This window comes from Amblyomma maculatum, chromosome 6 (genome assembly GCF_055883805.1).
Source record: "Amblyomma maculatum isolate TAMU_Amacu chromosome 6, ASM5588380v1, whole genome shotgun sequence".
Classification (NCBI taxonomy): Eukaryota; Metazoa; Arthropoda; class Arachnida; order Ixodida; family Ixodidae; genus Amblyomma; species Amblyomma maculatum.
Window position 1 is genome coordinate 131,104,485 of NC_139349.1, and position 72,089 is coordinate 131,176,573.

The 72,089-nt window shown below is 48.7% G+C and overlaps 1 protein-coding gene across 1 annotated transcript; it reads right to left on the reverse strand.

The window, feature by feature from the left end:
• Window positions 1–14,029: 14,029 nt before the first annotated feature.
• Window positions 14,030–54,762, reverse strand: LOC146186747 (endothelin-converting enzyme 1-like). The gene is made up of 4 exons (XM_084608108.1): window positions 54,621–54,762; window positions 21,443–21,876; window positions 19,865–19,972; window positions 14,030–16,096 (listed from the first exon to the last, which is right to left on the reverse strand). The coding sequence occupies exons 1-4, from the start codon at window positions 54,760–54,762 to the stop codon at window positions 14,030–14,032; spliced, it is 2,751 nt and encodes a 916-aa protein (XP_084464234.1).
• Window positions 54,763–72,089: the final 17,327 nt, after the last annotated feature.

Here is a 72,089-nt window from a genome sequence, read left to right on the forward strand (position 1 = left end):
GGCGGATAATCGGAACGCCTTGTAACTTGGCTTGACTGTGGGGTCGTAGTCGGTGGATGGGCCGGAGTGAAGGTCACCGGACGTAAAATTTTGAAGGTCACATCTTTCGGATGCGCTGTGGCGGCAGCGCCGCCCGGCTGTGGCCCGGGAGCAGCCGTGGTCGTGGTGGGCCCTGAGAGCGTCGATTAGGCTTAGCCCGTCAGAAACGCCTGGTCCTTGAAAGCTTCGAATCGAACAGCGAGTTTAAAATAAAATTGTTGCAAATAGGTGCCGAACACCTTCACTGACCGTTTCGAGTGGAATAAGGCCATATCGGGTCTAAAATCCGCATACACAATTAGAAAAACATGGAGCCGAGGTGAACCGCGTCAGCTCCCTCTCAAGGCGGAGTAGGAATCACCCCCGATAGGAGCGATGGTGTACTCAAACAGACCGCTGTATTTAGCCTTTCTTGACATAAGCGGTTCAAACGACAGCATAAAGCAGCAAAAGTTCTGTGGAGCATACTCAAATATGAAGGCATTGCTAAAGAAGTAATTGAATTGCCAAATGAAATATGCAGAGCTAATAAAGCTGAGACTGCATGGCAGCTAGGGTTAAGAAGTATGTCTACTGTCGAGATATACCAAGGACTAAGGCAAGGATGTCCGCTGTCACTTCTGTTCATGATTAATATGAAGAATATGGAAAAGAATCTGTAAGAAAGCAACCTTGGTTTTATTCATTTATAAGCCAGATGGAACAGATGTACAACAAACGCTTCCAAGACTAATGTCGCAGATGACATTGTTCTATTAGCCAATAGCCAGGAAGATTTACAAGCATTGGTTAATATATGGAAATTCAAGGAAGATGCAGTCGGTTTTACCTTCAGCGCACTTAAGTCGGGTGTGATGGTATTAAATGATTTCAGTGATAAAAGCTTACAGCAGAAGGGAGTTTGATACCAAGACTTACAGAATATAAGTACCTCTGGGTATGGATAAACGAAGGACAGGTATACATGGAAAAACATGAACAGGCCACCAGGGCAAAGGTACGAGGAAGAAGGGATGCTGCGATAATGAAGCACAGGACATTATTGGGGTACACCAGACATGAAGGCATTTGGAAAGGAATAATCGTACCAGGGCTTACCTTCGGGAACGCGGTTATGATTAGCACTCGGAGCCCACGGCAAAACTACATACGAAGCGGTACAGGGAAACACGGGCTGGGCGTGTTTCGAGGCACGAGAGGCTCAGAGCAAAATATTGTACGAAAAACGCCTTAGGAAAATGGATGACAATTTAGGTGGGCAGGTAAAGTATTTAAATACTTATACCGAAAGGGCATTCACCCACAGTGGTAGAAAAGGACCAGAAAACTAACAAATAAGTATGTAAGAAGGCAGGATGGAGAAATAAAGAACATCAAACGACAGGCAAAGAGAACGGAGGCTAAAAACTGGAATAATTAAATGGAAAAGAAGACGACCTTAGAGATATATAGAAAATGGAAAACTCGGATTAAGAAGGAAACCTATGACAACTTAAGAGGCAGCGGCCTTCCATTTGAAGCTAGCTCAGAATGTCTTAGAACTCGATGCTACAGAAGGAAGTTTAATCAAGAAAGAAAACTTGTGCTATGTGCGGTAGATGCCCAGGAACAATTAAAAGTGTTATGCTGGAGTGGCAATATTCACCTAGATGTCGATGTGGACAGTCACTATAGCCGAGACCCTGGGGTTTAGAGGTAACAAAGGAAGCCTGAATGAATCGGCGGTAGAGGTTAGCAAGAGGCGTTTGGAAGATTGGTGGATAAACAGCATGGAGAGGACGCAGGGGAACCTAAATCGAAATTAAACAAGGGTATTTAAAGATAACTTGTATCTAAAACTAAATTCGTTAATGTTGAATAGTTATCTATGCTAAAAGCACAAAAAGGAAAGGTTGATCATGGTGATATGACTATCCCTACACCGTTTCAAAGGGGACGCTCTTAACATTTATTCATCCGCACAGACCTGCTGCGTCAGGACCATTAAGCGCGTACGCATTGCGACGCATGTGGGTAACGGTGACGGAACGCCCAGCGCCCACCTGGGAGAAGGCAAATGGCAAAGTACCAACGCGGAGAAATCCGTCGCTACCTAAAAAATGAACTGTGGTTTAGCTCTGGATTTGAATTGCGAAAGCAATGGCGGAAGCTTCTTTTTCCTGCTACTTTATTCCCCTATCACGCCCTGTCAGTCTAAGGCGCTACATTATTGGGAACACTTAAGCGCATCCTTTAAGGGTATGACTCGAGAACGTAAGCTACCAGGCCACATATAAAGTCAGGCTTCAACCAAGCCGTATGGACGTACCTGCGTGTCGTAGGGGTAACGAGAATGCAAACGGTTCTGGCAGGCTGATTCTGATATCCTCCCATATGAAAGGAGCGACCAGAGTTGGCAGCACCTATCCGTGGCATAGGGGTAACGTGAATTCAAATGGCATCGCAGACTGTTTTTTTTATGAGGAGACCGTAGCTATGCCTCTTCACGGCGTAGCTGCGGCCACCAGAGGTCTCGCTTTGGCTGTCGGAGTATTGCTTTCGCAATAAAAGCACTTGAAAGTCATCCTTAAACCAAAGCAGGGGCTGCAGTAAAAAAAGTTGCCACATTTTCTCATCTCGAGAGCAACCCATTAGACGACCGGCTCAACAGCAGATGAGTTCGAGAGTACGTTGGCTGAGCAGACTCAGCACTCTGCACCACCGGTACCTTTGCCCCTGTTATCCACACGTGCTCAGATATACTCGATCATTACAGGGGCCAGCGATGTAACATTACACAGCCTCGCACAAAAGGCTATCCAGGAGGAGGCAGTAGACTGGCGCAGATTACAAGCCGGTACCCATCCGCACCTACACAGATCGTGCACAAGATTTTCTCCATGCAATTACGAATGCCTGTGGTGCCACGGTAAACCAACACGAGTATATCACATTGCACCTGTCCTAAAGCAGACATGGACCCCATCTAGACGACCGGAGTGTGACGTAGTGGGAGCACTTGCTGGCCAGCGGGGACAAGGAATCGCAACGATTTCTCATACGCCGAGCCAGAATGACAGCAGTGAAGTGCGGAATCCTGGACCGAGGATTGACCACGGCGCACAGCTGACCAGTTATAAGTGTCGCGAACACTTCAAATATGCGTCAGTTTTTCTATCCGTTGTTAGATTTGGGTCACGTGCGCCTGATTATCGCACCGCTGCCAGCAGTTATTACATGCGGGTCGCGCGCCCCTCGGTAGCGTTGGCCTGGCGGCTCCGTGGACGGCGGACGGCATCAACGGTCCCAGCAAAGACGAGGCGTCTTCTAACGAAACAACCTTTACTACAACATCAACATCGTGAAGGAACGGGCAGAGAAGCTGACCCGGAGAGAATACAGACACTCTCACACAGCTGGTGTCAAGCGTCGTGCCAACGGCGCGTCAAAGTAGTCTCTGTCTCAGTCGGCCGCTGCTTTTTATAGGTTTGCCAGTTCACAGGGAAAGGGAAAGCCCTCACAGGAAATGGAGAGCCCGACAAGTCTGGGCAAGACGGGATGACTCAATCACAGGTGGTCAGACCGCATCTCCTCCACCTCCTGCTGACTGGCGAGGGCGACGCACTCTCCCTCGAGCTCTAGGCTTGGCCAGCTTTTGCACACACACGCACGCACACACATTTGGCGCGTGGCAGGATCACGTCGAGACTTGCCCGCGGGAGGAAGCGTTGGGCGGCCGATGAACGGCGCGGAAATGGCCGATCCGCTCGCGGTTCTGCCTGTTGCTATGCAGTGGCCGCGTCAGCTGTCCCACTTGTCGGTGGAGAAACGTAACAGACTGCCCCGCCGGGGAAGGGAGATCCCGAAGGGCAGGGGACTGCATCCGCTGTCCGGATGGATCGGGATGTTGCTGCTAGCCGGGGTCGTCCGACTCTGCTTCTCTTGAGCCAGTCAGCCTGAAGAAGTCCTTGGCAAGTCCGGGTTTCCAAGGAACTCTGCAACCTGTCTTCAGGAGAGATTTCTGACAACCCACAACGTCAAAACTACGCTAAAAACTGAACCGGTCAGCCAGCAAGCACGGCACAATCTTCACTAAGTCATGCCAGACTATTTCCCTCTTTTGCCCCCATCTATATTAAAGGGCAGCTCAGCAGCACTTGGAACGCGTCCACAAATTTGAAAATCGCGCTTTCAAAAACACCACTTTCAAACAAAGATAGTACAATACAATATGTTCAAAATCCTATGTCAGGAAGAAAAACACCAACAAGTGAAAACTGAGGCTTCTTCTCACGTTATGGGCTCCGACTTAAGCTATCGGCGTTACCACTGAGATCACCCTTTTCACTGAAGCTTCGGCTGTCCGTTTCACGGAACAACCGTACCTTCCCGTTTCTGTGCAAAGAAACACCTGAGCATGAATCACTCACTTTTCTAAACAACCTATCCCTCTCCTTACGATTGGCGCACCAGTCACGCATTTTCTCGGCACGGGCGTATTTGTGCCTTTGGGATAGTCGCTTTCTTTTTCGCGATAGCTTCAACTTCCTCCATTATTTCTCGCGCCTGCTTTTCCGCCGTTTTCTACGGCAGGACTGGAACACAGGCTTTCTGCTTTCTTTCTGCAGTCGTTTGAGTTTGCTCTCCTTACGATGGCAGCATTCTTTCTCGCGTCTGCCTTTCCGCGTTTTTCGGTGGCAGCACTTGAATACTCTAGTCCTACTTTCTTTCGGCTCGAGCTCTGGCAAGCTAGCGGGCAACGTTCTAGCGGTAACCGGAGCTAGTAGGGCACCCCGCGTCTGCATCGCGGCCAGCAGCGTACGACTCATTTCAGTCAAGTTCGAACAACAACGGCTGTCGTCATTCGCGTCAGTCCCCCTTCCAGGCATTTGTTCTGGCGGCTCGCCACTCAGTGTGTCGTCTCGCTCAGCGCAACAATCAGGTTCCTTCGACCGCTGGGGCGCTTCGGATTGCCTGAGGGCCATGTGTGCCACGTCCGCGTTCGCACTGGGGTTGCTTTCGCGAATACAACCTAGCGTGGTATCGGGGCACGAACGATTCTGACTGCTCTGGTCGCTCGCTGTCGCCTTTGCAAGGCTCGCTCTCTACAGCGTCGGTCTGCCCTGGCTGATTACAACTTGCGGGCTGCGCAGTTTCCCTGATCGGCACTTCATTTTTCGGCGTGCCTTGCTCTACGACACAGCTGATTTCGGAAACCGCAATTTTCTCATTTCCTAGCTGGTTTCCATTTCCGCCACGCTCTACACAAGCTTCTGCTTTTAACTCGAGAGGCGGTTTAGTTATTCCCAGTTCCCCACGCTCATTTGATGGAACTGTATCTCCTACAGCTACTTGGGCCGGCATGCAGTTCACCTGGCTTAACGGCGTCACTTCGGACTTCTCGCCGATTAAGCCTGAGCTAACCGTCTCAGCTAGTGGCTCGACCAAGGTAACACGATGCTCTTCTGTTCGAGAATCGGTCGGCTCACTACTGCGGTCACGTTGCTCGGCCGCTTCCCCAAGCTGTGTCTCACACTCCGGTGCAAGTTCGATTTGCTCCGGAACTTCCGCACTGTTTAGCCATTCGCTTACAGCGGCTTTCAACTGATAGGCCAAATCAAAGTACGACTCGTCACAATGTTTCTCGTTCTCATACCTCTTTCGCTTACAGCGGCTTTCAACTGATAGGCCAAATCAAAGTACGACTCGTCACAATGTTTCTCGTTCTCATACCTCTTCCGAGGATCATGAGGCGTTATCTTATATTGTATCAGCAATGACTCTTTTAGTTAATTTTCCAAGCGGTCGCCAACCAATCGCTTGATTTCTTCCGACGCTTCAGCGGAGAGAAGAGCTACCAACTTCTGCGCCCAACTATCTCGCTCGAAGCGTTTACTGCTACAGACATTCTCAAAGTCTGCCAAATACTCTGTCATATCCTCGGCGATGAGGAACGGTGGTAGACCATCTCGCGGTATTGAACCGTTACACTGCATGGCATTGTTAATGGCATTGCAAAGCTTTTCCGCGCCCATTCCATGTGCTGACACCTCCAGCTGTATTAGTTTCATTACGCGGGCAGACCGCTTTTCTCTCTCCTCACGACGTTCCCTACGTTCACGTTCCTCTTCCTCGTGACGTTCGTCAATGATCTTGAGGCATTCCGAAAGCTCGTCATCTTCAGCTTCCAACGCAAGAATAGCCTTTAACACTTCTGGTTTTTTGAGTTTGCCTGACAAATTCAGACCCTACTCCTTCGCAAGCTCCAACAATTTCGGTTGGCACAACGACTTCAAATCCAAATCCATTGCTGTTCCGAGTGCTTCCTTCTCTACTGCCCACTATTGCCTTGCTGCAATTAACCAAGCAACAACGACCACACAATTAATTACCAGCTCTGTTCTCTACTTAACAAAAGCCTGGCAAAACTCGGTAGAAGAAAGTCCCGCACTCACCAAACCTCGCAGCCAAGAATCCAACGCAGTCGTTCCGCTGCAGGCAACCAGTCATCACACAGGGCTCGTAGCACTGCTCCCGGCTTTCCGCTGAGCTGCTTATTTCACGGGTCACGCCTCGGACATCTCCGCTCTTCCCACCAGATGTTGCACCTCGGTCAGGCCTGGCTCGTTTCACCGACCACGGTCACTGCTTGGTCGTCCTCGTCCCTCCACTGTTCACCAGTTGTTGGACGACGGTATCGCCTGGCTCGTCCCTCCGACCACGGTTACGGCTTGGTCATCGTCGTCCCACCGCTGCCTACCAGTTGTTGGGGTTGGGTCGCGTGCGCGTGAGTATCGCACCGCTGCCAGCAGTTATTACATGCGGGTCGCGCGCCCCTCGGTAACGTTGGCCTGGCGGCTCCGTGGACGGCGGACGGCATCAACGGTCCCAGCAAAGACAAGGCGTCTTCTAACGAAACAACCTTTACTACAACATCGTGAAGGAACAGGCAGAGAAGCTGACCCGGAGAGAATACAGACACTCTCACACAGCTGGTGTCTAGCGTCGTGCCAACGGCGCGTCAAAGTAGTCTCTGTCTCAGTCGGCCGCTGCTTTTATAGGTTTGCCAGTTCACAGGGAAAGGGAAAGCCCTCACAGGAAATGGAGAGCCCGACAAGTCTGAGCAAGACGGGATGACTCAATCACAGGTGGTCCGACCGCATCTCCTCCACCTCCTGCAGACGGGCGAGGGCGACGCACTCTCCCTCGTGCTCCAGGCTTGGCCAGCTTTTGCACACACACGCACGCACACACATTTGGCACGTGACAGGATCACGTCGAGACTTGCCCGCGGGAGGAAGCGTTGGGCGGCCGATGAACGGCGCCGAAATGGCCGATCCGCTCGCGGTTCTGCCTGTTGCTATGCGGTGGCCGCGTCAGCTGTCCCACTTGTAGGTGGAGAAACGTAACACCGTACATCCTGCACAAAAACTCTAATGTTCACCTTGACGTGTTGGGCCCCGGGTAGACGAGGAGCCACCCCGGTGATTTGCAGCATAGAAAAGACAGGGTCATAGAAGGGCTTAAGGCGCCTGGCGCGAGCAATCACACGTTCATGCAGGCGGAACTCAAAAGGTGTGAGTTTCTACATTGCAATTAACAGCAGTTCGCTCCGGGACATGGCCATGATGGCTATTTTTACTGGGCAAGGAATTTTGACATATGCGCAGAGAACTTGGCGGACCCAGAACCACACACGTGCACAAGAGGAAAGTACGGCGTGATGTGATGGTCGTCCTGGCGGTGTTTCTGGCGGCAGTTGATGTCAGTCGGGAGCTTGCGGTCTATGCGGTGACAGTCTTCGTTGTCCATGCGGTGACAGTCATGCTGGGCGGATTCAAAAACGGGCATATTCGGATGCATTAGGTTGCTAAGGCAGACTGATGCTGATGATAGCAGAAGGGTGCTGGCCGTAAAATAATGAGAACCGTTCGACTTTGCTGAACCGAATGTGGAGCGAAAGCATTAGTTGCGGGTGACCGAGCGTTCTTCTCCTTAATAATAATAACAATAGTAATTGGTTCACAGGAAGGGAAAGGCGCAGTATCTGTCACACTTGCTCTGTGGTGTCTGTGGACACCTGTCTGTGGTTCAGGTGTGTGTAAACACCTGAACCGCGCCGTAAGGGAAGGAATGAAGGTGGGAGTGAAAGTGGAAAGAGAGAAAGGGGAGCCGTAGTGGAGGTCTACGGAGTAATTTCGACCACCTGGGGATCTTTAACTTGCGCTGACATCGCACAGCTCACGGACGCCACTTCGTCGTCTTCTTCCTCTTCGTCTTCTTTTTCTTTGTCTTCTTCTTCTTCGCGGCTGTTCAAGGTCATTCGTGACATGCGGCCACGGACTACGCCATAGAGAAACATACTTGTATGTTTATGACTACGCGACGGGCCGAAACCTGGCGTATAGTTGCTTTCGCAACAAAAGGAAAAGCCAGGAAAGGAAAAGCGTGGCTCCCAGTCCAACATCACTAGCGTCCATATGGTCCTCTGTAGGTTGGTCGGGTCCAAAAGACAGTTTCGATGGTGCCGTGGAGATACGGCCCGAAGTATAGAATTCGTCATTGCAATCACGCCGCGGACCAGAGAGAAAAATCGGAACTGCTGGACAGAAATTGCGTGAATGATATAGGCGCATCATTTGATGCAAAGTTGCGTGCACACCGCCGAAATTAAGAGCATAGTTCAAGGAATCTGTGCAGTTCTATGACGGAAGAAGCTGGAAATACAGCCACAGCACAAAGCTTGGCTAGGCCAGGGTAGAGGCCCTCCTTGTGGACAACGTGGTCTAAAATGGTGAGTGTACATGCGACAAAACGACATTTATGTAGGTTCAGCTCGAGGTCGGCGTCCGAGAGGCAGGTCAAAGTGTGATGCAAGCAGTAGAGGTTTTAGGTGTCAACGTCAAAGAAAAATACGATGTCGCCGAAGTAGTAGATGCATGTCTTCTACCCCAAAAATATATAAATCATCTCAAAGGTTTTGGGGGAGATCGGCCGTTTACATGGAAACCTGTCATTACCCGGAACGTAAATCTAATAAAACTTTCGGTCTCCTGAAAACAGTGTAGGGCATCATAGATTCTTGGGGGTGTATGTAAGTCCTTACGAGTAATGTTATTAAACCGGTGGTGATCCTCATATCGAAACAGAGCGAAACTGGCGAAGTAGGCTGAGTAGCTGCGCCCGCTGCGGTGGGGAAATATCGGCATTGATGAAGCAGATGATCGGGCGGCGACGATCAGGAAGATAAAGAGCGGCGGCAGAGAAAGGAGACTGAAGAAGGTCGAACGGTACGCGGAGTAGGGACGTATGGTGGTGGCGTGTCGAGGAAACTGTGATATCAATGGCGGGTCACAAGAACAGGACATCCTCATACGTAGCAAATTGGGCGGCACTCAGTTGTACACCAGTGATTGCTTACCCTTGGAGCCGGTCGAATTTAATGTACCGGTGCTTCTACAGGAATTTCCATAAGTCAAATGGGCGGTGAGAATTGTGATGGTTGATGCTCGGGCGGAAGCGTCTTGGCAACTTGCCATGTCGCTGGAACCAAACATGGCGGCTCTTTGGCGGTAAACAAAGGGAGAACTGACGTCACCTTTTAGAGAGAAAAGATCTGATTTGCTGCAGCAGAGTTGTTAGCTGCAAGCGTCAGCGCGGCAAGCGGCCCAACCTGAGCTGTGTGCTGACCGGACAGGAGTCGCAGCTTGCGCAGTTCCTTGAACATTTGGCACAGTGTGAACACTTTGGAAACGGTGCGCATGTTGCGCGCCAACAGCATCTGAAAGTAGTCATTGTCGGTACTCTTCATGATGTGCCCGAGTTTTCATCTTCTTCCCCCGTGTTTTCTCTTTTACATATCTCCCTCTCGCAGGACCAGTGCGATCTTTGCGATTAATTGCGGCTGTTCTTTGCGACAGATCTTGGCGATTGTTTAAGCGAAAGGCTAGCAGCATAAAGTTGTGAGACAGAATTTAATGGTTACGTTACTAACATGTTCAGGTTCACACGTTTGCATAAATCGATGAGATCTACTGTGTATAGCTTGTAAAGTTTGCGCTAGCTACTTGGATCGCCTGTTCAGGCACGCGTTGTTCGATGCGGAATTTATTAACAGCCGGGCGGCCATACTTTTGACTTCTCCAACACAGTCTAAGTTTGGATGTGCCCTCGTGGTTGCGATACCACAAGTAGCCATGCTGATGATATAAATTATACCGTTGTGTCCCATTTGTTGAAGTTCACCCGTTTGTAAGATGTGGGTCAATCTTCGATGTCATGCTAATCAGTGGGGGCCTCCTTATCTGGTGGAAAAACAAAGATGTTATCACATCACATCCCGCTGAAGACAGCAGAGTCCAGCTAGCGACGACATAGATGACATCCTGGCCCATTAGTACGGCTCTATTTTAAACATCCCCAGACGTCACATGTAGGTATACAGTTCGGCTACGGTGCTCCAGTATCAATATGCTGCTACCCGGCGACTCCAACGAAGGCAAAGTGGGGCTCTATAGAGATGCAGTGGGCAGCGAGGTAGAACTATCGATTTACTTAATGTTATAGGATTCCACGATGGGCGATATCCCCTGTCTAGGGTCCGCATTGATAACGCGATCCGGCGCACCCGCTCGGCCAGCGATTGCTGGTCGCTCCGAGGCGGGCAGGGCAGCCTCCCAAGATGACAATGAAGGATGGGTGTTGGCGTTGCTTTTCTCGTGGGCTCTGGCATACCCACAGAGTGATAGTGTTAGTTTAGATTGCTGCACTGCGAACAGTATTCGGAGTATTGCGTGGATTAGAAAAGATGCTTAGGGGAAATGTAAAGGCACATATGATAGTCTGGAGTTGGCTTCACGCGATGGCATCGGTTTTACGGACGGGTTTATATCGTATCTAAACAAGTCGTCTTTGTCAAAAGTATAGAATCCAGGGGGTTTGCTTTGAGCCGCCTCCTGTATAGAGTTTATGGAACCCCTACGCATTCGAGAGTGCAAGACCCAAAATAATTTCAGGCGATTTTGAACAATGTGAATGCCTTAGGTGCCAAACGGTATGGCTCAGAAGCAAACTCTTGACCTCTAAACCTTTGACAGAGACTGTATGCAAGGGCCCTAGTTTCTTTATAGGGAGCAATCTGTTACCATTTGTTTAGCAATGCTCTACTAAAGGGGCCATCTGTGCGCATGGCTGAAGCCACTGATGCGGAGAGCTTCAGGTGAAGCACTCGAGCCTGCGTCTCTAGCATGAGCCGCAATACAACGGTCTTACCCACACAGCCACCCAGATTTACGCAGTGTCGTCAGGGATGAACTGGCCGCTTTCACCTGCGCCACTGCACCAGCCACGTCTATTACCGGCTGTCGCTGCCCCACTTATGCTGAAATCGCTTCGCACGAATTCCCGCTGTAGCTGCGGCCTTCTACCTGTATAATTTCAATGTAATACTGTTTTATGGCTCGTGACAGTGGGCCGTGAAAGATGGCGTGCCAGGAAGCGTATATATATTTGAAGGTTGAGCGGATTGTACGCAGACCTCCTGGTGAAGAACAGCCACCTCAAAGACGTCTGCAATTCCACTACTATATCGTCAGTTATAAAATATGGCCCGCAATGGTGGTGCAGTGGTTAGGGCGCTCGACTGCTTACCCAAGGATGCGGGATCGAACTCTGGCCACGGCGGCCGCTTTTCTATGGAGGCGAAAGCAAGGCGCCCGTGCACTGTGCGATGTCAGGGCACGTTCAAGAACCCCGGATGGTCGAAATTTTCGGAGCCCTCCCCTATGGCGTCTCTCATAGTCGGAGTTGCTTTGACACGTTAAACCCCCCAAACCAAACTAATTCTACAATAAGGAATGCCATGATGCCATCTGTCTTCGGCGACAGAATCTTATTTCCTGTCCTGCAGTGTTTAAAACGAAAATTACATTCACTGAGCTTGGTTTAGATCTCTCTGCAAATCTTGTTTGTTGATATCGACCAACATCGTATTTAGAAACAAAGGGAGCGCTCTCGACGCCACAGCAAGCTAGTGGTGAAAAGTAGGCATAGCGCCCCTAGGAATACATGGAAGCGAATGTTTTCAAAGCAGTCTTCTGATTTCACGGGGCACCTATAATGTGTGTTTTTTTTTTGGTACAGAACAAGCATGAACACCCTAGAACAGATTGCGGAAGGATGAAACACCATTTCAGGGCAACAGCATGTTTAAAACACCACCAAATGTATGAGGGATGAGCTGGGATGGGGACCCATAGAAACACATGTCAATACAACCTACCGTAACATTTGTTCTCGTTTCGCAGAGCACCAGAAGACGTGGACGGCCGTTAAACGTTGGCGAGAGCTTTGAAGAAATGTGTGACAAAGTATGCTACGTCATTGCTGTTGTGGGCGCCACTGACGACAGCACCCCAAGCGGCAAGCTAACCAGGCGAACCGCCGGGAGACCCCGGCATGGGCGACCGCGCCAAGCAGAGCGAAAACGGGCGCCATTACCGGATGTATAAATAAACAGTTTTGCTTGTTATACCGGCTACATCCACCACAATTGCGAAGGCAATCTATTTTTAACACTCCATTAAAGTATGTGTTGTGAAGCGATAAATACCGCCGACAAGCTCGTTATCTGCCGGGTCTTTCTCCCAGTCCCGCAAGCTCCTCTTTTAGCCTTATATGGTGCCACGTTCGTTGAATTTGCTTACTGACGACGTTCGCTCAAGGTGCGCAGCCTAGGGAAAACTACATTCAAAAATCACTTCTCAGACGTCATGACAAGGGAACGAAAGAGAATGGCCCGCTGTAACAGATGATGACGCAGGCGACGTTCTATTTATGTGCGGACGACGCCAGTGTCCGCGAACGGGACTTTTGTGAGCACGTGGAACATTTAGGTCGTCTGCTGTTGCTAACGTTCTTAGATACGTTATCTCTTGAGTAGGGTATGTTTATCGTGCTGTGTGAGGGCTACCTTTGGCTGAAATGTTTGCATCATTTTGAGTGAGAATATTTAGAAGGTAATGTATAGACATTTGCAACGAGGGCCTCCTGGGCGTCACCATATTGCTCGCTGGGCGGTTGTGAGCGCCTGACGTCAACACGGTGGAGGCGGCAGCGGAACTGCAACAGTCCAGAGAGGAGGCGTTTCGAAAACCTCCTCGCCCGATGCAGAGGTCTATACCCTGAGCGGAAACATGTAGGACAACACGAGAAGCTGTCACGATAGCAAGAAGCACAAAGCGGATAGCTACTTTTTCACAGCTATGTCGGACTTTACAATGCACAATTATTGAGGCAATGTAAAAAATTACTGGCTTCAAAATAGCCTAGCATACTTTTGACATGTTTTCTTCAAAGCATCCTTTTGACTGACATGACCCTCTTCGCACAATGCGCAGCAAATGTTACCATACTTATACTGTGACATACGTAGCTTTAATAGACATAATACGCAAAACATCATTTACTCTCGAGCTCATCACATGTTTAAAAAAAAGCACGTTAGAACGCTGCTTTCTTGAAAGATAGCACTATGCATTCGCAGTAAATCTCGTGTTCGTAGCTTCGATCAAATGATGTCATCCGCACGTCTTGAGCTCGTCCACAGCGAAAAGGGTTCACACACATATCAGTAGACAGCGTTGCGTCGAACGCCGGCACGCATGCAGAACATCAATACCAACGGTTGTTGCTCAGATCATACTTGCTGCAATAGACGACAAACAAGTCGAAAACTAGGCGTGAATAAGACAGATCAACATGATAAGAACATGCACATGAATTTGACGCAATGTAACATCGACAAGAAAAAAGTATTTGGGGAACCTTGACGCAGCATTTAAATCAAAGGGGCGCCTGTAAAATGCACAAGACAGTATTATTGAATACCCTGCAATGAGTCATAATTGCACAGGCTATGCTGGTGCTTTGTCTGAGGAGAAAAGTTGTTATACGCGTGAGGATATGTTTCAAGAAGTAAAATAATGCGCGGAACATTTTACCACAGGTTAAATCAAGTGAAGAACGAGCACTTCGTCTCAGGGTTCATCCTGGCTCCTTTGGGACAGCTGTATACACGAGCGAACGCTTCGGAATTTCGAACGACTTTGTTGCAGTCCGCCGCGATGACGCTCTCGTAATCTTGACGGACGCATGTTAGGTAGCACAAAGTCATGAAAAAGACCCTTTCTTCCGTCAGGTGTTCGGTGAGCGCCAGGGGCTCGTCCTCGCCTCCGAATTGAGAGTCCGTGAGCACAGTGTAGGCTACCTCCAAGGCTGGCACCTCGGGAAAGATGTCCTCCGTTATCGCGTCGTGCTGGCACTGGGTTCTGTTGATAAAATCTCGCATCCCCGCGCTAATGATGTCATCGTTCATGGTTACGTTGTATGCAAGCCTGATGCCTACTTTGTCTATTGCTTTGACCATTTGCATGGCCATCAAAAACAAGAGGCCGCCGTACAACATCGCCCTGGTGCCATTGCTGTAGAACGCGGGCGCCGTGGCAGCGCCCATAGCTAACTCTACGGAGTTGGTGAAGTCCTCGTAGCTAGCGTAGTACGGAGAGTTGTTTACCGGCAGCATCAGTGCCTCGTTGTATTCTCGAGTCCGGTTTACTCGGGTTGCTGCCTCGTGCGCCTTGACCCAATAGTGAAAGAAGGACGGCTGCTTTTCTGGAAAGTCCTCAAACAGCTTTCGCATTTCACCCTCATCGAGAAGAGGCTTCGCAGGCCATAAGGTCAACTTCAGGGATGAGAGCTTTTGAATTGCATGGAACTTGCTCTCTTCGTCCATCCAACTCGACCTGTTTACCCGTTCCACGGCCGCCAAGACGAGGCTATCGAAGCCGCTGTCAATAGCCTCACGGTCCCGCTCTGAGAAGCGGGCAAAATAAGCGAGTGCAGGCATGAGGACCTTGAACGAGTACTCTACTTCGGAAGCGCAGTAGGTCGGAAGGTACTGCGCGGCCCTCTCCTTACTGCCGGTGTATCCTATGAGAAGAGCGTAGTCAGCACAAATACCAACGTACTGAACAATGATCCACGATATATGCCTGTTAAGCTGCCGTTTGCTGTACTTGGCCATGAGCATACCGACTGCCTTGAGGAAAGCTATGTCATGGGTAAGAATCCTGTCGTCAGCGGTGAGGTTCGGTTGGAGCAACGTGCCGTACTGGAAATCGTCGACCCATCTGGTGGCAGAAGAATTGGGTACGTGAGCACCGATCTCGTTGAAGGAGAACGCCGCGGGCATTTCTCCCGATGGAATAGTCGCACCAATCAGGGTGTGTATCACGTCTGCTTCCATGTCACGCACCTCGCGGACGGCCGTTTCATCTACCGATGGTCTCGTGGCCCTGTTAGGGTAGAGGAGGACAACGAACATCTTCCAGTAATTGATGTAGTGCTGAAAGACTGACTGATGGTGATTCCGCAGAATGGGAAGGCTCAGGCCTTGTCTCACCAATAAGCGTCTCCTACCAGAGGAAGTTGGCTGCAGCATGTTCACAGTGATCCATAGTGGCCACTGCAATTGATAACTGAGGGCGATGAGCAAGCCAAGGGGCGACTGCAACTTTTTGGGTGGTTCGGGCCAGCTTAATCCATGCTGATGCAAGACGCCGTGAATCAGCGTCACGTACGACTCACTTTTTGGGTAGCTGTTCATGCAAATGTCGTACATGAAGAGTGGCTTGCTTCCGGCAGAGAGCTTGAGCGAGCCCTTCTGTAGCATTTCCGGGAAGCGGTCGTACCATGTAAGCTGGAGGTCGTCCAAGACGGAAGAAGACATATCGCCGTGCTTATTCGATGGCTCCCAAGCGGAGCAGACAAACGCTTTGAAGTCTTCGCAGGGATCCAGCGTCCAGTCGATGCGCGCTGTGAGAAGCGCCGCATGGCGCTGGCAGTCTTCAGTGAGGCACAATCTGTGGCTCTTCGAACGCAATCTTGGGCCGAGTATCAGGAAGTATGCGAAGGAGAGGATGGCGGAGACTCCGAGGCACGCGATGACGACATCGGCTTTGGTCAGACTGAAGCGGCTCTTTTCCGCCGAGACCTCACGGTCCGGGCAGCGGGCTTCCTCCTAAGGAGAAAAAAAAATGACCCTAACATTCTTAAAGGAGTAGAACACTGGACAATATCTGTATATGCTTCTCAAGAAATGGCAGCGCACTGCCGAGACAACTACACGGTGGACACATGTGCTATGCAAAATCGTAGGTACTGTCGTGAGCAGAAGTGGTACACAACACTTAGGCAGTGACAGAGCTCGCGAAAACTGCATCGAAATGCCATCTAGCAGAGATAGCGATACAGACAGATGTGTGAGGATAAAATTGGGCACCGCCACTATTGTCTCGATCTTAGATGTCTGTTGCTACATAGAGTTTGGATGAAGTTTTCTCGTGCTCCACCGCCGGCTGAGTGTTGTATGCCATTTTTGCTTACGACTGCACATAGCTTTTTTCATGTAGCCATAGGCTGAAAAATATTCCGTGTAGATCGGCCGAGTTATACCAGTAAAAGAAAGTCAGGACAGTAGGATAATGACAAGCAGTGGTGGAATTAGGTTTGGTTTGGTTTGTGGGGTTTAACGTCCCAAAGCGACTCAGGCTATGAGAGACACCGTAGTGGAGGACTCCGGAAATTTCGACCACTTGGGCTTCTTTAACGTGCACTGACATCGCACAGCACACGGGCGCCTTGCTTTTCGCCTCCATCGAAAAGCGGCCGCCGAGGCCGAGATTCGATCCCGCGTCCTTGGGAGCAGTAGTCGAGCGCCGTAACCACTGCGCCACCCCGGTGGAATTAGGGTCAGTGTACATCGGCTGAATTATACTGATAAAAGAAATTCATGACAGCCGCGTATCTTGTAAGCAGTGGCGGAACTAAGGTCAGCGACATCCGGTGCTGTGGCGCGGCGAAACTCTTCAAACCACTGTTTCTATTCGATGCTATGGCTTGCTTCGATTTCGAAGAAGGGGGTGGGGGGTTCTTTTTACATACTCCATAACCTGGTGCAGGCATTGTTTCATTGTGTGTTGAAAATGTCTGCATAAAAGAACGTACTGCGTACGGTTCAGCGAAACATCACACCAAAAGAGCATAGTTACATATTTAGTCGGAAACACAACACACAACGGCCGTCTTATATTTTTGTTTTTAAACTTGAGAAGAAGTAAACAGAGCAAGTGGTTTTTGACAGATCAAATTCCGAATCGCAACCATAAATATAAGGGATACAAATAAACCATGAGAAGTGTAAATTTGAGCGCGTAGAATAAAATGAAAAAAAAAAAAGAGTATATAGCTGAAAAGATGTGAATGGCAGGTGCCGCCAGGGTTGTAACTTGGTGGCAACGCTGGTTATTTCGCATGCGTCTGGAATTGTGGATCCTGCGAAACTGTGAAAATTGTTACACGTACCGCTTTGTGGTTTATGTTCCTTTTGTTGGTACCACCTATTGAGTATAAAGACTGAAGTTTCAGCGCGCACGCAAAAAACAAAATAAAAAAACGCACATGCATCAGCAGGAGTGACATAATAAATAAACGTTGTACGTAAAATTGCTAGGGGTCACCTCTTTTAAACAGATTTTCGGCCTTAGCCAAAACCTGCGCCCATTCCGTTCTCTGCGCGCGTCTCCTGTATGTTGGGCCATTCGGCAGAGGGATATTTAACTAGAATTCTAGTTCACTATAGGCAGGGAGGTAGGTGGTGAAGGGTGGCTCTTCCTGGCCCTACGGGGCTGGGACTGGTAGATCAACGCCGCTTGCGGCGGGGGCTAGCCTGCTGAATATTTATCTGGTGTAGGCCGTCATCGCACCCGCCACTTCGGTGGTGGTCAACGGCTGTTGCGACGCGCGTCTTTCTCTCCCTCTTCTTTTTCTTTCTTTATTTTCTTTTCTGTCTGCACGAGGCAGTGGAGGTGGCTCAGCTACAGAGCCAGTAGTAGGCCCGTACATTTTTTTTCCTTCTTCCTACAGTCGCAACAACAACAACACTGTATGGTAGTACGGGATTTGTAACACGTAAGTTGTCATTTATTGTTGTATAAGGGGTCAAAATACTGCTCCGTACCTTGCTGTACATAGAACGAAACTAAGGATTAACAGCGAGGCAAGGTGAGGGTGCTAGCTTCGTGTACTGTTCTTTTTTTATTTCTCCCCGGAGAATGACGCAACGTAGGCGGAAGCCGTTTTCGGGTATAGTGCTTTTCGGCGGTTAATAAATTACACTGCAGTAGAAGTTATATGAAAGAAAACGAGCCAAAAGTGAGCGGCTTATTTACCGTGTATTTGCCGAGGAGCACTAGCTCTTGCCTGCCAGCAGTCACAGCGCACTGTGCAGGTCAACTGCTACTTAAATTCTTGAGCGGGATAAATTTTGGGCGTGCTGCTCTGCTTCAAGTGCTGGTTAATTTTGACCAGCTGGGGATCTTTAACGTTAAGCCGAAATCTTGTCACTCGGTGTTTTTGTTTTTCCACTCCATCAAAGAAAAATGGTCGCTGCGGCGGGGATCGAGCTCACATATCCTATCGGAAAGCAGCACAAAGCTTTTAGGCTGCCTTACACATTGGCAATCAGCAAGTTTCACCAAGACGTGCTCGTAAAGGCCTGATATAACGCAATCGGGACGGGTTACATGCACGCACACACGCACGCACACACACACGAAAATGTACTCTGCGGGAGTCTGATCAAACAACGTAGTAGTGATGGTTCATAAAATTCATTTCATATAATTAGTGATTATTTAGTAATTATTTAATATCCCATCTGCACCGGGAATCGAACCTCTATCCCTCGGATCCCCACTCGAGCGCTTTAACCAACTGCGCCATGCCCGGGTCATGAAGCGCCCCTCATAATTCTCCTTGTTTGCCTTGAGGATGATGATGGCGATAACAATCAAGCTGCAATTAGTGATAATGACAATGATGACATTAACAATGCTCAGGCTTTCGCATTTCTGCAGTGTAGATTCCACAGTGCTCTCTAAATTCTTTACAGACGCAACGAGCGCTGCCCGGGCGAAGGAGCCCCACGCCCTCGCCGCGCCGCGTAGTGGCTGCTTCGATGGTTAATACGACACCGGTTAAAGCGGACAAAGCAAATGGATGGCGGCGTCAAACCTTACACATTCTTTCAGCCGACGCACTATCAGTCAATCAAGACCAAGCACGGCCTTTTACCAGCCACAAACTGTGTCAGGCTTATACAGTTGAAATACTTTCCGCTCTCGACATTTCCCTCCTGATATCTCCATTGCACAATCACGATGCAAGTTGTATCCTGCATCCAGACCACGAAGTTGCCACGCGTACTGATGCCATACACTATATATTTAGCCGCGAAACGGCCATTTCGAGTTGGGTGATGGCGGGCGTCGTCAAAGTCAATTTTATGAAGATTTGAATTGCACTTCACCCCCCCCCCCCCTTTTTAACAAATAGGTTCTCTTCTCGATAGACAGAAATTTAAGACTCGTATAATGCAGCAAGTGAATCGACTTCATTTTCTCGGTGACTTGCTACTCTACGTCTTAGCGACAGGCATCTCTCGCATTTCCACCTTTCTAGACAACAATTGGTTGCCATTTCCAAGCGTACGTCGACTCCCGTTGCTAGCCTAGTCGTTTGTGCATAGGTAGACCTGCAGAAGTTGCATAGTCGCGATCCCTTTGGCTCCTACGCTATGACGTCAATCTGTTCGCATTGACTTCGTTTGTTAGCGGCTGCAAGCACGCATAAATATTCACTGCTATAGCTTCTTGAGGGTGTGTTATGACGTAGCTTGTCTAACGGCGAGAATTTCGACTCTGGTCCGTAACAACAGAAAGCCACTCACGTCGTGAGTTCCGATTAAGTTGAGCAAATCTTCTATCGCTTCCTTCGGTTCCAAAGACGCCATTGTGGTCTTCTTTTCGGCACCGGCATCGGCAGGACGGTTTTCGTCCTGTGGAGAAGAGTTGAACAACTTCAGTGCTGCACATCCAAAAAACTCAGTTGAGACTTGAAAGATTAAAATTAAGCGTTGGCAATTTCTGGGAAAGAAATGCGAACAGCATTGCACAGAGGTAATCTGGAACGATGTGATTGACAATCAAACCCTCCTGATGGGTCTGTGCAGTTGTGAGATCATGAGCCAACAACGATATAAACATCTGATCCACAGTGGAGCTTACAGGTTCCTTTCGACTGAAATGTCCCTGTGGTGGTGGTACACAATTGTACAACAGTCTTGCTAAACTACGTGACAGAAGAAAATGAGAACACCTATTATAAGTGAAACCACCCAGACAAATAACAAAAACGCCAGAACTAGATGCACCCCTTTCGTCGGTTCGCATATCCATCTTGGAAAAGAGTTCTTGAAAGGAATTTTTTCACACTTGAGAAAGCAGAGCGTCAGCCGCCATATTTTGCAAGTTCTCGTAGGTCAATAGCATTCATACCCTTCTGGTAGCGCTTGCCGATCGAGTATGACAAGACGCATGAAGCCCTGCACCACACTGTCACAGCAATGAATTTCTACAGACAAACTACGCTTATTTGAGTTGCTGAATTTCTAGCGCTTCCTCGCCCATTTTTTCTTTTTGTCTTCAATAGGAGCATACAGATCAAGATTTGTGTGCATGTTCTTATAGTCATGTGTGAAGCAAGACTGTCCACGAAATTTCTCTTGCGTCAGTGAACGATGGCAGTGACGTGAAGGTTAAGGTTATGTCGTACAAAACGCGAAAAGAGCGAGAATTGCAGCAGCTTCATTCATTGTTGTGCCATAGGTTGAGACAGGCTGGCTTCGGCGCTCTACGGAATTAAACAACCAAGAAGGCATTATATCGCGTGTTGTTCATGCCTCAGACGACGTATACACTAAGTTTTGATGTCACACTAAATTGTTCGGCTATTGACCCTGAACGGCAATCAGCAAATGAAAAAAAAAAAATCAGCTATACATTATTTAGCACTCGTAGGCGAATATCACACGCTCCCCTGTTTGCACATAGCTCCGCGCATTCATAAAACAAAAAAAAAAAAAACCAGCAACGACGGAACCAAAAATTTACCCCTCTGCTACTTTGTAGTATAGTACCAAGAATAGCGGCCAGCGAGGTCTGCATGTTGGTGAGGGCGCACTGTAATACAACAAACTGATGAAGAAAGTATACAAAGCGCGAACTGAGAGTGGGAGCTGCTGCTTTGAATCTTTTAAAACTTATTAGCTTCTTCGTTTGCACTTCAATTTCTTGTTCCTCAATGTTTTGTGTTATAGCGCACCATAACCATAAAATTCCTTCAAGGACGCTTAAGCTGATACTTTGAGTCAGCTGCTGTATTTTTACCATTCAGTGTACCAAACCGTTTGCAAGTCTGCACAATCCAAAAGAAAGGTAATAACTGCTAGTAGAGCGAAATGGGTTACCTTATCTGGTTCGGCAGTAGGTACTCCAGGCGGCGGGGGGCCTAGAAACGACGCCGGGCTGCCTATGGCTGTCACTCGCCGTGGAGACAGTTCGTTGGTTATATGCTGCTTGCGCATCTCTTGGGCAGCTGGGGTGTACGCAGAGGATGCTGATGCCCCCAGAGGTTCGTCCTCGTTTTGGCGATTGTCGTACACTGCGTTAATTTGGTGCTGAATGCTAGCTACAACGTTGACGGACTTGAGTCTTTCGCCAGATACAGCAGAGGTAGGTGACATGCTACCGAGCGGGGACACCTTGGCTGATGTAAACGGTGAAATGACTTCGGCCGCTTCATTGCCTGTGCAGGGCATCAGTGGCCTGCACTCTGAAGGGGACACTGTGTCATCGCTGATGACCGGAAGATCTCCAGGGCCTGGGGCGCCTACGTTGAGAACTGCATGTACGGAATCGGGAGAGGAAACTCGAGTGACAGGGGATGAAGTGCTTCTGGGGGACTCAACGTCTGACGTTCGCTTAAACGGGACGCATTCCGGATGGGTCTTTGTGGCTGAAACGCCCTTGGTGGCTTCGGCGCCTGCCGTGGACTTCGGAGATGTGGCCGCTAGTGGAAATTTTCCGATATGCTTTGACGCAGTCGTGTGTCGGCGATGGTGACGGTGTTTATCTCCAAGTCCATGCTTCCCACTGGCTTTCGAACTTGTAACCTGAACGAATGCGCGTTTATATGTAAGAGCTTTTTACATTTTATATGCATCGAATTTAAAGCACTATGCGTGTGTTTCCGAATGGCTGGTATATAATGTATGGTTCACAAACCCGATACGTTGCATCTACAGCATATTAATAAAAATTCATCGGGATACAGAACTGGGCGAGTCAGAGGTCTTAATAACCGTAAATAAGCGCAGGTTTGAATAGGAGGAACAAAATGTACACATGAGCGCTTTACCAAAGTTTTTTTTTTAATACTAAAGCAGCAGATATAATGCATTAAGGATGTGGAGAAAATAGGAATTCTAGGTCGATACTGATGTGCGTCACAAAGGCTAGTAACGCACAACGCAGATAAGGAAACCTTCAGGTTAAATAGGCAAGGAACAGAAGGAACAGAAGAATATTTTTTTTAGTCGCAGGGAGGTAGTCACAGGTGGGTAGAAGTTGGGCTCTTTCAGCTTTCCCTGCCATCCCCTATAAAACTTTACTGGAGTGCTTACCGTGTACTTTACCATACGTCACTGTTTCACCGAAGAGAGGACGGCATTTATATGTGGCAGAGTGTTTATTCCGGATGTCTCTACACTACGGCCTGGGGTCCACATCTGGTACGCGGAATCATTCCCGACGGCGGCGGCGGGAAGCACCCCAAAATGGTCTCCGGCCTAAATCGACCGCGAGTCTTAGTTTCGTGCGCACACGCGTCGTGATGTCACAATCTGAGCAATGCAAGGTAACCTGGGCCACATAGAGTCTTGCCTACAAGCGGCGGTAACCGTAGTCGAAGACTACGTGACCTACTGTGGACTGCAGTGCGCCCCAGCTAAATCTGAATTTGTACACGTACGTCCCTCCCCTCGAGACATAACTCAGCTTCGCATAAGTCTGCCCTCGGTACTGATCCGGGAGGCCAAAGAGATCTGCGTCCTTGGTCTCTTCCTACACCATCAACGCAGGGCTGACACCACCCTGGCCAAACATCGCACGGTGGGAGACCAGGTCGGCCGTATGGTCCGCCGGGTCTCCATCAAGCGGGGTGAATTACGAAACAAGGATGCACTGCGGCTTGTCCATGCTTTTGTAACGAGTAGAATCCTCTACTCGAACCTGCGCAAACACGATGAGACCAATTGGAGGCCATTCACCGGAAAGTCATCAAGTGGGCTCTCGACCTTCCGGTCGGCACGTCCAACCAGAGACTTCTGGCCCTTGGCGGGGTGAACACCTTCCGCTTGTAGCGCGCTCTCGAGAGCCGGCGAGTTCCTTCTACTAGGCAGCCCTCCCAGCAGCCGGCCGCGTCAGCGGCCACCCGCTACCTCTCATAGAGGCCTAGCTCGGCGGGCCGCTTCGATGGCCGCGGCACCCTACTCCTCGAAGAAGGATTTCCTTCGGGGCCGCCGTCGTTTGCTGCGAAGGCGGTGCGCCCCCCCCCCCCCCCCCCCTCCACTACATGGATAGCAGCCTGCAGAACCGCCCGCGGCTTTCTGCAGCTCCTCGGACCTGGGACAACCCCGGGCTAACTCTTGCTGCACCCTGATAGCACGAGAACCTTGCCTTCCCCGCCGCTATGGACCACGTGTCGCCATGAATCCTGGGGACCTACCCGCCGCGCTGCTGCTGCTGCAGCAGTCAGTTCCCGGCGGACTCCCAAGTTGCCGCCCGACCTCGTCGTCGCGGTGACTCCCTGCTGTCATCTTTGTGATGCCGCAGTCCTCGCTGCGCTCATGCCCCTTGCGAAGCCAGCACGCTTGCCACGTGCAAGCCACCCGCCATCCTCGCAGCACCAGTGGTGTGCACCGAGGCGGCTTCACCTCACCGCCATGGACCACGTGTTGCCGTGAATACTGGCGGCCCCTCCTGCTGCTACCCGGATACTCCGAGACAGCTTCCCGCGGGCTCCCTGCTCGCGGGCCTTGGCGCGTTGTCCACGGACGGTACCCTCAGCGCCTTCCGCCGCGCTGCTGCCTTGGCAGCAGTCAGTTGCGGTCTTCACCAGCTGCTGTGGTTGACTCAACCGTCGTGGCGTCCTGCTGACTTCAGCAGTCAACACTGTGCTTCGCAGAGGCGCAGTACCAGGTTTCGCCTGGGATACCCAGGAGCGCTGCTGCACCGGAGCCGCCACGCCAACCTGCCGATGTTCACCGGGCTGTTTGCTTGGTGCGGGCCAAGATGATCCCCCCCCCACCCCTCCCCACGTCCCATCTCCCCTTCCCCCGGACTCCAAGAGTGCCGCCGCGACATTAGGCCGGCATAACTCGCGTCCGGTATCCCCCCCCCCCCTCCAGAATATCCCAAAGATCCAAGAAGAAGAACACCTTCCTCGAGCTTCCAGAAGCCCACTTACTCAATCAATACACGCGTCTTACACAGACCACGTCCGGTCGCCGCCTCTTGGACCGGCTGCATATCAAACACGAATACCACATTGAGAAAAGGGTGAGAGTCCGCAACATGTCTAAAAGAAGACCACAGCGGTCGTCGCCAGGCGCGCGCGGAAGCGTTGGAACGACAGTATGGTCATCAAAAACACTTGTATTACGTTGACGTTGCCGGCCCACACCACGGGGGGTGGTATACGGCTGCAGTCGTACATAACACGCACAGTTAACGGCCTAACATTCAAAGCCTACAGCACAACGCACGCGGAGGAGATTGCTATTGCTCTGGCTCTCAGTATTCCCAAGTCGAAACACATCATCACCGACTCGCGAGGGGCCCGTCGGAAATGATAGACTGGGGTGGGCTCCCCCGCTTGCGCGGCGTATACGGCAATCTAGCTGCCGATACATAGACCCAACTCCGCATAGACCCAACATAGACCCAACTCCGGAGTGTGCGCGGCGGAACCAGCGTAGGCATGTGGTCTCACAAGCTTCTCTTCTTGTGCAGGTTTTTTTGCCCAGCTCTGCCGCATCAACGACTGCAGTAAATGGATCAGCAATCGACACGTGTTTTCTGGCTGCACCGTCACCTTTGGAGCCTCTTCTTTTTGATTGTCCATTCCCGCGTGACGTCAACAGGAATTTGTCTTCAGTGGGCGCGGCGGAACCAGCGTAGGTATGCGGTCTCACAAGCTTCTCTTCTGCCTTGTGCAGGTTAGTACCGATTACTGTTCTGTTAAAAGTGATTGCCGCTGTCTTCTGGTCCTGCCGTGCCCACAGCAGTGCGTTGAAATTGCCTACAATGCTTTTTGTATGTGCAAACTGCTCCTATGTGGAGACGTTGAAACTAATCCCGGTCCGGATACTAATGAAATGCTGAAAGAATTACTTGAAGGACAAAGGGGCCTAGCCACTGAAGTGACTGCTTTGAGAGAGCAACAGAGCAATATGGAAAAACTCATAAATGATATGAGACTAAGGTTTACAGCCTTGGAGAAGCAGACAAACAGGATTGACACTCTAGAACAAACAATATATGAACTCCAGGCGAAAATAACTGATTCAGAAGACAGGAGCCGCCGCTCAAACCTTATTGTTTTTGGAGTAAAAGAGGAACCCGGGGAATCTGAGGCTGATTTGAAAAAGAAGGTTCTAACTGAAGTTTTTGCAGAAAAGCTTAAAGTATCTTGCAGTTCTGTGGGCAGAATACACAGGCTGGGCAAAAAGGCAACAAACCGCCCTGTAATTGTGTTCTTCCAGGACTATAACGAAAAGCAAGAACTCTTTAAAAACTGCAATAAACTAAAAGGCAGTAATATTTCAATACAGAACGATTATTCACGAAACACACTTAGGAAGCGTAAATTACTGTGGGACAGCGCAAAAACAGAAAGGGATGAAGGGAAAAAAGTTACCTTGATAAACGACAAACTGCGAATCGAAAAAATGCTTTACGCCTGGGATGACGGCGATAACAGCAGAGTTCAACTCGGTGATAAAAACAGTTATCAAAGCAAAGACTGACTTTCACAACCTCGTGTTAAGGAATTTCGCTTACTTAATATTAATGCACGTAGTGTTGTAAATAAATCGGAGGCTTTGGAGGCTATCTTGTTGATTCACAATCCACACGCCGTAGTTATAACCGAGACTTGGCTGCGAGATGATATTGATGATGAAACTGTTTTCCCCCGCTCTTATCAAGTTTTTCGCCGTGATAGAGCAACACGTGGAGGGGGAGTTGCGGTCCTGGTGAATCAAAACACAGAGGCACACACGTTGCAACAAATAGCTAACCATGAAAGTGTGACTTTAAAGCTGTCGTACGGGGGTAGACCGTTTGTGCTTCTTGCTGTATACAGATCACCTGATTCACCACCTCAATATTTATGTGATCTGGCCGATCACATGTCTAAATTTCGCCGTGATAAAATATACCCTGTTGGTGATTTTAATCTCCCAAATATTGACTGGAATAGTCCCTTCCCTAGTACAAACAATGACATAAATGCTTCATACATGTGTGATATTATGCTGATGCATAATTTGCAACAGGGAGTTAAGCACCCAACGCGCATACACGGTGAAGCTGCATCTATTTTCGACCTCGTCTTTCTCAGCCAAGAAACAGAACGTTTTACTGTATCAGTTGAAACTGGGTTATCTGATCACTGCATGGTGGTTTTTACTTGTCCCATTCAACAAAATGTCGATAGTGAACCGGCAAAAATTATTTCCGTGAAAAACTTCTCCAGAGCTAATGATGAAAGTGTGTTAGATTACTTCAGCTTACGCCTTGACATGTTTCGAGGAGCTAATGTTGATGAACTCTGGAATAAATTTAAAGAAATCTGTACGTACTGCATTAATAACTACATTCCTAATAGAACAAAGAAAACGTTTAAAAAAACTCCTTGAATCACGCGAGAAATAATACATTTGAAAAGAAAAATCAAACGACTGAAGCGTGGGGGTGCCTGTCGAAACATAGTTAAAATACATCAGGCTAACTTCACAAGCGCTTTGCGGCAGGCTAAACAAAATTACTTTCAGTATACCCTGCCAAATTTCCTTCGTGACTCACCACATAAGTTCTGGAATTTTTTATCGAAAAAGAAAAAAAAAAACAATTAGGCGCATTTCATGTCAAGGTGTGCAGCTTGCTGATAAATCACAAATCTCTGAGGCATTCAATAAGTATTTTCAGAGTGTGCTTTCCCATCATGGTTTATTTGTTCAACCCAGTACCATGTCTCCCAATTCGACCCCCGACATTGTTTCTTCATCTGGCGTATTCTCCATGCTACTCAACCTCAAAACTAAAGCGTCCGCTGGACCTGACGGGATACCAAATATTTTTTTGCGCCGTTATGCAGAAGCCATCACAGAGTTCCTGGTTGTTATTTTCCGCAAATAATTTGAAACAGAAAACATTCCTTCCGACTGGAGGAAAGCGCGGATTGTGCCCGTGCGGAAAAAGGGTGATCCTGCCTTGATTGCTAATTTATCGTCCCATATCAATAACTTCCACATGTTGCAAACTTGCTGAGCATATCATAGCTAACTACATAACTACATTTCTAAACGATAACAAGGAGCTTACCCCCCATCAGCACGCGTTTCGAAAAGGCTTTTCCACTGTCACTCAGCTAACCTCTGTCATTCATACTTTTGCAAGTGTACTAAATAGCGCTGGTCAAATGGATGTTATTTTTTTAGACTTCAGCAAAGCATTTGATGTTATTTCTCATGCCAAACTAATTTACAAACTTGAACTTATTGGCCTTCCTAATTTCATAATTCGTTGGATTTCCTCATACCTTTCTCACCGCACACAATTTGTTTGTATTGATGATTGCTATTCAAACCACCTGCCGGTCACTTCAGGCGTCCCACAGGGAAGCGTCCTAGGACCTCTCCTCTTTTTGATATATATCAATGACATTACTAACGTTATAACTACCCCTGTCCAAATTAGATTATTCGCAGATGACTGCGTTTTATTTCACCACATTGCTTGCCAAGATGATCAAGTTTTACTAAACTCCAATCTTCAGAACATACATACATGGTGTAATAAATGGGACATGAAGCTAAATTTAGAGAAAACAGTATACATGAAGATAACTAACAAAAAGGCTTCCTTCTCATTTCCTTACAATATTTCATCTCACCTTCTGACCGAAGTCAGCGAGTACAAGTATCTCGGAGTTACAATAACGAAAAACCTTAGCTGGAATAAACATGTATCAAACGTATGCTCCTCAGCCTTTCGTAAACTCTGCTTTCTTAGACATAAACTAAAACTTGCCCCACCTGAACTAAAAAAAATTAACCTACTTTTCAATAATAAGGCCATCACTAGAATGTGCATGCACCGTCTGGGATCCCTACACTAAACGTAACATCGAGGCCCTTGGAATGATTCAACGCAAAGCCGTCCGTTTTATTTTTTCAAAGTATCGTGTAACTGACTCACCAACGACACTCATGAGAACTCACGGCATTGAAACATTACAGCTGCGCCGGAAAATTCAAACACTGAAACTACTTTTTTTACTAAAAAACCATAAACTGTCTATGAATGCAGACCCCTTCCTTAAACCTAACACTACGCGCCAAACACGAAATCATCATGCACAATCATTAACCCCTTACAGTGCTAGGATTAACGCTTTTAAATACTCATTTTTCCCACGCACCATTGAGGAGTGGAACAGGTGTCTGCCATATCTTTTAACCAGAGCTGATTCTTTTGACTCAATGTTTTCGTCACAGCATTTAATTTGAGAGCCATTTATTTCTACGTTTACTTTTTGTATTTTGCATATGAGCCTTGTATTTATTGTTGTATTTTGTGTTACAACTTGTATTACCCATTTTTCAATTTTGCTAATCCTGTGCTTTTTGCATATGTTATGTATTCGCCCCTCCTGCTTGGGCCTACTGTAGGCCTGCAGTATGTTCTAAATAAATAAATAAAATAAATAACTTCATTTGGGCACCCGGTCACAAGGGACTCAAGGGAAACGAACAGGCCGATCAGGCCGCCCGCGCACTCTCTCCCTGGGCTATCTCCCTGTCCTTGGAAGCCTACTCCCAATCAGGCAATCTGGCCCTTACATTCAAAGAAATCACCGATTACTACGAGGAGGAGCACAGGCGCTACCCGGCTCCTTGTAAGGGACTGTATCGCTCTGACGAGTGCCTCTTCATCAACATTTTTACCAATAATGTACTGTGCCCGACGATGCTTAAACATTTCAACCCATCCATTGATGGTGCATGCAAGTACTGTGGGGAGGTGGGAGCTGACACCTTCCACATGATCTGGGCGTGTCAATCAAACCCATCAATGCCCCCCAACCCCAATCCCACCAGAGAGGACTGGGAGGCAGCCCTGCTCGGCTGTCAAGACCTTTAAGGTGCAAAAGGCTCTGGTTCAACGGACGCAGCCGGCGTTGCTTGCCAATAGGGCCCCGGAATAGGAGCTACACCTAGTATTGGGAGGGGAGGAGTCCGCTAAGGCTCTAATCCAATCACCTCTCTGCAACTATTTAATAGTTAATGAATGTTTTAATCACCGTCTAATCGAAAAGTGCGACAAAGTCGGCCTCAGAATTCTGCACATATTTTTTATTCAGTTACAGCAACACATTTACTGTATCGCGGTGCCCTTTGTAGTCACGACGCATGTTTACCTGTCATTTTGTTACGTCTGCATTACTCTGATGCCGAGACCCCAAAGACTGAATCATTACACGCTTTCAAGGGCCGAAATTCGATCCCGAAATTTTGAATAGGCAAAGGCACATATATGGTTGATTATTTACTATTCGTTCATGGAAACACATGCAGGTCCAGCTTTCAGGTTTTACTTCACTGAGTCTCAAGAATTGCACATGAAACCGTAACCCGACCGCCGTCAGAAACTGATGCCTGCTGCATGGCTGTCTTTGGCCGTAGCTGCTGCACATTGGTTTCATGGGTAATGATTTTGAGGAATCACACATTCTGAGTCCCTTTGGAGCTCATCGGAGGGCTCCGGAAAAATCATCCGTCTGGCATTCATCAACGTGCATGACATCGCAGATCACACGAGCACCTTGCTTTTCGTCTCCATAGAAAAGCGGCCGCTGCGACCGGAATTTCATTCCGCAACCATGGGTATAGCAGTCGAGCACCCTAACTACTCCACACAACCGCAGCGGGGTACTCAGTGTTGTATTTATTCTTATTTTCATTTCATCCGTACCCTTTGTTGCCTTGAAAAAGGACACTGTGAACCTGTAAACCTGACACTGTGAATTTGGCGATCACTGATCTGACGATGATAAAAAATAACATTGGGAGTGTGTACCCTACTGCAAATATTTTAAGCGTACATTTTAATGCAAGAAGGAATTTACCAGCTGTATTTTAATAAGATTTTAAGATCATAAAAAAAGCAATAGAGTTCCAGAAACACGGCGTCCCTTGGCGCGCGTTCAAGTGTGGGATTGCAGATGGCAGGAACGCTAGACAAGATGAGTGTCCTGGAGGAAAGGCGCAGTATCTGTCACACTTTCTCCAAGTGTGTTTTTGGATAGTACGCCATCTCGACCACCTGTGGTCCTAAAATTAAGTCGTGCAATTCCGTCTCCGACGCTAGGCTTTAAAAAGGCTATTATGAGTAACACGATACGCAGTGCGATGTTGATAAAAAGTCAAGTTCAAGTCAAAGCACACTGAGAGCGCCGAGAGTATTAACGGCATCGTTACGAACGCTAGCGCAGTGAGCGCAGCTGATCCCGTGTGGTGCAATATGGCGGCGTTGTCTCCACCCTGAACAGCGGCGCTGGCATCGAGGTACCATGCGGGCCCACGTTGGGCGGCCCAACCATCTTGTTTAGTGCTCCTGCCATCTGCAATCCCACACTTGAACGCGCGCCAAGGAACGCCACGCGACAGGAGCAATCGCGTACCGTTCAAACGCACACTTATCGGAGAATGTGTGACAGATACTGCGCCTTTCCTTTCCTGTAAGCTAATTATAATTATATGTATCACTGAAACGAACGCAGATAAAAGCCAAACAATGAGAGGCAAATGATAGGAGATGAAGGGTAGGCTTTCGTCATTCTCGTAAGAGACGAGACCCTCGTTTAAGAGTTATTTCGAGGACGTAATGATCGCTTCCAAAGTTGAGCTCTGTGTTCTTCCACCTAAGTTCGAAAACACAATCAAACACAACAATAGCAAAAGCAAGACACGCGTTCGAGGGGACTGACGCGGAACTAATTACTAAACTTGCGAACTAATTACTACACTTGTAGACACATATGTCGGCGATACAACATCCCTCCCTCTTACGCACTACGCGGGCCTTCCGAACGAGGCCCTCGACGAGCCCATCTCAGAAGCAGAAGTTAGAGCCGAAATCCTGAGCTTAAAGACGCGATCAGCTCCCGGGCCCGATGGAATACCAAATAAAATGCTACGAAACCTAGACGACGCTTCCATAACGGCACTCACCAACTACATGCAAGAAGTATGGAGTAGCGGTCGTCTTCCCCAGCAGTGGAAAACTGCAAACGTTGTGCTAATCCAAAACCTGGCAAGCCACCGAAATTGGAAAACGTTTCTCAGACCTATTTCTCTAGCCTCATGCACTGGAAAGCTTATGGAACACGTAAGCCAAACAAGGCTAACTAATTTCACGGAGAAAAATGACCTGTGGCCGCACGAAATGGTCGGGTTCCGACCGGCCTGTGCACACAAGACGTAATGCTTCGATTACAACATGACATAATTGACTCGAAATCCAGAGACGCGAAGGTAATTCTAGAACTAGATCTAACAGAAGCATTTGCCAACGCAAAACACCAGGCAATTCTCGCGGGACTGCAGGAATTAGGAGTCGGCGAGAGGACATATAGTTACGTAATGGATTTCCTGCCAAACACGACGCTGAAAGTAAAGTTTCAGGACCTAGAATCCCCCACTCTCCACCTGGGAAGTAAAGGAACTCCGCAAGGCTCGGTGCTCTCCCCCTTCCTCTTTAACGTGGTGATGAGAGGCCTTCCCGCCGCTCTCAAAGTCATAAAAGATCTAAAGTTCAGCATTTACGCGGACGACGTTAATCTCTGGATGAACAATGGCAGCGACGGCAGCATAAGGGAACGCCTACAGGCGGCGGCGGACACCATTGCGTCCTACGCGGCCGAAAGGGGTCTTGCGTGCTCTCCGCAAAAATCCGAACTTTTCATTTATAACCCAAAATCAATGAGGTGCAAGGGCGACTTTAACGTAGAAATTAAGGTCGACGGCAAAACCGTACCAAAAGTCCAGCAAATCAGAATCCTCGGACGTTTTATTCAAGAGGACGGGTATAACGACGGAACGATAAAAAAAAAAAAAAAAAATCACTACCTACGCGACGCAAGCAACAGGGATATTTAGGAGGATTGCATTCAAAGGCAGAGGCCTCAAAGAGAGAAGCCTCTTGAGACTGATGCAGGCGTACATAATAAGCCGAATATGCTATGCCACACCGTTCCTCAGCATCAGGACCAACGAAAAAGATAAGATAGACGTTGCGTCAAGAGGGCGCTGGGTCTACCCATCACCCAGATCCCGACGATTTGGCAAAATCTTTCTCTCCGGCGGCAAAAAAACGCTCCGCTGTCGTCGACGCGGGCGAATCGCCCGGAAAAACGCTCCATGTGGGTCACGCTTCAGAGGTGTCTCCTTGTTGCGTCCCCAGGAGTATTCTCCGTTGACCTCGTCCACGTCTACCCAATGGTCGGTTGCCCTCAGTCCAAGTCTCCGCTGGCCACTGCCGCCTGTTGAGATCGCTGTACCATACCTTGCTGGTCTTCGCAGCAGTCGGTGGACAGCAGTCTCCCATTGCTCCGCACTCGGGGTTCGTATTTTGGGGACTACATCTATGTTTTGATGTTGTTGTGGCTGTAGGAAGAAGGAAAAGAAAATGCACGGGCTTGATAGTGGCTCTGTAGCTGAGCCACCTCCGCTGCCTCGTGAGGACAGAAGATAGAAAGTAGAGAATGAAAGAAAAAGAAGAGGGAGAGAAAGACGCGCGCCACAACAGCCGTCGTCCACCACCCAAGCGGTGGCGGGTGCAACGAAAGCCTACAACAGAAACATTCAGTGGCTGGCCAGCCCCCGCCGCAATTACCGCAAACGGCGTTTACCCACCAGTCCCAGAAGGGTGCCTCGATCCCAGCCCCGTAGGGCCAGGGACAGCCACCCTTCACCACCTCTGTAATCAATCCAAGGTGCACTTCTGGTAGTGGCTCTTAATTGGTTTTTAAACGTTACGACTCCCAGGAGTTCGCGCATGAACACTGGCAACCAGTGTAATTAGCGTCGACAATAAAGTTGCCGCATGTGATGGGAGGTGCATCCTGTGCCCGCGCAGTGCATCTCGGCCACGTTTCGATGAAAGCAAAACGCAAATTTGTGCATGTTCTAGCGATGTGCGCAGGTTAAAGATAATAATATTTATGCGCTGTCTGAAGGAATTCCTCCATCTGTTGTTATGTTAAAGAACACGGTCTATGTGCTTGTGGATGGTGTGGCGACAATGGCTTTAGTGGATACCGGGGCAACCATTTCAACAATGAGTTTATCGTTTAAGAAGCGGTTAGGACGCAAAGTTATGTTTGTTTGGGACAGAAATGTGAATTTTCATGGCGCGGGTGGTGAGGTGTTGTGTCCCCTGGGAATGTGTAGTGCTTCGGTGTCCCTGGGTGGAACAGTATTCGCAGCGGAGTTTGCAGTGCTTTCGCGATGCACGCATGACATAATTCTAGGTATTGACTTTTTGAGAATGTGTGGCGCTACGGTCGACTGCCGCTCTGAGGAACTCTGCGTTGATGGTTCCCTTCCTTCTGGACTCTTAGAGAAGCCACACGTGCGTGAGGATGTGTTCGGTGTAACAGAGGATACCAATGTGCCAGCCTTGTCTATGGTGTGTGTCCCAGTTTTGTGCCCCAGCCGTGCTTCCGACACCTTCGACGCTACAGTGGTACCGCTTCATTCTAACTGTGCAAAGAAATACATTCTGGTTCCTCATTGCCTACTGTCGGTGGTCAAGGGCTGCTCACGGCTGTGGGCCATTAGTTGTTCTTCGCAACCAGTAGTTTTGCCTGTGAATATGAAGATTGCGACATGTAGCCAAGACGACGCCCCGTCGGTGGCTTTGGTTACTGATGCACCTGGCGAAAGTGCTGCCGCTCCAGCCCCTGACTCGCAACTACATCGGATGATCAGCCGCTCTCTAACCAGGGACCAGCGTGACGCTTTGGAGGCCTTACTGGTCAAGTATTCTTCCATCTTTGATTTTTCGGAGCCTGGCGGCTCACGGTGCATTCCCGTGACACGTACCCGGCATCGCATTGACACAGACTACTCACACCCAATTCGACAGAAGCCGTACAGAGTGTCACCAACAGAACGCCAGGTCATCAGTGAGCAGGTTCGGGATATGCCGGAAAAGGGTGTTATTCAAGAGTCATGCAGTACCTGGGCCGCCCCTGTAATTCTGGTGAAGAAGAAAGATGGTACATGGCGCTTTTGCGTCGACTATCGCCGTCTGAATGCTGCAACAAAGAAGAATGTGTGTCCCCTTCCGCGGATCGATGACGCCATAGATTGTCTGTTCTCGGCATCATACACCCAGACGACAAGGAAAAAACGGCATTTATCACATCCGATGGCCTGTTTGAATTTAATGTAATGCCTTTCGGGCTCTGCAATGCTCTTGCAACTTTCGAGAGATTTATGGACGCTATCCTACGGGGACTAAAATGGCAAATATGTATGTGCTACCTCGATGATGTCATTTTTGGCCTGACATTCGAAGAACACAACGAACGCCTCGCTCTCGTGCTTGACTGCTTCAAAAACGCTGGTCTAGTACTTAATTCGAAGAAGTGTCGCTTCGGTGAGCGTCAGATTTTGGTACTAGGACACCTCGTCGATCGTGAAGGCGTCAGACCTGACCTTCAAAAGACCGCGGCCGTTGCATCGTTTCCAACACCTCAGAACGTGAAGGAACTCCGAAGTTTCCTAGGACTGTGCTCATATTTCTGCCGCTTCATTCCCCGTTTTGCTGACATTGCTAACCCGCTTACTTGCCTTCTCCACAAAGACGCTCCCTTCGAGTGGACATCAGAGTGTGACTTCTTTTTGCCAGCTCAAGTTTTTACTAACATCACATCCGATTCTCCGGCACTTCAACCCTTCTGCTTCAACGGAACTGCACACGGACGCCAGTGGTGTTGACATTGGTGCTTTGCTGATTCAGCGTTATGGCGACAAGGAACATGTTATTGCTTACGCCAGTCGTTCCTTAAGCAAACCTGAACGCAATTACACAATCACTGAGCAGGAATGCCTCGCGGTAGTTTTCGCCGTTCAGCGGTTTCGCTGTTATCTATACGGGCGGCCCTTCACAGTGGTCACTGATCATCATTCCCTGTGCTGGCTGATAAACCTCCGTGACCCATCTGGCCGTTTACAAGAGTTTGATCATACAGTTCGAGGGAAAGTTCGATGTAGTGAGCACAGGATGGTGAGGTCCCGAATTAGCCTAAATCTGAAGAAGGAACGCAATAGATTAGTAAGAAAGAAACCCATCAACGAATTAGCGGTGAGGGGGAGGGCAGAAGAGTTCAGGATCTCGCTACAGAATAGGTATTCAGCTCTAACCGAGGATGGCGACATTACCCTAGAGGCAAGGAACAATAATTTCAGAGATATCATTACTGAGTGCGCGGTAGAAGTAGGCGGTAGGATAGTTAGAGAGGATATGGTAAGCTGTCTAAGGAGACGAAAGATTTGATTAAGAAACGGCAGAGTATGAAAGCTTCCAATCCAACAGACCAGATCGAATTGGCCGAGATATCAAAGCTAATCAATAAGCGCAAGGTGGCCGATATAAGGAAGTATAACATGGAGAAAATTGAGCATGCTGTAAAGAACGGGGGAAGCCTTAAAGCGGTAAAGAAGAAATTGGGCACAGGCAAAAACCAGATGTATGCGATAAGGGACAAGGCGGGCAACGTCATCACTGATATGGAAAAGATAGTCAAAGTAGCCGAGGAGTTCTATACAGATCTCTACAGTAGCCAAAGTAGTCAGGACCGTAATGAGATTGGCGGTAGGGAAAAACAGTCAGACGTTCCACCAGTGACGAAGGACGAGGTCAAGAAAGCACTAGAAACTATGAAAAGGGGGAAATCAGCTGGAGAGGATCAGATAACTACAGATTTGCTGAAGGATGGGGGGGATATCGCGCTAGAAAAACTGGTCACCCTGTATACGCAGTGCCTGGTGTCATCGACGGTACCGGAAGCATGGAAGAATGCAAACATTATCCTCATTCACAAGAAAGGGGACTCTAAGGACTTTAAAAATTACAGACCAATCAGCTTACTGTCTGTTACGTATAATGTATTTACTAAGGTAATCGCTAATAGAATCAGGACAACCTTAGACTGCAATCAAGCAAAGGATCAAGCAGGGTTTCGGAAACGGTACTCTACTATCGATCATATCCATACCATCAATCAGGTGATAGAAAAATGCTCGAAATATAACCAGCCCTTATACATAGCATTCATTGATTACGAAAAAGCATTTGACTCAGTTGAAACCTCGGCGGTGATGCAGGCATTGCGAAATCAGGGGGTAGACGAGCCGTACGTGAAAGTGCTGGAAGATATATATAGTGGATGCACAGCAACCATAGTTCTACATAAAGAAAGTAGCAAAATTCCCATAAAGAAAGGTGTTAGGCAAGGAGGCACAATCTCCCCAGTACTATTCACAGCTTGTTTAGAGGAAGTATTCAGAGACTTGGAATGGGAGCAGTTAAGGATAAGGGTAGATGGAGAATACCTCAGTAATCTGCGATTTGCTGATGACATTGCCTTGCTAAGCAACTCGGGGGATGAACTGCAAATTATGATTGATGACCTAGACAGGAAAAGTAGAAAGGTAGGCTTGAAAATCAATATGCAGAAGACTAAGGTAATGTTCAACAGCCTCGGGAAGGAACAGCAGTTTACATTAGGTAGCGAAATACTGGAAGTAGTAGGCGAATATATCTACTTAGGACAGGTAGTAACCGCAGATCCGGACCATGAAAAAGAAATAACAAGAAGAATAAGATTGGGATGGAGCGCATTTGGCAAGCACTCGCAGATTATGACTAGCAGCTTACCGGTATCGCTCAAGAGAAAAGTATACAACAGTTGCATCTTGCCTGTACTCACCTATGGGGCTGAAACTTGGAGGCTAACCAAGAGAGTTCTACTTAAGTTGAGGACAACCCACAGAGCTATGGAACGAAAAATGGTAGGGGTAACATTAAGATGCGTGAGATAGAAAGCGTGCAGAGTGGGTCAGAGAAATAACTCAAGTTACCGACATTCTAGTGGAAATTAAGAAGAAGAAATGGACATGGACAGGACATGTAGTGCGAAGAGAGGATAACCGGTGGTCGCTGAGGGTAACAAACTGGATTCTAAGGGAAGGAAAGCGTAGCAGGGGGCGGCAGAAAGTTAGGTGGGCGGATGAGATTAAGAAGTTCGCAGGGGTCAAGTGGATGCAGCTAGCACAGAACCGGGCTAAGTAGAGAAATATGGGAGAGGCCTTCGCCCTGCAGTGGGTATAATCAGGCTGATGATGATGATGATTATACAGTTTCGTACAAGAGTGGACGCCGGCACGCTGACGCGGACTGTCTCACGTTTACCGCTTCCCACAACGGAATGCGACGCCGACAATTTTGATCATTACATCGCTGCGGTTTTACCTCCATTCCTCGATACCCGTACGTTACACAGTGAGCAGAAAAAAGATGAGAATCTCCAACTATTCTTTACCGCTGCAAGGGATCCTACAGCTTCCAGTCCCTATTGTATACGGAGTGGTCTTTTGTACAAAAAGGACTATTCTCCCACTGGTTTCCGCTACCTTCTGGTGGTGCCCGTCAGCCTACGCTCCTCTGTTTTGCGCGTTATGCACGACGACCCCCCTTCGGGACACCTGGGATCTGCGCGGGCGCTCTATCGCATCCAAGAACGTTTCTACTGGCCCCTGATGCGTGAAACCACTGAGAAGTACGTGGCTAGCTGTGCTCAGTGTGCGAGTCACAAACGCCCCGCCGGCACTCTTCCTGTCTTCTTCATTCGGTGACGCCTCCAAGATCCCCTTTTGAGAAAGTCGGGGTAGACCTCTTGGGACCCTTTCCCAAGTCTCATTCTTGCAACCGCTGGATCGTCATCTGCACTGATTACCACACTCGTTACTGTGGGACGGCAGCCCTTCCATCGGCTACTGCACACCAAGTCTCCCTCTTCCTGCTACACTTTGTTATACTGCGTCATGGGCCTCCTCGAGTGTTGATCAGCGACCGAGGACGTCAGTTCACCGCTGATGTTGTCGAAGAAGTCCTTCGTTTGTGCCAAACGCATTTCCGACATTCTACCCCGTATCATCCGCAAACAAATGGGTTGACCGAGCGAACCAACCGGACACTCACCAACATGCTTTCAATGTACGTCGCCGCCGACCACAAGGACTGGGACACTGTGCTAAAATTTATACCATACGCATACAATACCGCCCAACAAGAAACAACAAGTTACAGTCCATTCTTTCTCCTCTATGCCCGGTCTCCTCGACACATCCTCGACACCATCCTCCCGTTCTCCACAGACGACGAACCTGAGATTGCTGAGATCCTCTGCCGGGCTGAAGAAGCCCGCCAGATAGCCCGCCTGAGAACTCTCGCCTCACAAAAGCACTCGAAATCCCGCTAGCACGACCACCATCGCCATGTCACCTACCTCCATGGAGATATGGTCTGGCTTTGGCGTCCATGAAGGAAGCTTGGCTTAAGTCAGAAACTGCTCGCGCACTATATCGGTCCATATGTTATCCTCCAGGCAATTAGTGACCTCACCTATCGGATTGCGCGCCTTACCAAAAGTGACCGACGTTCTTCACGAACTAAGCTTGCCCACGTCGCACGTCTGAAACCCTGTCATCCTCGTGCGGACGATTGACTCGCCCGGAGGGCTTCGCCTGCGACGGGGGAAGTGTTACGGACTTGTTCTCAAACAGAGCACGGAGGAAGAAAGAAGGAAGAGGAAGAAGAAGTGTGCGCACCCGTTCGACCTTCTTCTTGTGGTACTTGTGTCGTTCCCGCTATCCGTGTGTACCTAGCGTACTGAACCGACTATATCGTCTCAGTCGCGACGCTAAGGGCGTAACTATATATTGTGAAAGAAGGCCAGGTCGAGACGCCAAAGTCGTGACGGCAAGGCAAGGTACGCCGTGTCAGCGTTTTAATCTGATGGAGAACCCAGGCGCGTGCTGGAGCCGGCGCCGCGGGACGATGACGATGGTATGTACAAAAGAAAGAAGAAGATTATGGTATGTACAAATGAAAGAAGATCCGTGGAAGGCTCACACAATCATCCCGGGGGGTCGGAAGCGGCCAGCCTGGCCGCTCCTAACCAACCGATGCACCGCGGCGCACAAACGGCTTCAAGCGGGAGACATGAACAATTTCAGTTCCACGGTGCCGTCGATCGGCTGGGGGATCAACAGGTGTGACTTGGTAGTTCACGGGGGAAGTTTGGTTTATGATCTTGTAGGGAGCAAGATAGCGACGCTGAAATTTATCACTAAGGCCCGGGGCGCGCAGTGGTGTGTAAAGCAGGACTTCGTCCCCGGGACGAAAAGAGACCGCACGATGCGTAGAATCGTAGCGACTCTTGCGGTCTTCCTGGCGCGCTTCTGTGTTGAGGCGGGCAATATGACGGCATCTGGCCACACGGGATAAGAACTGGGCTGGTACTGATGAGGAGAAGTCGGGCGTAGAGAAGAAGAAAGTGTCGAGCATTGTAGTGGGAGGGCGGCCAAAAACAAGGAAAAACGGAGAGTAACCGGTAGTCCGCTGTACTGCTGTATTGTAGGCGAATGTGACGAATGGTAGAATAGTGTCCCAATTTCGGTGATCCGGTGTGATGTACATGGATATCATATCGGATAGAGTGCGATGAAATCGCTCAGTAAGACCGTTAGTCTGGGGATGGTAGCTTGAGGTTGTCTTATGAAGAGTGGATGACGCATGAAGAACTTCGGCAACGACTGTCGATAAGAAGGCCATCCCGCGGTCACTTAGAAGCACCCGAGGAGCGCCATGACGCAGGAGAATTGATCGCAAAAAAAAATTAGCTACCTCTTCGGCAGAACCAGTCGGTACAGGGGCTGTTTCAGCGTAGCGTGTAAGGTGGTCAACGGCTGTTATAATCCAATGGTTACCCCCATCGGAGAGAGGTAGGGGACCATATAAGTCGATGCCGACTACGTCGAATGGCGTGGCGGGACATGGGAGAGGCTGTAGGAGGCCAGCAGGGGAAGAAGTCGGCCGCTTGCGGCGTTGGCACAGATGGCAGGAAGCGACGTATTTAGCTACGGTAGAAGATAGGCCAGGTCAAAAGAATCGTCTTTTCACGCGGTCATATGTTTTGTGAAAACCAAGGTGACCTGCAGTAGCGTCATCGTGGAAAGCCGCCAGTATACGTGGGCGAAGCGCACGCGGCACGACAGGGAGCCAACGAGTTCCATCAGGGCAATACACGTAGCGGCGTAGTATGCCATCTTCGAGTTTGAAATTGCGAAGCTGTCGGCGAAGCCTAGCATTGGGCGGGTTCGAAGCGCCGTTAAGGCGGTCGATGATGGGCCGACAGTAGGCATCAGCTAATTGCTGCGAGCGGAGTGCGTGTTTGTGCTCAGAATCGTCAAAAGAAACTGTTGTGATATGCGTCGAGGGAAGAGATGTTCGGCTGTGGTCAGAGGTGGAAATTCGTTGCGAAGAAAAACAGCAGGCTGATTCCGTAAGTGGGCAGCGAGAAAGAGCGTCGGCGTCTTGGTGTTGGCGACCCGATTTATAAACGACGTCGAAATTATATTCTTGCAGGCGTAGAATCCAGCGGCCAAGTCGGCCTGTTAAATTTTTCAGTGAAGACAACCAGCAAAGAGCATGGTGATCGGTCACAACTGTGAAGTGCCTACCATAGAGGTAGGGGCGAAACTTTTGAACAGCCCAGACGACGGCAAGACATTCCTGCTCGGTAATGGTGTAGTTTTTCTCAGCTGGAGTCAAGGTCCGACTGGCGAAGGCAATGACTTTCTCACGCGAAGTTGCATCGCGCTGCAGAAGGACAGCGCCAAGACCGTGACCACTGGCATCAGTGTGCAGGATGGTAGGAGCGCTGTCGCTGAAGTGGCCAAGAACGGGATCTGATGTGAGGGCGAGCTTTAGGTCGGTAAAAGCAGTGTTGCACTGTTCAGTCCACACGAAAGAGCTGCGCGCTTTAAGTAGTTCATGAAGTGGCGCAGCAATAGTTGCAAAATGCCTTATGAAACGCCGGAAATATGACGCCAGGCCGAGGAAACTGCGCCAATCTGCAGTCCGTTGCGGACGAGGAAAGTTCAAGACCGCGCTGATTTTATCTGGGTGTGGACGAATGCCGTCACTGCTAACCAGACGTCCCAATGTTTTAATTTCCTTTTGTGCAAAGTGGCACTTCTTGGTGTTGAGCTGAAGGCCCGCTGAAGAAAGACACGTCAGGACTTCATTCAGGCGCGTGAGATGGTCGTTAAAAGTTGCCGAAAAGATAACAATGTCGTCCAAGTAACATAAACAGGTTCTCCATTTTAGGCCACGAAGTACCGTATCAATCATTCTTTCAAATGTCGCTGGTGCGTTACACAGGCCAAAGGGAATAACATTAAACTCGTAAAGTCCATCGGGAGTTGCGAAAGCGGTTTTCTCTTTGTCGCCCTCATGCATTGGTATTTGCCAATAACCTGAGCGGAGATCCAAGGTCGAGAAATATTCGGCGCCTTGGAGAGAGTCAAGGGCGTCATCTATTCGCGGCATCGGGTAGACATCTTTACGGGTAATTTTGTTTAGTGCGCGATAATCAACACAAAATCGTACCGATCCGTCCTTTTTTTTTAACTAATACTACTGGGGAAGACCATGGGCTTGTTGATGGACGAATAATATCGCGACGGAGCATGTCATTCACATTTTCTTCGATTACTTTTCGTTCCGAGAGAGAAACCCGATAAGGTCGTTGGCGTACGATCGAGTTACCTTCAGTAATGATGCGGTGGTGTGCAACACTAGTCCGTCCCAGTGGAGGGGAAGTGGCATCAAAAATGGCTTGATGGGCTTGAAGCAATTTCAGCAATTCTTTGCGTTGGTGCGGCGTGAGGTCCGGACTGATTGTCTTCGACAGCATCGGAAGAGAGACGTGCGATGAATCACGTTGCTGAGGTAACGGGGCGGTGAGCACCATAATGGACTTAGGGTGAGCATCCACTATGCATGGCAGGGAAGTTCCTTCAGTCAGGACGATGGATTCACGGGATGTGTTCGTGGCAGCTACTATCGCTGAGCCGCTGCGGAATCGTACAAGACTTGATGGCAAGGCGATTCCACGTGCAAGATGACGATGAGATGGTGCGATAAGTACATCCCCGTCAGTGATGTGTTCCGAAACAACGGTAACAAGTTTTTCGCACTGTGGAGGCAATACAGTGTCAACTGCGGCAATGAGGGAATGACGTCCTTCAGACATGTCAGATGAAAAATCACTGTCTGTCATATGAATGACACGGTCGCCACAAGAAATTAACGCTGACGCGGTCGACAAAAAATCCCAACCGAAAATCATCTGATGCGCACACGGTGAAAGCACAGCAAACTGCACATGGTGGCGGACGCCGTCTATAACAATTCGAACTGTACACTTTGCTGAAGGATGTAGAGGGACGTCATTTGCTCCACGAAGTTCAGGTCCATCATATGGCGTCGTTACTTTCCGCAAACGGTGGCATAAATCAGCGCGAATAACAGAAATTGCAGCCCCTGTGTCAATCAAAGCTTCGACCGGTAATCCTTCAGCTAAAACGGAAATCATATTGTACGGGAGATGAGGAGGACTTTTGGTAAGTTCGCAGAGTGCAGTTTCACCTCCGGAAACTGCATCGCTTAGTTTTCTGAATGACGGACAGGAACAGTTGTTGCTGGTCGAAGTGGAGAAACAGAGCGGCGGTATGGGGAAAGGGACCGGCGTCGGGAAACATGGGCGCCACTTGGTTCAGACGAGGATACCGGTGGTGGAGAGGATCGACGAGGTGGGCTGTGAACAGATCGTCGCTGATAATACGCGGGTACGTCACTTTCGAAGGCGTCGTAACCACGCCGCTCGTTCTGAATACATCGACGACAGAAGCGGGAAATATGTCCTCTGATTCCACAGTAGTAGCACACTGGGCGAGAGGGGCGGCGTCAGCTGAGCCGTCGTCACGGCGTTGATGTGGTTGTAGGGCGGTGCTTGTTGTGGGGGGGGGGGGACAAAAGGAGGAGGGGATGCAGCAACGTGAGCATAAGTCGGCGCTGTACGAGGTGCAGCAGGAGGGTCAGGTGCGACAGGGTGGGTGATAGTTGCCAATTCTTCTTTAATGATGGTGCGGAGGCTGGCGTCATTAGAAGAAGAGTGATCACACCCGTGCCGGCAGAAAGGGCTCAAGGCTTGGAGCTCTTCGCGGATTATCGCTCGAATTAGGGTTCGTAGATCAAAGTCAGCAGAGGGGGGGGCCAGTAGAGAAGTCGGGCTGCAATCGGGAGGACTGCAGCTGTTCGAGTCGTTGACAGGTCGTGATAATGGAATCAACACTTGGATTCTGGGCAAGTAGGGTGTTATAAGCCACAGAATTGATTCCTTTCATGACATGGTGCACGCGTTCAGGTTCAGACATGGTGGGGCTAATACGCCGGCAAAGTGCAAGTATGGCCTCTATGTAAGAGGCATACGACCCATCGGGACCTTGACGACGGGAAGCAAGCTTGTTCCTCGCGATCTCAGTCCGAACTGCGGGGTCGGCGAAGTATTGGCGAAACTGCTGTTTGAAGGTGGGCCAGTTAGTGGTGTGAGGCTCGCGGTTGATAAACCAGTTCCTGGCGACCTCAATCAGGTAGAAGGAAACGTTGAGGAATTTTAAAGCGTCATCCCACCGATTGTAGGCACTGCAGTGTTCATAAGTGTCAAGCCAGTCATCCACGTCCTCGTCGCGACGACCGGCGAACAGCGGCGGGTCGCGTTGTCGTGTGGGCACAGTGGGAGGCGGCGGTGTAGCCGAGGTAGAGGGTCCAGCCGGGTCGGGACTGCTCTCGGTTGACATAACGATGGTGGTTGTTGCCAAACGGCGACCGGAACGTAGCTCCAGCGAAAGGCAGGGCACAAGGCAGTAAGGGGATCAAATTTCACCTCCACCACGTGTGAAAGAAGGCCAGGTCGAGACGCCAAAGTCGTGACGGCAAGGCAAGGTACGCCGTGTCAGCGTTTTAATCTGATGGAGAACCCAGACGCGTGCTGGAGCCGGCGCCGCGGGACGATGACGATGGTATGTACAAAAGAAAGAAGAAGATTATGGTATGTACAAATGAAAGAAGATCCGTGAAAGGCTCACGATATTAATAATAATAATCACAATAATAGCTTTTGCTTTACGGGAAATGAAAGGCGAAGTATCTGTTACATTCTGTTGACTCCCGAACCCCACTATAAACAAAGGTAGGAAGATAGGAGCAAAGTGGAAAGAATGAAAGGGGTGCCGTAGCTACACCACCAGGTGACGTTGGCCGTAGTGGAGGGCTCCGGAGTAATTTCGACAACCTGCGGATCTTTAACTCTTCGAGGGAGGTGAAATGGAGAGGCGTCATTGTGCTGTGCGGTCAGTGCGCGTTAAGGATCCCCAGGTTTATACCCAAACGAACACATTGTAAACAAAACGTGCCTTCCATATACGCGGACAGATATCCGCCCCACGCAGAAAGGACGACCACCTAGCGGGTCTGATTATAGAATCCAACGGCGTAAATGGCGAGACAGTCAAGTAAGGTTACACGCAAGACAGCCAATGCAATGAGATTACTAAAGAGAGTCACCAAAGTGGCATGAGGGAGGAGAGCCTGATACGAATCGTGCACTCCTTTTTTTTTATTTATGTTTTTTGGTGCGCTACAGGAAAATAGGCAGACACTGCTTGAACCCATAGCCAGCGGCTAGTAAAGGGTCCAATGGAAAAAGTTCATAGGTTGCAGGCACCCAATCGTCAATGTTAGAGACATCAGAAGCAGTAACTTTACAATAAACATAACAAAGTTAGTTATCGCTTATACATTCGTAAAACGACCAATGAAGAGAAGAAAATATAAACTAAAACCTCAGAAATCAAACAAAAGCGCGTAGAATTTATACAAGAATTAAAGCAAAGAAGAATGCATAATGTCACCACACTATAACAATACATAATGTCACATGTCGCGGAGAAATAACGCATCAGATAAAATACAGGTATATGTAGGGGTTACATGGGTAATACCAGGCGAACAATGTAAGGTTACAGTAGGCAAATGCAAGTATGGACTCAAGTGTTTCATTCATTTTAAGGTAGTATTCTTTTATTGCAATGGAAAAGTTCTTGGCAAGCTTTACGTCACAGGGTAGAGAATTCCAGATTTTGACGCCCGTAAACTGCAGCATACGCTCACCGTAAACGTTTCTTTTTATGGGTAAATTAAAATTTCCGTAAGTGTGGCTTCGGGTTGCACGTGACGGGAGGTTAAATATAGATATATCGAAGGGGAGGTTGTTACTTACTATTTTGTGGATACATTCAACAGTGTTTTTCTGACGAAGCAGGTCAAAAGGCAGCACGCGTAGTTTAATAAATAGTGGTTTGCTGGGTCTAGAGGAGTCTGAAAACGAGATTATTCTAAGTGCTCGCTTTTGTGAACGTCTAATGGGTTCTAGGTGAGTATTGTACGTCCAACCCCACGACTCAATGCAGTATGACAGGTGAGTATGTACTAATGTGAAGTAAAGGACTCTCAGAAGATTGACATCAAAATATTGGCAAAATTGATGAAGTGCATAGCAACCCGATGCAATCTTCGTGCAAATGGAGTCAATCTGATGTTGCCAACGTAAATGCTTATCTAGGGTCACTCCAAGGTACGTAAAGGCAGTGGTTGGTTCAAGCTGGGTTTGACTGATAGTTAAACTAATATCACTCGAGTCCAGTGACTTTTTCCGTGAATGGAACAGTATGTATTTAGTTTTCTTAGTGTTCAATGTTAATTTGTTCGCGAGATACCAGTCTGCATTTTTTTTTCAATTCTGTGTTCGCGATGCTTTCTAGTTCGGCAGTATGACAAGCAGTAACGATAATGGCAGTGTCATCGGTATACATGAGAGCACTGGCTGAGGATAATACCTGAGGAAAATCGTTGACGTAAAGTGAGAAAAGTAACGGACCGAGTGTTGACCCTTGCGGTACTCCTGTGTATAAGCACCGCACATTTGATGTTAGGTTATTCATTGAGACAACTTGTTTGCGATCAGTAAGGTAACCAGAAAAAAAGTCGAGCACCCTATCACGAAATCCATAAATTCTTAATTTATTAAGCATGATGCCGTGGTTCACTGTGTCGAAGGCTTTTCTTATGTCCAGAAATATAACAGCGGCCAGCTCATTGTTATCTAATGCACTGTTAATTGCCTGGGTGAGTGTAATGACTGCTGAGCTAGTAGAGTGCTTTGGGCGAAATCCATGTTGCTGGGGGCAGAAAATATTATATTTCTCAAGAAAAAGGAGAATACGTTTGGACAGAATTTTTTCAAATATGTTATTAATAACGCTAAGTACGGAAATAGGCCTGTAACTAGAGGGGTCAGAAGGGTCACCATCTTTAAATACAGGGGTAACTCGGGCTACCTTTAAGGGTGATGGGTATGTGTAATTCAGCAGGGAATGATTGAACAGCCGGCATAGTATGGGCCCTAAGATATCAATATTTTCCTTAATAAGCTTTGCAGGAATGCCGTCCAAGCCTGCTGCCTTGTTTGTTTTCAACTCCATGACAACCGACAACACCTCATTGATTTCAACTTCATGCGGAGCGAAAGAATTAACAACTGACGCTGGAAGATTATTGTCTGCACTGGCATCAGGAAGCTTTGCAGGTAGATCTGGACCGACACTTGTGAAAGATGTATTGAATTCATCAACAGTTTTTTCAGTGATACTAGAGAGAAGTGTGGGACATCTTTTCAAGTTTTGCGTGACCTCATTGATAAGTTCCCACATTTTTTTTGGATTTCCAGCAGAACCTTGAATTCGGCTAGTAAAATATTCTTTTTTTCGGGCTCTCATTAAGGACACAGATTTATTACGCACGCATTTGTACTGATACAGACAATATTCGTTGCCTTTATGATGCAGCCATTTATGATACCAATAGTCCTTTCTTCTTAATATGTTCAATATTTCTTCGGTCATCCAGGGACAAATTGGTTTATGATGCTGGGAAGACGCTACACTTTGGCTGCTGCGATTTATAAGGTCAACCAGAGCGCTAATCAAGTTAGAGAACTCTATATTGACATCTTCATGATATATTAAGTCAGTATTGAGTAATAACAATTTGTTACGAAATAATTCATAATTTAACTTGGTTGTATTTCTTGGTTTCATACCTTTTACTTTTGTAGGTGTGTCTACCTTAACAAAAATTGGCAAGTGGTCCGAAATTGGTGTTTGGTAGACGCCAGCATGTACACCGGTGTCAATATTTGTCAGTGCATAATCAATAGATGTTGCCGAAAGGGTGGTTATGCGTGTCGGAGAAGCAATCAAATTGCGGAAGTTGTATGATTGAAGAAGGTATGTGTAATCTGGGGCACTCGTGGAACTAGTATCAATATTCATGTCACCAAAGATAATAACTCGGTTTTTGTAGCTTTTAGTTAAAGAGGACAAGATTGATTCCAGTTTATCAAAAAAATCGGCAAGATATAAGCCCGCATTCAAGTTTCACAAATAAGGTTTCAAGTTCGGGTGAACAACAAGCGACTGATGATAAGATAGTGTAGTGAAGGCTTTCTGTCACGAATAATGCCACACCGCCACCGCGAAACTGCGTGTCCCGTGGGCGTGATATTGTTGCATAGCCGGGAATTGATATATGTTCATGTTTCCTGAGCCACGTTTCAGTGGTCGCTATGATTTCAAAAAACTCCCCATTGCTGACGATAAAAGAATTTAAAGAGTTCAAGTTTCTGTTTATGCTGCGAACGTTACTGTGAAGTACAGATATGCCTTTCCTGGGAGCCATCATGAGCTAGAGTCGGTGTAGCTAGCATCGTTTAGTAGCTGTTCGCCAGAAACATTGGCTATTCTTTCCAGATCTGCTTCACAGGTAACGTGGACTACTTTCGATTTTTCGGCTTTCCTCATTAATATTTTCCCGTCGGAGACCCAAGCAAACTTCCAGCCTTTAGCGCGTTTAGCTTTTCCCAACAGTATCTTATTTTCTGGGCATAGGTGTTCGTTGACGAATATAGGATCAGTTCCTTCAAATCCAAGCATCGATGTGTTCAGTCGCGTTTTTTTTTTGCCGCCAGTAAAAATCTATCTCGGTTAGCCCGTGAGGCAAACCGTACAACAACATTTGGTGAATAATGCAAACACGGGGGCCAGTTGGTTGATCATTCTGTGGAATACTGCGCTACTTAATATACAGAGACAAATGGAAGACGACACACGAATGAAGCGCAAACTTACAACTATTTATTTTTATCGACAAAACACGTACATATATACAAAAGGCATTCTTGTCAAATCACAGACACATCATTCATGCATGTGATCACGCACGTTATCATTTCGACCACAACTCCGCATCTGCACAGCTATCATATCTAGCTCCTCTTTTGTGAGAGCCACAGAAGATGTACTAACGCACGTATCTTTTTCTGCTGACTCGATTAAGAAGGCTTCTACTATTTCTCTTTCAATTCTTTCCTTTTGTTTACCTACAATTTTAGTCCTATGGAATAATGGTTTGCAGCCATTTACGCATCGCAAGCAATGTTGCGCAAAATTTCCAGGGTGGCTGATTTTCCCACAGTCATTATGATGTTCCAGGAGCCTCTTATTAACACACCTTCCCGTTTGTCCGATGTATTGTTTTCCGCACGAAATCGGGATCTTGTAAATGTGTCTGTGAATGATGATGTGTCTGTGATGAGACATGAATGATGTGTCTGTGATTTGACAAGAATGCCTTTTGTATATATGTACGTGTTTTGTCGATAAAAATAAATAGTTGTAAGTTTGCGCTTCATTCGTGTGTCGTCTTCTATTTGTCTCTGTATATTAAGTAGCGCAGTATTCCACAGAACATTTGGTGGCCCTTTAGCTTTTGTAGGCACACGATGTGCGATTTCAATGTCATGGCTGGACAGTTCTGTGCACAAACATGAAGCGACTGCCTCAACAACCTTATTAAGGTCAGCGACAGGTATGCCCTTCAGTTCGAGATTGCTCTTTCTACTGTACTGCTTCAGTTCGATCAGTTGTTTTTTGGTGTCGCTGAGTTCGTTACTTAGTTTTCGGTTTTCTTTCTGGCACTCAAGGCTCAGTTGTTTTGCATCTTCAAGTTCTTTACGGAGTGTCTTTACTTCGGCCCTGAATTCTTCAAAGTTCTCGTTGATGTAGTTCATTCCTGTTTTGACCGATGTGAGTTCTTCCTGTATAGCTGTGTTTGATGACTGCAGCTTCTTTACCTCATTCTTTAGTTCTGTCATAACTTCCACGAATCTGGAAGTCATATCAGTCAAAACTCTTTCTTTTATACTACTTGGTGTTTTTTCGGCAAGTGTCTGTGCAAATTCGGTTAAAACATCCCTGGTTTTGCTTCCCATTGTTGCAGGGTGTACCGCTTCAGAGCAGCCCAGCAGCCATAAATTACAAAAACAGAACAGATAATAACTTTGTTTTCCCACCTGCAACAAGCGAGGGCAGCGATTTAGCAGAAGTGGTAGCCACGGCTGCCGGTACCGCTCTGAATGTGCCTTGGTCGATGATCCATGGCTTTATATAGGTGAAGGTGACGCCTCCAGACGTTGGGCCGCCGCAGTAGAAAGGCACGTGTCTTGATGATGACGTCCGTTGCGCATGCGCGTAGCTCATGATGTCCCTGCTGTTGACGACCGTTTCTTATCGGATGCCTGCAACAAGCGAGGGCAGCGATTTAGCAGAAGTGGTAGCCACGGCTGCCGGTACCGCTCTGAATGTGCCTTGGTCGATGATCCATGGCTTTGTATAGGTGAAGGTGACGCCTCCAGACGTTGGGCCGCCGCAGTAGAAAGGCACGTGTCTTGATAATGATGTCCGTTGCGCATGCGCGTAGCTCATGATGTCCCTGCTGTTGACGACCGTTTCTTATCGGATGCCTGCAACAAGCGAGGGCAGCGATTTAGCAGAAGTGGTAGCCACGGCTGCCGGTACCGCTCTGAATTGTCATATGCCACATAACCTACGTGGCTGCCTTTCACAATTGGTACAAGGCGGAGACTAACAAAATAGACGTAATTATACGCAGGATGTATAAGACGGCGCTTGGACTGCCAGATTCGACTAGCACTGAGTTCCTGCTACAATTAGAAATCAACAACATTTTGGACGAACTCGCAGGAGCGCAGCACATAGCGCAGCTAGAAAGACTGACGACCACTGCAGCTGGACGACACATACTCGAGCGTCTTGGGTTCCTCTATGTGAGCGTCCAAACCTTTTTTTTTACCCACAGGGTGACATCGTCAGCATATAGGGAGTGTTGAAGACCTTGGATTTCTTCAAGTTTGGGAGGCAGACCTATCAGTGCTAGGTTGAATAAGAAGGGAGAGAGGACTGATCCTTGCTGGGTTCCTCTGTCTCCTATTGCTATTTTGTCCGATCTAAGTCCTGCGAGACTTAGCTCCTTCCCGAGAGAAAAAACGAATGTAATTACAGGTTTTCTTTCCCGCGTTTATGTTGGAGAGGGTTTGGAGAATGGCTTTGTGAGAGACATTGCCGAAGGCTTTTTCCAGATCCAAGGCAAGAATTGCTTTAGTTCCGGTTTTGTTAGGAGGATCTGTCACTTCTGCATGCAACTGAAGCATTACGTCCTGAGCAGAGAGTTGACTTCTGAAGCCAGTCATTGAGCTGGGCAGAAGGTCATTCTCTTATGCGTAGTTCTGAAGCCTATTTAGATCCATGCCTTTGTACTAAGTCGATTCACATACTCAGTCCCTTATGTCCACTTCATTCAATCTGACTAGGAGAAATTAGACACTCATTAGAAGCAATTAACAAGACTGGGCTAGGTCTACCCAGAAACACTTCAACCGAAAAACTTCTCTCACTTGGAATACACAATACTGTAGAGGAGCTGAGCACAGCACATAAGACAACACAGCTACAAAGACTAACGAACTCTAAAGCAGGCAGACAAATTCTCAACCGCATGGGAATTAATGCCGAACCACTAGCCAACCACCCAGGACCATTACCAAGAGGAGCTGGCAACAAAATTATCTCCAAACCTTTGCCCAAAAACATGCATCCCTCCTTCCATGAAGGCAGGAGGAAAGCTAGAGCTAGGGCCCTAAACAGAAAGTACCGAAATCACGATGGGGTGGTGTATACCGACGCCTCGGACTACAATATGGCTGAAGGTGCCTTTGCCATCTGTGCAATTAAGCAGTACAGTAACGCCAATATATTCGTATCAGCCGCTTCGGTCAAAGTCCGCTACTCGGACCAGGCGGAAGAAGCCGAAATCGCTTTAGCCATCGCTATAACAGATGCGGACATAATTGTCAATGATTCAAAAACTGCCATACGTAACTTCTTGCGTGCAGAATATCAAATACTGCCAGAAACATCCTCGCGGAAATCAGACTCGAAAGAGAGACAGAACTCGGATGGACACCAGCCCACTCAGGGAACCGAGGCAATGAGGCTGCTCACCAACACGCTCGAGGTTTTGTCGGCCGAGCGGTAAGACGTAATGCCGAGGAACTTGAAATGGAAGGATTGCTCACATACAGCGACCTTACACAACACTCTCTAGGAGAGTATACCCACCACCACACAAATCACTAACAAGACAACAAGAAATAGTTTCGAGGAAACTACAAACGAACTCCTTCCCCAACCCTGCGGTTTACTCACACATATTTCCGGACAGCATAAGCTCATCATGCACTAAGTGCGGAGAGAAAGCCGACCGTAATCATATCCTGGGGGATTGCTCAGAGGACCCGCCTCCCAAGGCTCTCATAGAAGCTCCCTCACTTGAATCCTGGGAGGAAGTGCTGCGTAACGCGAGCCCCGATATACAATTGGGCGCCTTAAACCACGCTGAAGAAGTCGCCGCAAGCCACCAGCTAAAGGCCACTTGGCTCTTCCACTAAGACTACTCCCGACAATAAAGGTTTTCTCCCTCTCTCTCGAGCGGCTTGGCATTGGCTACCACCTTCAACACGGGGAGCAAGAAGTAATCCCGCGGAACGCCAGGGACGGCATCCGAGTCGCACAAGTTCCGACTAACGTACACCCAACGTATAATCAAGGCAGAAGACAGGACAGAGCCGCGGCCATGCTGCGGAACTGCGGAAAAGCGAGGGAAGCGCGCTTCGTAGATGCTGCCGAGTATCAAGACAATCGACGATACGCTGTCGCGGTTGTCGACACTGCCGGAACGCTCGTCCACTCCGCCAGCATAAAGTCCCGACACGCTAAAGTGGCCGAAGAATTAGCCATATCACTTGCCATATCTGATCCCGATTGCGGGATCGTCGTTAGCGACTTGCGCACGGCAATAAAGAATTACGCCCAGGGGACAATATCCGTGGGAGCCTGCCGAATAAACAAGGACTTGAAACTCTCACCGGACAACAAGGTCGAGCTTGTTTGGTTCCCGGCACATGTGAGGAATGTCTCTCCGCATATCACCAACGTGAACGAAATCACTCACTCCGTAGTACGAGGTCTCGCTTACCGTGCCGCAGAGAGTCAAGGCGAAGAAGGGGGAGAGAGAGGATGATGAGCTTTAATGACTCCACCAAAGACTTCTACCCGGCCCGCCGGACCTTCCCTCCGTCTAGCAGCACACTATGCAGAGCTCAGGCTGTCGCGTGGAGGCAATTACAAACAAATACATACCCGAACTCGCTCCAGTACAACAGGATTTACCCAGAAATATATGACACCAAAACATGCAAGGTCTGCAACACAAACATAACAACACTCCAGCACGTACTCTGGGAGTGCAAGACACAATTTAAAAGCGTTAATCCTCTTTGAGGTGTTCAGCCGCTCTGCGCAGCTCCAGCCTCAGCGACCAACTCTGGGCCGTCCAGTAGGCCCTCATGGCGTCAAAGAGACGAGATCTCGACGTTCCCACGTGGGAGACCTAGGCTCGGTCGCGTTAAACCCTGCCGGACATCAAATAAAGTTATTAAACCGAAAGCCTTTAATGGCTCATAATTATATGTAGCACTCCAACGAATGCCCACAAGAGGCTAACGTTGTGAGGCAAATTAAAGGATAGGAAGGGTAGGCTTTCAGTGACCCTCTAACTTTAAGGTGAAAGCCTTAATGGCTCATACTGTCGTGGACAAAGTGTGTCGCTTTTGCGGCGGCTGTCAGGTGGGATTGCAGATGGCAGGAACGCTAGACCAAGGTGGGGCTTCTCAGGCTTTCTTCTTTCAATACTTTGGTCGCTAAAGTCCCTCGTAATTTTTCCTCCTCCTCCTCTATAATTGGTTTATAGGGACGGAAAGGCGCACACATCCCGCGGAATCTCGCGAACAGATTGCGCGCATGCGAGATTTTCACCATGAACCAAGAAAGGCTTTCATCCTAAACCCGACTCTGAAAGTGAAGTACGGCTCTTTAGAAACGTATTGAATAGGGAGGGATATTTCCCATAGGCGGCCCGAATCACGGAGAAGGGGGCGTTTTGCTTATCAGCCATACTGGCTCAATTACACAGTTCGGATACTGAACCGCAGTTCCCGGGCCGAACTCGACTGTGATGGCCGCATTTCGATGGAAGAAAAACGCAGAGGCATCTGTTGGCTTTGCCATATATATCCGTAAACGTTAAAAATTCCCGTGTGGTCAAAAACCTTCCGGAACCCTCACTATGGCTCTCTTTAACTCTCAAGTTTCCCTTTTCCCCTAGTGCACGGTTCTAATGTCAAGCGAGGTCAGACGGATACTGAACTTTCACTTCCCAGTAAACTAATGTACGAAGCACATTTCCTGCCTTTCACGGATGATTAAACTCAAATCACATAGGACACCTATCTAAACATGGCACACCTGTCTGCTGCTTGACAGAGTAAAATCAGGAAAACCTGCACCTTTGACTTTGAACCTGCAGTTACGACTGATGGCAAAGCCGGATGAATTGCCGCTGCTGGTATCGCCATGTCCTGCTGGACTGGTCTGCCGGAAGCCTGCCGGCGTTCGTGTCCTCCTGCTGGAATCCCTGTCGCCGGTGTCGCGGCAGATTCCCCTGAGTGGTGGACAGTGGGATGCTCAGATATCATGTTGGCAGAGGTGGGGCTGGCGGCTATGAGCTTACCGTCCGCCGCACTGGTGGTCGTGGTAATCGGAGGAGATGTACTGCTCGCCAAATGGTGCTTAGTGGTGTCGTTTTCCACTCCAGTGCCGTGCAGGTGCTTCCCATCGCGGTCGTGGGCCTGGTGGGCGCCTCGTTCGGGCATGATGACCTGGCAAACCTGGGATTATAAATGTAATGTCAGCTAAATAGATTCACGCCAAATGGGGGAGGCAAATAAAAAACATTGCCGATGATTACGTTACTTTCTAATGCGAAATTTAAGCGCACCTCATCAGCTGTTTCAGCTTTTCGATAGATTGAGGCAAAACTTCGAGCATTACATGAATGTACCATTACAGACATAATAATAATAATAATAATAATAATAATAATAATAATAATAATAATAATAATAATAATAATAATAATAATAATAATAATAATAATAATAATAATAATAATAATAATAATAATAATATTAATAATATTAATAATAATAATAATAATAATAATAATAATAATAATAATAATAATAATAATAATAATAATAATTGTTTCACAGGAAGGGAAAGGCGCAGTATCTGTCACACTTGCTCTGTGGACACCTGAACGACACAATTACTTTTTATTTTTCACACATATTCCGTACCAACTAGTTCCTCTTCCGCGTGTGACAGTGGGCCTTTCCTTTCCTGTAAACCACTTAACTGACTCTTATTACTTGAAACTTTATTGCCGCCGATACAGGAACTTTCCTTACTAACCCACCCAAGTAAGCAGACCCGAATAGGGGGCTGGGACTTCGCGACTAGAAGCGCGCAAAGATACATTGTCTTCGCGGCCTCAGCCGCCAGGCGGACGATTTCTTTTTGGGTCTCAAAGGTTTCGCTTTGGAGAAGGGATTCCCAAGCTTCCGTGTCATGAATGTTGGCCACTGCCCCAGGCGAAAAGGGGCATTGCCAGATTATGTGATCTAGTGTACCTCTCTGTCCGCATTGTTTACAGTTTTCGTGTTGTCTGTCATCTACTTTTAATAGGTGCAGCCATACCGGGTTGGGGTAATTTCCGGCCTGTAGTCTGTGAAGACTTTTGGCCTTTTCGTTTTTTAGCTCTTTATGTGGAGTGGAGAATGTTTTTCTGTTTAGTTTGTAGTATTCACAGATCTCGTGGTAGGTGTTTAACCTCTCCTCGGGTTCTGGGTTGTCGACCTGCTCGACGTTCGTCCGGTGGTAGATATCTCGGGCGAGCGTGTGAGCGGCTTCGTATATGCCTTCTTTGGTGGTTTCGCATGTAAGCATCCGCGTTTGCTTGATCAGCTCCAGTTTCGGTGTAGGCAAAACAAAGAGGCGTCCGTGCCATTTGCGATGTTCAGTTCATTCGTTCAGTCGTGGCCGACTCTTCGTGACCCTATGGACCATGTCACGCCACGCTTTCCGGTCTCTCACTATCTTCCTAACATCACATAACTTCATCTGCAGGGCCTCGAGGATGCCATCTAACCATCGCGTTCGCTGCCTACCCCTTCTCCGGCGACCCTCAACCTTTCCCAACATCAAATCTTTCTCCAGCGACTCCTCTCTTCTCATCAGATGGCCAAAGTAGCTGAGCTTTAACTTTAGAATTTGACCCTCCAATGAGCAGTCAGGGTTTATGGTCGACAATATCGACTGATTTGATCTTCTGGCAGTCCAAGGAACTCTCAAGAGTCTTCGCCAGCACCACAATTCAAACGCGTCAATTCTTCGGCGGTCAGCCTTTTTCACAGTCCAACTCTCGCATCCATACATCACATCTGGAAATACCATAGCACGAGTTATACGAATCTTGGTTGGCAGACTAATGTCTCTGCTCTTTACTAGGCGGTCAAGGCTAACCATTGTTTTCTTTCCCAGAAGCAGGCGTCTCCTAATTTCATGGCTGCAGTCTCCTTCCAAGGTAATCTTGGAGCCCAAGAAGAGGAGAAAATCTGTCACAGATTTGCGATGTTAGTGCGCGTTAAATATCCCCACGTTGTCAAAATTACACGGAGCCCTCCATGACGGCACCCCTTTCACTCTTTCCGCTTTCACTCGCATCTTCCTTCCTTTACGGCGCGGTTAAGGGGTCCACAGAACAGATGTGACAAACAGCGCGCCTTTTCTTTTCTGTGAACCAATGATTAATGTTATTAGCTCTATATAATTACCTAACTAAACCACATCAACCAGTTTGTCACTTGCACACCTTTCCTGGAAGCTCTATGATTTCTTTTACAGCACCGATAAAGTAATGCCCACGTGAAACCCGCCTCGTCGGCGGAGTTGGTTACGAGGAGTTGGTGACGGGTGGCAGTTCCTGGCCCTACAAATCTGGGACGGTAGGTCAATGCCGCTTGCGGCGGGGGATGATCTCGGGAGGTGGTGAAGGGTGGCAGTTCCTGGCCTTACGGGGCTGGGACTACAACGCCGCTTGCGGCGGGGGCTAACAAACCATTGAATTTGTATCTGTTATAGGCCGTCATTGCACCCGCTACCGCTTAGGTGGGGTACGACGGCTGTTGCGGCGCGCGTCTTTCTCTCCCTCTTCTTTTTCTTTCTTCTCTACTTTCTCTCTTCTGTCCGCACGAGGCAGCAGAGGTGGCTCGTCTACAGAGCCAGTAGCAGGCCCGTGCATTTTCTTTTCCTTCTTCCTACATCCATAACAACAACAATGGCGGGGGCTAGCCAGCCACTGAATTTTTATCTGTTGTAGGCCGTCATTTAGGGAGCGGAGGTGGCTCAGCTACAGAGCCAGTAGCAGGGCTGTGCATTTTCGTTCCCTTCTTCCTACAACCACAACAACAGCTGGCTACGAGCGACAACGTCGACGCCGCGAAACACAAGGAGCCAAGGCGCTGCACTCTAAACGTAACAGCCTATCCAATGCAACCGAAGGTAAGCCTGATTGTGTTTGATTCACGACATAAAATTTGAAGAGGGTTGACAGAACGAGGAATTCAGTGTTGATTGAATTAAACTTTCTAATGCGAAAGCCTTTAATGGCTCATGCTGTCGTGGACAAAGTGTGTCCCGCTTTTGCAGCATTCTGATTGGTCGAAGCGGGATGCGTCCCTGCCATCTGCAATTCCACACTTGAACGCGCGCCAAGGAACGCCACCCGACAGGAGCGATGGTGTACTGTCCAAACACACACTTGCCGGGAAAAGTGTGATACTGCGCTTTTCCTTACCTGTAAACCAATCATAATTATATGTAGCACTGAAACGAATGCCGACAAGAGACTACACATTCAGCAATCCTTCAGAATCTTACAACCCTGGGAGACGGCGCCAAGTTGTATAATTTTACGTCCGATACTTTCTCAGCCAGCGCACAGCCATACTTACCTTTGGCGACCAATGCCTTCCAGAGATCACGCTAGGTTCACGAGGTACGCCCCAGGGCGCCGTCCTCTCCCCTATACTATTCAACATAGCACTTCTCCACGTACCCGAAAAATTAGCCCAAATCCCCGACATTCAATTCAGCCTCTACGCCGACATCACTGTCTGGGCTAACCACGGCAGTGATGCCGAAGTACAGGGACATCTACGATTGGCACTAAACACCATCGACGTCTATGCAAGGGAACGTGGCCTGCTCCCCTTCAAAATCAGAACTCTTTCTCTACCGCCCCAAACAATACAATTGAGGCAGTCCGCCTATTTCCCTCAAGCTAGGTGACCATTTGATCCCACTAGTATCCACAATCCGTGTGCTGGGTCTAGTTCTTCACTCCCATGGTGCGCACTGAGAAGTCATAAAGGCTCTCCATACGCAGTCAACAGACCACCCGACTGATTCGCCGCATAGCCAACCGTCGGGCTGGCTTACGAGAGCGAAACACACTTCGCCTCACCCAGGCTTACATTATAAGCCGCGCCACATATTCCCTCCCATACCTCCCCCTCAAACAAAAGGAGAGAGAGGCCGGGTGAACGCGCTACTACGAAGTTGCACGAAAATGGCTCTACGACTTTTCCCCAGCACATCTAATGCCCGACTCCTTAAACGCTGTGTACACACACTTTCGAGGAACTTAGAGAGGCTACATTAACGGCACAAATAGCCAGCCTATCCAACTCTGCGGCTGGCCGCACCTTACTATCCCACTTAAACCTAAGCCCAGTTACACACCCCATTGACGGTGTAACCCTTTCTCCTAACCTCCGCTCTAATCTCATCATACCTCCAATCCCTAAAAACATGCACCCTGAGCGAGACCAGGGCCGCAGAATAGCCAGGGCTCATGCCCTTCAAAGACAATATAGCGAAGACCAAGAGGTGGTCTACGTGGGCGCAGCAGAATATACGTCAGGCTCCCGTATGGTTCTGGCTGTAGCCGACAATCAAGGAAAGTGCTACCACAGAGGCGGAGCAGGCAGCCATCGCGCTTGCTCTCATCTCTACATCGGCCACAAAATTGATCTCTGATTCCAAATCTGCGATTCTAAATTATGCCAATGGTTATATATCCCGCACCGCTGCTCGCCTATTACACCTCTGGCAGCCCCAGCACCCCATAAGCCTCATCTCGACGCCAGCACATGCCGGCCTCCCAGGCAACGAGGAGGTTAATACCCTAGCCCGAGGTCTTACTTTCCGGGCTGGAGAAATGGAGCCATTTCTGCAGGCCGGGGAACTCCTGCTCTCCTTCCGTGATATTCGCTTGTACTACCGGAAAAAACGAAGGGAATATACACCCCCAGCCCCTCTCTCACCATAGCGCAGGCCGTACACTGGCGAAGCTTGCAGACTCTGACTGCTCCATACCCTACACTTCTACATGCCCGATACCCAGACCAGTTTTCCTCATCATACAGACTCCGCGGCAAACCAGGAGACTTCCTACACATCTTTCTTACATCTTCCATCACCGAACGTCGCAGGGTCCTACTGGGAGTCTCACATGAGGAGCACTTCGAGTAAAGAACAACGGAAGATTATCTCCAGTGCTATAAGAGGAGGATTGCTCTTCAAGGACTTTATTTTGCTTTATAACGGTGTCTCCCACATAGTAAGGGAGCACCCAAGTGCCATGCAGGGGGCTTCGCCCCCACTGTTTGTTAAATGGCAATTAAATGTTTCTACCACCATCTAACCATGGGAGGCAAATGATAGGAGAGGAAGGGTAGGCTTTCGCCATTCTTTTTGAGAGACCCTCTAAATTTGTATTCTGAGCAGGCAGCTGGGCTACACTTTTCATTTTCGTAGCATTGGTTTAAATAAAGAAAAGGCAGGAAGGAGTGCGGCAAGCTGACTGCCTTCGTGCTAAATGACGGCTATTTTTTCTGACAAATGTCACATTCCTTTAAGGTGCAGCCGCCTAATGTGCACATTCAGCTTGCAGAAACTACTTCCCAAATGAGTATATTGCTTATTGTTGACATGGTACAGTATTAGATATATCACACCTGGGCGTACTGCACCAAGAGAATCATGGCTTATGGAAATAGGTTAGAACAGCGAGGCAGAAATGTGTATGAGGTTATATAACCCAACTTTGTCTTTAGGTGCCTCTGGAAACTCCGAGGAGGAGGAGGAAGATAAACATTTATTAATGGAGGAAGTCAGGCAGGCAGGAGCTTACACGCGAGATGGCTAGGAGCCCTTTTGAGCTCTGGCGACCTGGGTTGCACGCTCGATAGCCCGCAGTTGGATTTGCGGGTGCGAGCTGAGAATAGCGGCCTCCCACTGCTCGCTGGTGGAGAGCTGCAGATTTCGCGGAGGGGTCTCTTGTTGTTGTTGTGGCTGTAGAAAGTAGGAAAAGAAAATGCACGGGCCTGCTACTGACTCCGTAGCTGAGCCGCCTCCGCTGCCTCGTGCAGAGAGAAGAGAAAATATAGAAGAAAGAAAAGGAAGAGGGAAAGAGAGACGCGCGCCGCAACAACAGCCGTCGTCCACCACCGAAGCGGCTGCGGGCGCAATGACGGCCCACAACAGATAAAAAGTCGATGGCAGGATAGCCTCCGCCGCTAGCGGCGGTGACCTACATGCCCCAGCCCCAGCAGGGGAGTCTCAGGCATGCCCATAGTATGTGGTGTACACTCCGAGGAATTCAAACAAAATAATAATTGGCTAACAAGAAAGGAAAGGCACATTATCTGTGACACTTGTTTTGTGGACACCCGCACTGCGCTGCAGGGGAAGGGAGAGAGGTGGGAGTGAAAGCAGAGAAAAAGAGATGCCGTAATGAAGGGCTTCCGGGTAATTTTGACCACCTGTGGATCTCTAACGTGTACTGACATCGCACAGCACACGGATGCCTCTCAGTTTTGTCTCCATTGTAACGCAGCCGGCGGCAGTCGGGATAGAACCTCCAAAGAACGCAAACACGCAAACTCTAGAAGCAGGGGCCCCGATTTGTTCTCGCGCTTAACGAGCAAAACGCACGCTGACCCCGCCGGGGTGGTGCTGTGGTTACGGCGCTCGACTACTGATCCCAAGGACGCGGGATCGAATCCCGACCTCAGCGGCCGCTTTTCGATGCAGGCGAAAAGCTAGGCACCCGTGTGCTGTGCGATGTCAGTGCACGTTAAAGAACCCCAGGTGGTCGAAATTTCCGGAGTCCTCCACTACGGCGTCTTTCATAGCCTGAGTCGCTTTGGGACGCTAAACCCCACCAAACCAAACCAAACCAAACAAAAACACACGCTGCATTTCATTCGTAGCAGATTATCCATCGCAACAGCGTTTAGAGGTTGCACTTTGGGCGAGATACCAGGGGGCGATATTCGTCGAAACATCGACAAGTTAGGCCAAGGGAACACACGTACCCAAGATGAACGTGAAATTGTGAAACGTTAAATTACACCATAGCCCTCCAATACGGCTCCTCTTTCTCTCTATCCACTTTCACTCCCAGCTTTCTCCCTTCCCTTGCGTCTCGGTTTAGCGCTATAGTTCAGGTGTCCACAGAAACAAGTGTGACAGATACAGCGCCTTTTGCTTCCTTTGAACCAATTATTATTATTATTGGCTGCGCGCGGGATGCCGTCACGTTGGTCCTTAGAAGCGCCACAATGAACACGCGTCGAAGAGTGGAAATTTCCACAAGGTAGGACAAAGTGTCACTTCCAATGAGCCTGCGAACTTACTTGAAAATCCTACCTCTCCCGAAGAATATGCACCCCGAATTTCATTCAGACAGGTGAGTAGAGAGAGTCAAAGCCCTACACAAGCAATACCAGTCCATACAAGACGTGGTCTATGTCAATACAGCCAAACACGCGGATCGTAATGCATTCACGAGTCTGTCTGTAAATTATCAGGGTCAACAACTCACGGCCGGTTCGGTCATTACCAACAATCTAGAGGAAGTGGAGAAGGCGGCGGTCACCCTTGCGATAAGCTCAACCTCAGCCCTTCATATAATTAGCGATTCGAAAACCGCAATAAGAAATTACAACAAAGGCAGGATATTACCTATAGAACTCAAATTGCCGCTTGCCTCTAAAACAACTCACCATTCAACACAGCTAATCTGGACACCAGCACGTTCCTCCCTTCCTGGTATTGAGGCTGCCCACAATTTCTCCCGAGGACTCATCAGTTGGGCGACGGGACAACCCCTCATGATGTCCGCGATTGACCGCATGGTTTCCTATCAAGAAATGACACTACTCTTCCGTCAAACACGTACCCTATGCCCACCGGGACACAAATCTTTTTCAAAGGCACAGGAGATCACCTGGCGAAAATCACAGGCACATTCCTTTCCAAATCCAGTCACCTACGCCCATGCATACCCTGCATCATACAGCCCTTACTGTAACTTATGCCACCAGAGGGCCAACTTACACCACATGCTATGGGCATGCCCACGAGACCCCCATCCGCGGGATCTGCAGCTCTCCACCTGCGAGCAGTGGGAGGCCGCTATGCTCAGCTCGAACCTAGTAATCCAACTGCGGGCCATCGAGCGTGCATAACAGGTCGCGAGAGCTGAAAGGCTCTTGGCCATCTAGCGTGGAAGCTCCTGTCTGCCTGACATCCTCAATTAATAAATGTTTTTCCTCCTCCTCTTCCTCCACAACGGGCATGCACGCGATCTTCGACTTCAAGCGTTGCTTGGAATGTGAGGACGGGCCTCACTTGGGCTCCTGCGACGAGACCGTTTCTGGAACTTTTCTGTTCCCGAGTTTAATGCTGCACGACTCACAATGCTCTGGTGACCACACAGAGTGACTGCGACTTGACAGGAACCGTCCTGTGGCCCATTTTATTGCGAAAGCAATACTACTTTCACTTTTCAGCCCTTCGCGTACGGAGGCGGTAGCTACCATTGACCTTTAGCATGACCTGCGCAGCATGCGCGCCGCCAAGCACAGCTGCGCAAAAACAGGGGCCCCAACTCGCGCCGTCAACTTGCGAGGCAGTAGCTACCAAACGCGGCCTAGCTCCCGCTCCCTTCGTGAGGGAGCGCTACAGCCGGAGTGACGTCATCCCATCTGCCGCAAAAACAGGGGCCCCAACTCGCGCCGTCCACTTGCGAGGCGGTAGCTACCAACAGCGGCCTAGCTCCCGCTCCCTCCGTGAGGGAGCCCTAAAGCCGGAGTGACGTCATCCCATCTGCCGCAAAAACAGAGCCCCCAACCAACACCTAGTCTAGGTGGTGTTGCCCCAACTCGCGCCGTCAACTGCGAGGCGGTAGCTACCAACCGCGGCCTAACTCCCGCTCCTACCGCAGCTACCGCCGGGGGTGCAACGCTGGGGAGGTGGCCTAGCGGCAAGTGAAATCAACGCAGCCTCCAGGGATGCTTTCATTTCTGCTGGCGTAAAGAATGCCGGTGCAGCCGGTGCCGGAGCGGCAGTTGTACATTCTGCCTTAACCTCACCCACAACCAAGTATATCGTTGCCGCCACGGCACTCCTTGCCTCGCTACTAGTTATACATATAAAAATTTGGAGGACGATTAAGCTTCGCCTTCAAGAGTGGAACGCGATAGCGTTATTCATACTCAACACTTCTAAGTGTACTGTACAACTTTTTTCTAATTATTTGTTCAAACAAGTGCTTCTCACAATCTACATTATCGCACTGTGTTGTGCACACTACAACGTTTCTTGCTCCCGTGTTCCTTTAGCGTTCACACGCACTGAGTATGTCGGTCAGTCAGCACACACATACACACACACCAAACTGGCATTTTCACTCATCGTAGTGTAAGTCATTTTGGACTATACACCGCAGTATAACGTTCTACGGCACGTTTCTAAGGCAACACCGCATTCACTAGAAGCGCTTTTGTACCGCTTTCAAGCATCGAACTCGTGGCTGAGTGGTAGCGTCTCCGTCTCACACTCCGGAGACCCTGGTTCGATTTGCTTTTTATTTATGAAGTGCATGCCGGAGTGCTTACCGGGATTTATCGCTCACGGCCAATGCCGCCGACGACACCGGCTTTTCTGCGACACGAGCTCCTTAACGCTACCGCTTTAATAACCAGGTAGCGCCCCGCAATAAACGACCTCGGGACGACCCTACCTCGAGGAAGAAGTGGACACCGGTCCCTCATATCTATCCCAACCTTCACCCCCACCCCCACCCATACCCTCACCCCCACCCTTAACCGCTCCCCCACCCCTACATCCATGAAGCAACTTAGTTCTGCCGCAAGGTAAACGCCTACCGTAAGGAGAAATAAAGACGCAATAAAAAAAACAAACAATAGTTGAACCATATGCCGTGGCCAGAGTGAATCACTGCATAATCATAACCACAAGCACCACAACCAGCTACACCACCAGCTGAACCTAGGCATAGCCATAGCTATTGCTATCGCAATTACCAGGCTTAACCAAGCTAAGCCACAGCCAATTTTTTGGCATATTTATGTGGCTGATTTTTGGGCATTTTTGTGATCATCGGCTATGCGGACGAGCTAGGCCGCCGCGTTCCGACTGCGTTCCACCGCCGCGATACGATGCATGGTGTACACGGTGGAGGGGGATGACATACCCGTCTAATGTTGAATTCCAATGGCAGATCCGAAGCAGGGTTTTCTACTCTGGCCAGAGCAATTCTATTGCAACGGCAGAACGGGAGCAGGAGTTGTCTGTTCCAATGTCAAATCGGGATCTCGCGTCGATCCCGGATCGCTCCGTGGAGCGACGATATTTGCTCTGCCGATATCGGCAGGTTTGGCCGGAAGCTAGCGTGACGTTGTGCCCGCTTCCGTTTCACATCACCACCGGATGCGGCAGCTCCCTTCACATCGTCGCGGTGCTTCGCTAAGCGATGGACGACATGGACGCTGCGTCTCGCCGTGCGGCGCTAATTTTGCTCTATGGAAGGGACAGTTCGACACAGACGATGCAAGTTCGGAGTCAAGAAGTGACGACTCATACGAAACAGACAGTGAGTGTGATGGGCATTCAAGCGTCGGATCGAGGTAGAGCTTCCTGAGCTGTTCCAGACGACAGGAATCCCGGAGCAAGAAAACGTGCTCCGAAGCGACGAGTGGAAATCGCCATTGTGCTCTACGGACGGGTCTTGAATGCTCAAACCTCAAGTCAGAACTATTTGCAATCCGAAAAGGCCCCAAACAAAAAAACAGACCTCCGCCTTCTGAAATCGTAGTAGATCTTGAAAGACTACTAATCAAATAAGTAGACACCATCCGAGTCCTAGGCACGTTCATTCAAAATAACCACAGAAACTTAGCAACATTAGATAAACTGACCACAACAGTCATCCAAACGGCCAGGTTGATCAAGTGAATAGTCAACCAGAGGAGGGGAATGAAAGAAAGGGGAACATACCGACTCATTCAGGCTTTCTTCATCATCAGACTAGCCTACACCCTGCCCTATCTGCACCTTTACAAATACAAAAAAAAGGCAAGCTTAAAAGGCACCACTGGACTATCGAGGAACACCTCAACCGATAGGCTCCTAGCGATTGCAATACAACACACCTTGATGAACTCAAGGAAGCACATTTAATATCGCAATACTACAGACTGGCGCGCACCAAATCCGGGAGGTTGTCTTGCTAAGGCTAGGCATCAATGCCGAAACCATGGCGGGCGATTCTAGGCAAATAACCACAGCAATCAGGAAGGAGCTTGTTATCAAGCCTCTCCCTATGCACCCGATCCACCACGAAGGCATGGACTAGCAGGCGCGCGTGCAGTACCACGGCCGCTCGATGGAAGCGCACCCAGTGCGCTTCCATCGAGCGGCCGTGGCAGTACACACCAAATACAAAGAAAACCAGTCGGTTGCTAATGCTTGTGAGTCCACACTTTCCAAACTCTTAGCTGAAGCTACTATACGCGCCAGAATCTCAGAGGCTGCAGAGGAAGCAGCCATCACGCTGGCCGTCGCTTCTACTGAAGCAGATGTTATAGTTAGTGACTCCAAAACAGCCATACGGAATTTTGAGAGGGTACCTTTTCTTTCTCGCTATCATTCACCTCTTTGATTTCCTCTACCTTCTCCTCGCTATCCCTTTATTTCCGCCGGCCCAGTTCTGGTGCTTCAGATATCCGATAGCAGATACCGGGGCTGGCAAACATCTTTTCTTTCCTTTTGTATATACAATAAATAACCACCACCACCACCACCGTCTATCGGCGGCCGCCAGGAATATCTTTAAAATCTCTCGCCCAGTTCCTGGTAGGACGATAGAACTGGTATGGGTTCCGGCTCACTCAAGTAAATCTGGGAACGAAAAGGCTCACGAATATGTCCGAGTTTCGTCGTTCGGGCGGCGAGTCCCTCGTCACCCATGGATGCGAGGGAGGGCTTGCTCTCGTTCCATGTTATAGCTCGCCATTTTAGTTTGAGAAGAGCATCTTTCCTTCCTCACACAATTAAGCAAGGCCAATAAGATACTCTGTTGCCAGCTGCAATTCTGCTTCTTCTCCTCCCCCAAAGTATATTCGTATATTTAAAAAAGCAGGTTTACCCCAAATGTAGAGAGATATATAGATACATGGGTTTATTGAAAGAAAAGCAGAAGGTTGGCCTGAATAATTAAGATCTAGTCTGTTACTCTGCACTGGGGAAGAGGGACGGTAGTAGAAAGAGTATCATGATAGGTGACGATGTAGTAGAAGTGTGGCGTCGACGCCACTTTATACCACATTACATGGGGGTGCGCGGCATATCCGCCACCCACGTGGAGTGGGAGGCCTATCCGCCAGGAGTGGGAGACAGTGCTGCGCTGCTCGGACCCGGTCATCCAGGTTCGGATCACTGAATCTGAAGAGATCGCCGACAGGATGCAACTGGCGGCTAACTTGCGCTGCCAACAACCGTCCCCTCTAAAAATCGAAGAAAATAAAAATATCTCCATTCATCGATACTTCGACCTAGAGGCTTCTGGTTAATTCTTAGAAGTCGCTGTTATTTAACAGAGCGTCTGGTATAACCACGTGCGCTCTCTGTACGCTCGTTGCGTTGTAAAGATTTATTCTTCCTCCACCAAGGTAAGCCGTCGAGTAACCAGAACCAGAACAGTCGGGCCGCCCAAATGTTCTGACAGATTTCTTATTCTGCTGGGGGACAGCGAAATACCTGCACATCAACAGAGATTAGTTGATTGGGCTTGATTTATAATGTTAAGAGTGCCAAATTGGCCCAAACCATGAGGGGGGATGTTGTGGACAGTTCCTGGTAATATGGACCACCAGGAGTGTTTTTTTAATTTGCACTGACATCACATAGATCGCGGACGCCTTGCTTTTAGCCTCCATAGCAACGCGGGCAGGGGTAGTATACCTTCATATTCTCCCGCATTGGAGATTCTAGCGGAAATTCCTTTCATAACGGTTGGAAGAAAGCCTACTGAGCGTTGCAGCGTTGTCCTGACAAAAATAGCAATTTTGGATTTTGCTTGCTAGGTGGCGTCAGTATAGACCGGTGACGACCTCTTGGGCTCTTGTCACGACCTGTACTTATGTTTCCAGGTTGGAGCTGAGCAGAAAGTCCTCCTACGGTCCCGAATGGGCGAGCCTCCGGAGCCAATTTAGGTGGGGGTCTCCCGGGAAGTCACAGAATATGTGATGACGGTGGCTTTGCTGCCGCATTTGCTGCCCTCCGATTTGCACCCAGCCGGATACACGTGACTTAAGATGCCGGGATTTAGGAGTTAATTGGTTTGGATTTCACATCCAAAGTACCGTCTGTTCTTTAGTTAGGTCTTTGTGCTGTGGTGGGACGTACAGCGTTTCAAGCCTATGGTGTTGGATAATGTCGTGGTATGAGTGGAGTTCCTCGATCATCCCTCCTTCGTACAAGCACTCGTTACCAGTTCGGCCGATACACTCTTGAGCAGGGCAGTGTGCTGACTCGTTTTTCGGGTTAGACGAGTGAGCCAGAACCCAAATAAGCTCCACATTGATTCTTTCATTTGGGTAGTTTTTGAGTATTTCTGCTGCGATTGGGGATATTCTACCTTTGCCGAAGTTGCCAATGGCTGCTTTATAATCGCTGACTATTATTGTCGCTGTCCGACTAGTTAGCGCCAGGGCAATTGCCGCTTCTTCAGCTGTCTTCGAGGATTTAGTTTGTACTGTCCCGTTGGAAACGAGTTGGTGCAAGGAAAAAACGCATCATCGTCGAGCGTGATTCGAACTACTGCTGGCAAAGCTGTACACCGGATGACGGCGTCACCGATATTGGCAACCGCCGGACCTTATCGGCTGGCATGAATGCGAAGGCAATTATTCATTTTGAAACATCAGTTTTCTGCCAGTCACCAGGTGCGTTGAAGTTAGAACCGAAATTAGGTTTCTACCCCTGATGCGACCGCCGCAGAAAAAATCAAACCCGGGTCTCTGGTCTGAGCTATGGGGCGTCCTAAACACTGAGCTACCGCGGCAGGCGAGAAAAAGCTGGTTCCCTTACCTTTTCGAAAGGGATGGTTACGCTGCAGAGACGGCAGTGCACGCGCTCTTTCGATGGTCACCGTCTTCTTCTGCGAGCTCGTGGCACTCAAACACGAGGTTCACCTTCGACCTCTTTCATTTTGCCTGCCTCAACTATATTCGCTGGAGACATGCAAATAATCGAAAAATTTCAACGGCGAATCAAATACGCTAACACTGAAATCACGAAGCGAATCAAATAGCGCAGCTACAAAAATTTCGGTGCGAATTGAACGTGGCCTCAAGATTTCGAAAAGTGTTTGAACGATCAGGATGGTTGAATGAGGCACGCGTTAGTTTTCTTTGACAATTGCTAAGAGAGTGGTCACTGCGACGCTATATGGCATGTCGCCAGCAGTCAGGGCGGGATTAACTATTCAGCTCTGCGACCCTATCTATTTCGCGTGGTGGCCCCGCGTACATGGCCTCTAAAGATTGCTCGATGCGGGATTGCTCAGGCACGTTTAGTGCACCGTTTCGTGATGCCCGTTTTGGACTGCGCAGGCTCATGCGTCCTTGCCATCGCTCTCCTCTCACTAATATGTGATGTGGCCTTAGTGGTTTCCTTTCGTCACCCGTATTAGTTCCCGCGGCGATAACTGTTGCGGCTTTTGGCAGTTCATCATCATCATCATCATCATCAGCCTGACTGTTCCCACTGTAGGGTGAACAGTCCGGTCCTGTCCTAGAGCTGCATCCATTCGACCCCTTCGAACTTCTTAATCTCATCCACCCATTTAACTTTCTGCCGCCCCCTGCTGCGTATTACCAAATCATATCCCGTAGGAGCACTGGAGCAGACAACGCTCTCAGCGAGTTAAACGGCGATTGTTGCCAAAAGGTGGGTCTAAACGCAACCTAAAGGTAACATACACTCGCTGAACCAAAAATTCACAAAATGCAACCTAAGCGGAACACACCCCAGGAAAGTTGATCAGTTATTTTAACATTGTGAATATTGAAAAATATCCAGAAAAAAAGTTCAGTACAGGATTCGAACAGATGCTTCAGTGGAATAAGTGCTGAGGCAAGCAGTGTTAATCCGTTGCGCTGCAAAGCGACGGGACCAGCTGCCTTTAAATGCAGTCTTATTCGTTTTGTCAATATTTCTATAATCGTCGCAAGGTGACGCTCCTCGGAAAAATCACGGAATAGAAGGCTACGTCTCGGAAGGGTGCAACAGAACGAGAACGGAAAAGAAGGGGGAGGGGTAGGTATGTTGATGCTCCAAGGAACAAATTGGCAAAGAATAAAATCATCTTGCAAAGAACATATCTGGGTACCAGGAACAATTGCCGGCATAAGGACATGGCTAGATGTAGTTTATTTAGGAGCAGGACACCAATGCAGGCGAGAAAACAAGGATCTCGTTGAATGTCTCAGTGACGATATAAGCCAGTTTGGAGACGGGGTCAGTATTATTCTACTGGGGAGCATGAACGGCCACAACACTCTCCGAATGGATACACGGAATTTAACGGGAAGCTAACGCCAGATTTCTGTGAGCGACACGACCTAGTTGTAGTTAATAAATAAACAAAATGCGAGGGACAAATAACATGGGCATTCCGCAACAGGCAGACGACCATTGGCTACTGTCTAATGTCGCAGGGAATTTATAGTTCAGTTCAGTTCAGTTCAGTTCAGTCGTTCAGTCGTGTCCGACTCTTCGTGACCCTATGGACCATGTCACGCCACGCTTTCCGGTCTCTCACTATCTTCCTAGCAACACATAACTTCATCTGCAGTGCCTCGAGGATGCCATCTAACCATCGCGTTCGCTGCCTACCCCTTCTCCGGCGACCCTCAACCTTTCCCAACATCATATCTTTCTCCAGCGCCTCCGCTCTTCTCATCAAATGACCAAAGTAGCTGAGCTTTAACTTTAGAATTTGACCCTCCAATGAGCAGTCAGGGTTTATGGTCGACAATATCGACTGATTTGATCTTCTGGCAGTCCAAGGAACTCTCAGGAGTCTTTGCCAGCACCACAATTCAAACGCGTCAATTCTTCGGCGGTCAGCCTTTTTCACAGTCCAACTCTCGCATCCATATATCACAACTAGAAAGACCATAGCACGAGTTATACGGATCTTGGTTGGCAGAGCAATGTCTCTGCTCTTTACTAGGCGGTCAAGGCTAACCATTGCTCTCTTTCCCAGAAGCAGGCGTCTCCTAATTTCATGGCTGAAGTCTCCTTCCGAGGTAATCTTGGAGCCCAAGAAGAGAAAATATGTCACACCTTCCACTTCTTATCCATTGATGCTCCAGGACTTGATAGGGCAAGACGCCATGATCTTTGTCTTTTTAATGTTCAGTTTAAGCCCAAACTTTTCACTCTCTTCTTGTACGCGCATCAGAAGTCTGTTGAGTTCCACTTCACTTTCTGTCACTAAAGTGGTATCATCCGCATATCTAAGGTTGTTGATACGTTTTCCAGCAATCTTCACTCCAGCTGAAGACTCGTCCAGACCACGACCTCCTCTATAAACTTCCGACCTGCTCATGCCGTCGCTCCCCCTGACGCCAGATTTGCTTTTGCTTTAGTTTTTTTAGTTCGCCAAGCTGCCACCGCATGCCGTGGCGCCACAACTTAACCTCATCGCTTCGCTTGCAGTCTCCGTATGGTCCGCGTATTGCGTGCGGGAAGACGCTTGCTTTTGCGACATTCAGAGGCGATCTTGCGTCAGTTCTCACTCAGCGAACGCAGTCAAGGGTGCGGCAGCAGTAACACCTTTTCCCGGAATGGTTTACTGCTGCGTTCCTTTCTGCAAGTCCAGCGGGCGGCAGTCAAGAATCACGACTGGGATATCGTTCCACGAGTTTCCCGTTACTCAAATTCGAAATGAGTGATTGAAGAAGATCTCTCGACAGGCAGAAGGTAAGATACCGAGAAAGTAGAATTCAATACTCTGTGAAATTCGGCTAAATGGCTGGTCAGTTCTCACGCCACGTTGTCTGCTGGTGTACGATCGATATACAGCTAGAAGTATTGTGTTGTATGTTTGCGGGCGGCTAGAAATACGAGTGCGGCTCGTGGATACACAGCCGCAGTTGTATTTTGCAGTTGTATTTTGTCGTTGTAGTTGTATACACTGCAGTTGTATTTTGTCGTGCTCTAGCCTGACTAAGCCGTGCACATGGCTGTGGCAAAAATTCAGTACCTGACGTACACCAGTTTTGACGAGAAGCTTGCTTTGGCGCATTGTACTGTTTTGCGCAAACGCTATACCTTGAAAAACTACGACTACCTAAAACAAAAAAACAACAGAAAAGCAACGTGGTTCTCGGCAAGGGGAGACAGGCACAGGTGCAGCTGTCAGTGCATCCAGCCAGTATATTGGAGTGGGGCCAGAGTAGTGAGCCTACAGGCATTTCTTATGTTTCACGCAGTTGTCTCCCCATAAATAGCAAATTTTATGCTTCCGTTTGTTGCCACCAGAGATTTGTGGTGCAAGAGTATACACCCGGATATATTCGCAGGTCCAGGGAAACAGCCATGTTACTGTTACTGATACATGTTACTGTTTCAACAGGAGGTTAAAGACTGCCTTCTGTCGATATTAGTTTTTTTTTTTTATTTGCCATAATGAAAG

What these genes read in the sequence shown, in the direction of transcription:
- LOC146186747 (XM_084608108.1), bottom strand. Translation starts at nt 54,762, where the DNA reads ATGCCCGAACGAGGCGCCCACCAGGCCCACGACCGCGATGGGAAGCAC. An exon ending in GACCACCAGTGCGGCGGACG is followed by an intron (nt 21,877 to 54,620) that starts GTAAGCTCATAG and finishes CCGTACATGCAG; the next exon opens with TTCTCAACGTAGGCGCCCCA. An exon ending in ACTTAATCGGAACTCACGAC is followed by an intron (nt 16,097 to 19,864) that starts GTGAGTGGCTTT and finishes TTTTCTCCTTAG; the next exon opens with GAGGAAGCCCGCTGCCCGGA.